Below are 72,089 nucleotides of genomic sequence, written 5' to 3'. Positions count from 1 at the left end.
GCCCTATATATGTGCACCATGAGCTGAGACCAAACTCTAAGGAAAGTACTTAAAGAGCATATGACAAGGGTAACGTCTAGATATATAGCACCTTTTGAATTTCAATATTCTGGCTGTCAGTGAACAAAACCACCTGGCCTAGATATGTCAGTGAACAAAAACAATTGGCTCAGATATGTGATGTCATCTTTGATGTCATCAATGACATGTGTGATGTCATCTTTGATGTCCTGGCTGTTAGTCTTAGCAGTGAACAGTGGTGGCGCGAGTTATGATTGCTTACCTTACCATAACTGGTGAATATATGGGGTTTTTCGGTTTTACTTGTAGCCATAATATCCCTTTAAGAAAGTTTTTCACTGAATTTCATAGGTTTTTATCAGTACTACTTAACTGTAACGTCCCTTTAAGAATGTTCACTGAATTTCATAGGTTTTTATTAGTGCAACCTAACCATAACGTCCCTTTAACCCTTTAACAAAGATTTTTCTGTAACATATATATTTATATATATATATATATATATATATATATATATATATATTTTATATTCAATGAAAAAACTTTGTTAAAGGGACGTTATGGTAAAGTTGCGCTACTAAAAACCTATGAAATTCAGTGAAAGTAAAACCGAAAAACCCTTGAAATTCGCCAGTTATGGTAAGCTAAGCAACCATAACTCGCGCCACCACCGTGCACTGCTAAGACTAACACCCAGGACATCAAAGATGACATCACAAATGTCATTGATGACATCACTGATGACATCACATGTCTGGCTCACTCTTTATTCTTTTGCTGACATATCTAGGCCACATGGTTTTCTTCAGTAACAGTCAGAAACTAAACATTTTACATTTAACGTTTCTTTGACAAAGTTTTTTACTGAATTTCATAGGTTTTTAGTAGCGCAACTTTACCATAACGTCCCTTTAACAAAGTTTTTTCACTGAATTTCATAGGTTTTTAGTAGCGCAACTTAACCATAACGTCCCTTTAACAAAGTTTTTTCATTGAATTTCATAGGTTTTTATTAGTGCAACTTAACCATAACGTCCCTGTAACATTTTTTTTACTACATTTTAAAGGTTTTTATTAGTACAACGTGACCATAACATCCTTTTCACTAGATGAAGACCACTAACATCTTATGTCCTCAAAGTGGGAATGCCGGGTGGTAAAAAAAACAAAAAGATTTTCCTTCTTACGTCGGGACGCCTGCGGCGTCTCGGTGTAGGAAGGAAAATCTTTTACCAAGATGGCCTCCATGGGAAGGGAAGGCGGGGTGTATAAAGAACACAACGGCGCATGAGGGGGGTTGGGGGGGCACAGGGGAGACACATGGGCATGAGCAGGGGGTGAGAGGGAACAGGGTACAAACGGGGCATGAGCAGGGGGTGGGGGGAAAAGGAAGGAAGCACAGGGCATGAGCGGTGGTGGGGGGAACACGAGAGAGGCACGGGGCATGAGCAGCGGGTGGGGAGGAACACGAGGGAGACACAGGGCATGAGCGGGGGGGTACAGGGCACATACGGGACATGAGCGGGGGTGGGGAGGAAAGGAGAGAGACAAGGGGCATGAGCGGGGGGTGGGGGGAACATGAGGGAGACACGGAGCATGAGCGGGGTGCGGGGGTAACACAAGGGAAACACGGGGCATGAGCGGGGGTGGGGGGAACACGAGGGAGACACGGGGCATGAGCGGAGGGTGGGGGGCAACAGGAGACAGACACGGGGCATGAGCAGGGGGTGGGGTCAACAGGAGAAAGACACGGGGCATGGGCGGGGGATAGGGAGAACAGGAGACAGACACGGGCATGAGCGGGGGGGTGGGGAGAACAGGAGACAGACACGGGGCATGAGCGGGGGATGGGGGGAACAGGAGACAGATACGGGGCATGAGCGGGGGTGGGGAGAACAGGAGACAGACACGGGGAATGAGCGGGGGTGGGGGGCAACAGGAGACAGACACGGGGCATAAGCGGGGACCTGGGGGGCAACAGGAGAGAGACACGGGGCATGAGCGTGGAGTGGGGGAATGCAGGAGACAGACACAGGGCATGGGTGGGGGCAACAGGAGGCAGACACGGGGCATGAGCGGGGGGTGGGGGGAACAGGAGACAGACACTGGGCATGAGTGGGGGGTGGGGGGAACAGGAGACAGACACGGGGCATGAGCGGGGGGTGGGGGGAACAGAAGACAGACAGGGGGCATGAGCGGGGGGTGGGGGGAACAGAAGACAGACACGGGGCATGAGCGGGGGAGTTGGGGGCAACAGGAAAGAGACACGGGCCATGAGCGTGGGGTGGGGGGGTACAGGAGACAGACACGGGGCATGAGCGGGGGGTGGGGGGCAACAGGAGAGAGACACGGGACATGAGTGGGTGGGGGGAACAGGAGACAGACACGGGGCATGAGTGGGGGGGCAACAGGAGACAGACACGGGGCATGAGCGGGGGGTGGAGGGGTACAGGAGACAGACACGGGGCATGAGCGGGGGTGGGGGGTACAGGAGACAGACACGGGGCATGAGCGGGGGGTGAGGGGCAACAAGAGACAGACACGGGGCATGAGCGGGGGGTGGGGGGAACAGGAGACAGACACGGAGCATGAGCAGGGGGTGGGGTGAACAGGAGACAGACACGGGGCATGAGCGGGGGGCAACAGGAGACAGACACAGGGCATGAGCGGGGGTGGGAGGAACAGGAGACAGACACGGGGCATGAGCGGGGGGTGGGGAGAACAGGAGACAGACACGGGGCATAAGCGAGGGGGTGGGGGGCAACAGGAGACAGACACGGGGCATGAGCGGGGGTGTGGGGGGCAACAGGAGAGAGACACGGGCATAAGCACGGAGTGGGGGGTACAGGAGACAGACACAGGGCATGGGTGGGAGCAAGAGGAGACAGACATGGGGCATGAGCGGGGGGTGGGGGGAACAGGAGACAGACACTGGGCATGAGCGGGGGGTGGGGGGTAAAGAAGACAGACACGGGGCATGAGCGGGGTAGTGGGGGGCAACAGGAGAGAGACATGGGGCATGAGTGGGGGATGGGGGTACAGGAGACAGACACGGGGCATGAGCAGGGGGTGGGGGGCAACAGGAGAGAGACACAGGGCATGAGCGAGGGGGTGGGGGGCAACAGGAGAGAGACACGGGACATGAGTGGGTGGGGGGAACAGGAGACAGACACGGGGCATGAGCAGGGGGGCAACAGGAGAAAGACATGGGGCATGAGCGGGGGAGTGGAGGGGTACAGGAGACAGACACGAGCATGAGCGGGGGGTGGGGGGGTACAGGAGACAGACACGGGGCATGAGCAGGGGGTGGGGGGCAACAGGAGAGAGACATGGGGCATGAGCAGGGGGTGGGGGGAACAGGAGACAGACACAGGGCATGAGCGGGGGGTGGGGGGAACAAAAGAGACAGACACGGGGCATGAGCGGGGGTGGGGGGCAACAGGAGACAGACACGGGGCATAAGCGGGGACCTGGGGGGCAACAGGAGAGAGACACGGGGCATGAGCGTGGAGTGGGGGAATGCAGGAGACAGACACGGGGCATGGGTGGGGGCAACAGGAGACAGACACGGGGCATGAGCGGGGGGTGGGGGGAACAGGAGACAGACACTGGGCATGAGTGGGGGGTGGGGGGAACAGGAGACAGACACGGGGCATGAGCGGGGGGTGGGGGGAACAGAAGACAGACAGGGGGCATGAGCGGGGGGTGGGGGGAACAGAAGACAGACACGGGGCATGAGCGGGGGAGTTGGGGGCAACAGGAAAGAGACACGGGCCATGAGCGTGGGGTGGGGGGGTACAGGAGACAGACACGGGGCATGAGCGGGGGGTGGGGGGCAACAGGAGAGAGACACGGGACATGAGTGGGTGGGGGGAACAGGAGACAGACACGGGGCATGAGTGGGGGGGCAACAGGAGACAGACACGGGGCATGAGCGGGGGGTGGAGGGGTACAGGAGACAGACACGGGGCATGAGCGGGGGTGGGGGGTACAGGAGACAGACACGGGGCATGAGCGGGGGGTGAGGGGCAACAAGAGACAGACACGGGGCATGAGCGGGGGGTGGGGGGAACAGGAGACAGACACGGAGCATGAGCAGGGGGTGGGGTGAACAGGAGACAGACACGGGGCATGAGCGGGGGGCAACAGGAGACAGACACAGGGCATGAGCGGGGGTGGGAGGAACAGGAGACAGACACGGGGCATGAGCGGGGGGTGGGGAGAACAGGAGACAGACACGGGGCATAAGCGAGGGGGTGGGGGGCAACAGGAGACAGACACGGGGCATGAGCGGGGGTGTGGGGGGCAACAGGAGAGAGACACGGGCATAAGCACGGAGTGGGGGGTACAGGAGACAGACACAGGGCATGGGTGGGAGCAAGAGGAGACAGACATGGGGCATGAGCGGGGGGTGGGGGGAACAGGAGACAGACACTGGGCATGAGCGGGGGGTGGGGGGTACAGAAGACAGACACGGGGCATGAGCGGGGTAGTGGGGGGCAACAGGAGAGAGACATGGGGCATGAGTGGGGGATGGGGGGGTACAGGAGACAGACACGGGGCATGAGCAGGGGGTGGGGGGCAACAGGAGAGAGACACAGGGCATGAGCGGGGGGGTGGGGGGCAACAGGAGAGAGACACGGGACATGAGTGGGTGGGGGGAACAGGAGACAGACACGGGGCATGAGCAGGGGGGCAACAGGAGAAAGACATGGGGCATGAGCGGGGGAGTGGAGGGGTACAGGAGACAGACACGAGCATGAGCGGGGGGTGGGGGGGTACAGGAGACAGACACAGGGCATGAGCGGGGGGTGGGGGGAACAAAAGAGACAGACACGGGGCATGAGCGGGGGGTGGGGGGCAACAGGAGAGAGACAATGAGCAGGGGGTGGGGGGGAACAGGAGACAGACACGGAGCATGAGCGGGGGGTGGGGAGAACAGGAGACAGACACGGGGCATGAGAGGGGGGGTGGGGAACCGGAGACAGACACGGGCATGAGCGGGGGGGGGCAACAGGAGACAGACACGGGGCATGAGCGGGCGGTGGGGGGTACAGGAGACAGACATGGTGCATGAGCGGGGGGTGGGGGGCAACAGGAGAGAGACACGGGACATGAGCGGGTGGGGGGAACCGGAGACAGACACGGGGCATGAGAGGGGGGTGGGGAACCGGAGACAGACACGGGGCATGAGCGGGGGGGGCAACAGGAGCCAGACACGGGGCATGAGCGGGCGGTGGGGGGAACAGGAGACAGACACGGGGCATGAGCGGGGGGTGGGGGACCAACATAGACAGACACAGGGCATGAGTGGGGGGTGGGGGGTACAGGAGACAGACATGGTGCATGAGCGGGGGGTGGGGGGCAACAGGAGAGAGACACGGGACATGAGCGGGGGGGGCAACAGGAGAGAGACACGGGACATGAGCGGGTGGGGGGAACCGGAGACAGACATGGGGCATGAGCGGGGGGGGCAACAGGAGACAGACACGGGGCATGAGCGGGCGGTGGGGGGAACAGGAGACAGACACGGGGCATGAGCGGGGGGTGGGGGACCAACATAGACAGACACAGGGCATGAGTGGGGGGTGGAGGGCAACAGGAGACAGACATGGTGCATGAGCGGGGGGTGGGGGGCAACAGGAGAGAGACACGGGGCATGAGCAGGGGGTGGGGGGAACAGGAGACAGACACGGGGCATGAGCGGGGGGTGGGGGACCAACATAGACAGACACAGGGCATGAGTGGGGGGTGGAGGGCAACAGGAGACAGACACGGGGCATGAGCGGGGGGTGGGGGGTACAGGAGACAGACATGGGGCATGAGCGGGGGGTGGGGGGCAACAGGAGAGAGACACGGGGCATGAGCAGGGGGTGGGGTGAACAGGAGACAGACACGGGGCATGAGCGGGGGGTGGGGGGAACAACAGAGACAGACACGGGGCATGAGCGGGGGGTGGAGGGCAACAGGAGACAGACACGGGGCATGAGCGGGGGGTGGGGGGCAACAGGAGACAGACACGAGGCATGATCCGGGGGTGAGGGGCAACAGGAGACAGACACGGGGCATGAGCAGGGGGTGGGGGGCAACAGGAGACAGACACGGGGCATGAGCGGGGGGTGGGGGGCAACAGGAGAGACACGGGGCATGAGCGGGGGTGGGGGGCAACAGGAGAGACACGGGACATGAGCGGGGGTGGGGGGAACAGGAGACAGACACGGGGCATGAGCGAGGGGTGGGGGGAACAGGAGACAGACACGGGGCATGAGCGGGGGGTGGGGGGAACAACAGACACGGGCATGAAGGGGGGGTTGGGGAGAACAGACACGGGGCATGAGCGGGGCGGTGGGGGGCAACAGGAGACAGACACGGGGCATGAGCGGGGGGTGGGAGGAACAGGAAAAAGACACGGGGCATGAGCAGGGGGTGGGGAGAACAGGAGACAAACACGGGGCATGAGCGGGGGCGTGGGGGTCAACAAGAGAGAGACACGGGGCATGAGCGTTTGGGGGGAACAGGAGACAGACACGGGGCATGAGCGGGTGGGGGGAACAGGAGACAGACACGGGGCATGAGCGGGAGGGGTGGGGGGCAACAGGAGATAGACACGGGGCATGAGCGGGGGGTGGGGGAACAGGACACAGACATGGGGCATGAGCGGGGTGTGGAGAGAACAGGAGACAGACACGGGGCATGAGCGGGGGGAACAGAAGACAGACATGGGGCATGAGCGGGGGGTGGGGGGAGGGAGAGAGATACACGGGGCATGAGCGGGGGGTGGGTGGGAGGGAGAGAGACGCACGCGGCATGAGTGGGGGGTGGGGGGAGGGAGAAAGACACGGGGCAAGAGTGGGGGTGGGTGGGAGGGAGAAAGACACGGGGCAAGAGCGGGGGTGGGCGGAAGGGAGAAAGACACGGGGCAAGAGCGAGGGTGGGCGGGAGGGAGAAAGACACGGGGCAAGAGCGGGGGTGGGCGGCAGGGAGAAAGACACAGGGCAAGAGCGTGGGTGGGCGGGAGGGGGAAAGACACAGGGCAAGAGCAGGGGTGGGAGGGAGGGGGAAAGACACAGGGCAAGAGCGGGGGTGGGAGGTAGGGGGAAAGACACGGGGCAAGAGCGGGGGTGGGCAGGAGGGGGAAAGAGACACGGGGCAAGAGCGGGGGTGGGCGGGAGGGGGAAAGAGACACGGGGCAAGAGCGGGGGTGGGCGGGAGGGGGAAAGAGACACGGGGCAAGAGCGGGGGTGGGCGGGAGGGGGAAAGAGACACGGGGCAAGAGCGGGGGTGGGCGGGAGGGGGAAAGAGACACGGGGCATGAGCGGGGGGTGGGGGGAACAGGAGACAGACACGGGGCATGAGCGGGCGGTGAGGGCAACAGGATACAGACACGGGGCATGAGCAGGGGGTGGGGGGGAACAGGAGACAGACATGGAGCATGAGCGGGGGGTGGGGGGGAACAGGAGACAGACATGGAGCATGAGCGGGTGGGGGGAACCAGAGACAGACACGGGGCATGAGCGGGGGGGCAACAGGAGACAGACACGGGGCATGAGCGGGGGGTGGGGGGAACAACAGAGACAGACACGGGGCATGAGCCGGGGGTGGAGGGCAACAGGAGACAGACACGGGGCATGAGCGGGGGGTGGGGGGTACAGGAGACAGACATGGGGCATGAGCGGGGGGTGGGGGGCAACAGGAGAGAGACACGGGGCATGAGCAGGGGGTGGGGGGAACAGGAGACAGACACGGGGCATGAGCGGGGGGTGGGGGGAACAACAGAGACAGACACGGGGCATGAGCGGGGGGTGGAGGGCAACAGGAGACAGACACGGGGCATGAGCGGGGGGTGGGGGGCAACAGGAGACAGACACAGGGCATGATCGGGGGTGAGGGGCAACAGGAGACAGACACGGGGCATGAGCGGGGGGTGGGGGGCAACAGGAGACAGACACGGGGCATGAGCGGGGGGTGGGGGGCAACAGGAGAGACACGGGGCATGAGCGGGGGTGGGGGGCAACAGGAGAGACACAGGACATGAGCGGGGGTGAGGGGAACAGGAGACAGACACAGGGCATGAGCGAGGGGTGGGGGAACAGGAGACAGACACGGGGCATGAGCGGGGGGTGGGGGGAACAACAGACACGGGCATGAAGGGGGGGTTGGGGAGAACAGACATGGGGCATGAGCGGGGCGGTGGGGGGCAACAGGAGACAGACACGGGGCATGAGCGGGGGGTGGGAGGAACAGGAAAAAGACACGGGGCATGAGCAGGGGGTGGGGAGAACAGGAGACAAACACGGGGCATGAGCGGGGGGTGAGGGGCAACAAGAGAGAGACACGGGGCATGAGCGTGTGGGGGGAACAGGAGACAAACACGGGGCATGAGCGGGTGGGGGAACAGGAGACAGACACGGGGCATGAGCGGGTGGGGGAACAGGAGACAGACACGGGGCATGAGCGGGGGTGGGTGGGAGGGTGAGAGACACACGGGGCATGAGCGGGGGGTGGGCGGGAGGGAGAGAGACACATGGGGCATGTGCGGGGGGTGGGCGGGAGGGAGAGAGACACACGGGGCATGAGCTGGGGTGGGGGGAGGTCGAGAGACACACGGGGCATGAGCGGGGGTGGCGGGGAGGGAGAGAGACACACGGGACATGAGTGGGGGGTGGGCAGCGGGTGGGGAGAGACACACGGACATGAGCGGGGGTGGGCGGGAGGGGGAGAGACACACGGGGCATGAGCGGGGGGTGGGCGGCGGGTGGGGAGAGACACACAGACATGAGCGGGGTGGGGAGAGACACACGGACATGAGTGGGGGGTGGGCGGCAGGTGGTGAGAGACATACAGACAGAGCGGGGGGTGGGCGGCGGGTGGGGAGAGACACACGGACATGAGCGGGCGGCAGGTGGGTGGGAGAGACACACGGGGCAAGAGCGGGGGGTGGGCGGTTGGGAGAGACGAGCGGGGCACGAGCAGGGCATGAGCGGGGGGTGGGCGGGAGGGAGAAAGACACACAGACATGAGCGGGGGGTGGGCGGGAGGGAGAAAGACACACGGACATGAGCGGGGGGTGGGAGGAACAGGAGACAGACACGGGCATGAGCGGGGGTGGGGGACTTACTGTGCAGGCGGGATACAAAGCCTCTCATGCGAGGAACAAAGATGGCGGGCGTCTCTGAAGTCAGACGCACTGCACGCTTTCAATGAGAGAGCACGTCAGATGTCCGCGGACATCACGCAAGCTGCTTGCCCAATCACCGTCCTGTCCGCGGAGCGAACAGGGAAGTGTGTCAGCGAAGCGAACACAGATATCACTAATTTTTTTCACTTACATTTTTGTAATTTTTCTAAAAACTACTGGACGGATTTTCACCAAATAAAGCAAAGCACGCTTTCGGGACCAAGCCGCCGCTCCTGCCGCTAATTTGGTATAAATTCGTCCAACGGTTTGGGCTGTAGGCGTGAGCAAAGTTTTTTCCCATTATGTCTATGGGAAAAAAAAAAGTTTTGGGACCCCCCCTATAACTTTGCCCCCCCTGGACGAATCCTCACCAAACTTTGCAAAAAAATTCAGAGTGAGCCAAATATTTTTTTTGCAAGTTTGGTCCAGGGAGAGCGAAGTTATAAGCCACCCAAAAAGTGCTCTTCCTATGGAAACAGCAACTTAACCATAACTACATGGCCACTACTGTGGCCATGTAATACATATATATGTGTGTATATATATATATATATATATATGTATATATTTTATAAAAAATAATTAAAAAAATAAAAAATAATATATATATATATATTTTTTTTTTTTAAATTTATTCAAGGAAAAACTTTAGGCACACTGATCATGGCTGAAGTTCATGATTAATGCCAATTACTGTTTGTAATTAGTAATGTAAATAGTGATGTCATCAGTGATGTGATCTATGATGTTATCATTGTGGTCATAGGCTGCGCACCAGGGGTGCAAAGCTAAGGTGGCTTAAGCTGAATTTCAGGGGTTTTGTTGCGTTCAGTTCTCACATTAACGTCTCTGCAACTAAAGTTTTCATCCTTGAATTTCAATGGTGTTTTTACAATGTATTGCTCACCTTAACCCATATTCCCCCAAAAACCCTATTCTTAAAAAAAAAAATTCCATATTATTTTAACTTTTTAAAGTGTTTGCAATTATATGTACTATTACAGATCTTTGTTAGCTGTGCGCAAAGACCATCCAATCGCACACCCAGATTCATTGACGCGGATATGCCCATTCTGTATCATGACATCCATGCGTACAATACCATCCAATCAGCAGGGGACGTGGCAGTCTGTAGCTGCAAATTATCACCACACCCATTAAAACAGTTTACATTTATCATTGCTTTCTGTACTTGCTAGTGAAAGGGTTTCTGAGTAACTGCAAGCACTTTTGGCACACTACCTCTTACATTCTTCATCCTTTCTATCCAGTTATTCTCTGATCCTATTTTCCTTTGTCTTGTAATTTGTTCAGTTTGTCTATTTTTAGTTTTACTTTTTTTTTTACTTTTCCCTTTTTAGAGGCTGTGTATTATTTGTGTTGTAATTTTTATTATTTTACATATTTCTCCCGGTCCAACCACGAGAGGAGCAGCAGTGATGGTGACGTTATCATGTGGTATGCAAATCCATTGCCACTGAGAAAGAAGAAACTGGAATGAAAACTGTGTAGAAGGATTTCTGAACTTTGACCTGGAGGGGCAGAGGTTCAGAAGGCCAACCTAGTTTCTTGGAACAGGGTAAACTCTGTACAAGCCAGACCATTCGGGGTAGCTATGGCAGGCGGTCAAGACTAAATCTCAGGAGGGGTGAGAGTGACTGCAAGACCTCAATGAGCACACAAAGCAAGGACACTTACAAATTACTCCAGACAGGTGTTATATTAAAAATATAGACACATTTATTACAAGGCCTTTGTAACATAGACCATAGCAAAGAATCACAGGAACACTAACCTAAACCAATACATCATTATCAACACAATATATATACAAGACCAATGGGGTCTAAGGGGTTAAAAGCACGAAATATGTAGACCAGCTAGATGGGGAGGAAAAAAGACAGTGCAAGTAATCTTTAGACCCAGTTCCACATCAAGAATACACCTAACTAGGAGGCAGTCCAATCCCTACGAAGAGAGGAGCCTTATGCTCAATAGTACCTGCACGCGCTTGTGCCAATGGACAAAATAGGGTCTCTTCAAGGGTCGCTACCAGCTCAGGAAGGTGGATAAAGTGATGAAGAACAAGTTCCCACTATTCAAGCAGGACCTCCACTTGAGGGCAGAGCCAGTTTGAGAGTGCGGGATGGAGTCGCTATTTTGCAATAGCTGTGGAAAGGAAAGGGACCCTCAGGGGCCACTTTGTGCGTAAAAATGGGCTCCTGCGCTAGGGGCCACCGTTTGGGGTAAGGACTACTCACCGATCCCCGATGCAGGCAGACCCAAACTTCGCCAGTACAGTCCACTTCGCGGGCAGGTTCGAATGCGACAATCAGGACGTCTCGACACTGTGTAATTCCCGAGATACAGCGAGGATTCCCAAACGGGACAGTGGCGATTTCTCCGTCCGGGTGGAGGAATCAGCCCAATTCCACTGCAGCAGGTTTCCGGGGCAAGGGGGTCACAAATGCAGTGAACTTGCACAGGTCGTTGCCACAGCAGGGCAAAACGGTAACCGCGTTTACTCCGGTCCGGGCGCACTCATCTCACTTCAGACCCATGGGAACGTCAAGTGTACGAAATTCGGTGTGAGGGTGCCGTGGACACAGAGCTAGCAGTATACTAAGTTTCGAGGGCCACCTCGAAACAGCAGCGGTAACAGAGCAAACATCCCTTGTAAGCTGGTCAGCCCACTGCTTGGCCCAGGGACACTTCCGAAGAGGCTTACTTGCAGGGTTTGATGAAGGTGCTGAGAATAGTTTATCCCACTATTCCAATGGGTCGAAGCCTCTTCGCAGACCTTCTAGGCCGATCAGATGCAGAGGGGTCCCACGGGACGACGGCAGGCTTAGGATGCCAAACCTTCCAGCGGATCACCAGCGGTTCCTTGACTCGGCTTCTTGTTGCAGGATACTTGGCTCCTTACCCCTTGTTCGGTGTAAACTCAGGAGATCGAAATGGTAGTGGTGTTTTCAGCCTCCTCTTATCCAAAGTTCCCTTTGTGCTGAAACAGAGAGGACCCAATGGGAGATCTGCTCACAAACACTCACTCCATACTTGGGCCAATCATGGACCACGGGGGTCCCAGGCATTCAGGACACTCCAGACTCTCTGGCACCCAGGATGTTTATTGGGAACAGACATCCCAGCCCACATTCTGGAGGCACACACAAGGCATGCAGAAGCCCGAAAAAGCATTGGGTTTTGCGGGAAAGTGCATGACCAAATAAGGACTGATCTGGGTCAGCTCGACCTGGGGAATGTGACTGGGCAAGATGGGCAAAGGACAGGACAAAGAACCTTGTGGCATGGCCATTTTGGAGCCAGGCCACCTATTTGTGCCAAACGCGGTAAACGCGGTCAACCTCGCAAGAAAGGGTTAAAAATATATGAAAACGATAGCTGCCACCAGTCCTGTCCCTGACACATTTGCACAGTTCATAAAAAGTCCAGTGAGAGGTTCTAGGGCCTTTGGAAATGACTAGACACCCAAGTGTGTTGTAAGTTAAGTTACATTGCACACTTCACCCATCCCCATCACCTGCGGTGTCCCACAAGGATCCTGTGTCTCACCTACCCTTTACAATATTTTCACCAAGCCCTTATTCGACAAGCTGGACAATCTGGGTGTCACCTATACTAACTACGCAGATGACACCCAGATACTCCTCACCTTATCAGGCAACTACAACAAGGACGCCAAATGGATCAATGAAGTCTTTTCCATCATTCAGGCATGGATGGCCACACATGGCCTATGCCTGAATGATGACAAGACTGAATTGCTTCTTGTCGGCTCACCGAACACTATTAGTAAACTCTGTCCCGGCTACACTAGCTTCACTATTGACGGTAACACCATACCCATCGCCAAGAGCGTAAAAACCCTCGGTTTCTACCTAGACACGAACATCAACCTAGCTAAACAAATCAATATGACCGCCTCAGCCACTGCCTACACTGGTAAACTAATCAGGGCCTGCAGACCATTGATCTCCCCTAGCAACTGTCTCATCCTAGCCAGAGCACTCATTCAATCTAAACTGGATTACTGTAATAGCCTCTATGTAGGTGCCAACAAAACAGTAATCAATAAATTGCAAGTTTTACAAAATAACGCACTCCGTGCCGCCCTCAATATTCCCAGAAGGGAACACATCTCCGCCACCAGAACTGCCTGCAAATGGTTGTCCATCCAACAGAAAATTGACTTGAAAACCATATGCCTCACTTACAAAGCCCTCAATCATCTTGCCCCACCCTACCTCTCGAACAAATTTACACTAAGACAGAACACTAGAACCACCAGATCGTCCAACTCTTTACAACTAACAGTTCCCAAATACTCCCTCAAAAGAGCTGGAGGATCCAGCTTCCCAACTTTGGCATCACAACTCTGGAATTCCATCCCACTGGATATTAAATCTACACCTACTTTCCAACCCTTCAGAACCAAGGTCATTTCCTGGTTAACCAACAAATAACTGTCCTACCACATATGTATGCACTCCGAATGTCCAATTTTATGTATATTGTTTGAATACTATTATCTATACCCTATCAATACTGTACTATTGTCTTTTACCTGTAACCTGATGTTCAAAGCGCATATATACCCGCGGGTCAAGAGCGCTATATAAATAAATAAGCAAACAATAAACAAACAAACTTGTTACATGTTGCACAAAAGCTGCAACATGAGGAAAGGACTAAGGGAAACAAAGTCTCCCAGTACTGACTGTTTTAAGGGCATGTCAGTTTCCCCATAAGAAGTGAGCGAAAGCCCAGAGGAGTGCAGCTGAGGGCTGTGCTTCTCTGGCAAAGTCAGTCAGTGGTGTTAAACAGCAGCAAAACGTTTGGGGGTTGACACATGGAGGGAAAATTACATACATTTATGCAATCTTTCCTAACACTCGCCCTCCCCAGGCTAAGGACAGGGGGAACTAATCCACCCCTGGATGAGTTTCTTGTTCAGGTTGGTTAAACATTCTGGACAACCCATCAGCATTGCTATGTTGGACACCTGGCCTATGCTCAATAGTGAAGTCAAAGCCTTGCAGACTTATGGACCACCTAAGCAACTTTGGATTCTCTCCCTTCATGTTCATTAGCCACTTTAAGGGCTTATGGTCAGTTTGCACAGTGAAGTGGGTCCCATAGAGGTAGGGCCTCAGCTTCCTGAGGGCCCACACGACAGAGAAACATTATTTCTCTACTGTGGACCATCTGAGCTCTCTGTCCTTAAACTGGCAACTAATGAAGCCAATAGGATGATCCTTACCCTTCTCATCTACTTGTGACAGTACAGCTCCTATCCCAGTGTCAGATGCATCTGTCTGCACAATAAAAGGTATTTGGTAATCAGGGGCCCTGAGAACAGGGGCCTGGCACAAGGAGAGAACAGGGGCCTGGCACAAGGAGACTTTTAAGCCAGGGAAGGCCTTCTCAAACTCTTCAGTCCAAGTTACCTTCTTGGGTTTCTTTGGAGTAGTGAGAGCAGTCAGAGGGGCAGCTATGGTATCATAGTCTGCCATGCAATTTCTGTAGTACCCAGTGAGTCCTAAGAAGACTCTCACTTGGGTCTGGGTAGTGTGGGTAGGCCAGTCTTGTACTGCTTGTACTTTACTTGGTAGAGGCTGTATCCTCCCTCCACCTACTTCATGTCCAAGGTAGACCACTGATTCTTGTCCAATCTGGCACTTACTGGCCTTTATGGTCAAGTGGACCTTCTGAAGGCCTGTAACACAATCCCTAGGTGTTTCACATGGTCTTCCTAGGGGGCACTGAAAACTGCTTTATCATCCAGATATGCAAGACAGAATTCATCCAACCCATTCAACATATGATTCACAAGCCTCTGGAAAGTGGCAGGGGCATTCTTCAACCCAAAAGGCATTACCCTGAACTGGTAAAGGCCCTCTGGAGTTGAGAAAGCTGTCTTCGCCTTGGCATGTTCTGCAAGGGCTATTTGCCAATAGCCTGCAGTGAGGTCAAACGTGCTGAGGTACTTGGAGGCACCCAAGATATCCACCAGCTCATCTGTTCTAGGCATGGGGTGTGCATCTGTGCTGGTGACAGCATTCAGAGCCCTGTAATCCACACAGAACCTAAATTCAGAAGTACCTGCTTTTGGAACCAAAACCACAGGGCTGGACCAAATACTACTGGAGGGTGCAATCACCCCAAGATCCAATATTTTGTTGACCTCTTTCTTAATGTAAGACCGTACTTTGTCTGACATTTGGTATCTCCTACCTTTGGTAGGTACACTGTCTCCTGTGTCTATGTTATGTTTGCACCAAGGTGTCAAACCAGGGTACTGTGAAAACAGGGGGGGAAATTGCCTAAGCAAACCTTTCACCTCAGCCTGCTGATCAGAAATCAGGTGAGGGGCCTCTCGGAAACCCTCAATGGAGCTATCTGAAGGACTGCTTTGGAATAGGTCAGGAAGAGGTTCAGACTCCTCTTCCTCAACATCTGAAGCCAATAGTAGTGCAGTGATTTCAACTCTTGTGATGAAATCCTTCAGCCTATTTACATGGAACACTTTTGGAGCCTGTCCAGGCATTCCAAGGTCCACTAAATAGTTGACCTCACCCTGTGACTCCACCACTGTGTAAGGGCCTAACCATTTATCCTGTAAAGCTCTAGGCCTTATGGGATTCATGATCAGGACCTTCTGACCAGGTGTGAAGTTGATGAGTGAAGCTTTCTGGTCATACCAATGTTTCACCAGGGCTTGTCCTGCCTTCAACTTGTCACTAGCCAGACCCATCAGGAGTACCATCCTTTTTCAGAGCCCTAGCACATAGTCTACTACATTGGTATTAATGGGGGGAGTGGGCATCTCCCATCCCTCCTTGACTATGGCTAAGGTTCCCCTTACAGGGTGACCAAACAGAAGTTCAAAGGGGCTGAAGCCAACACCTTCTTGTGGTACCTCTCTGTAGGCAAAAGTAAGCATGGTAATAGAAGATCCCATTTTCTTCTTTGAGGTTCTTCCAGAGCCCCAATTATACTTTTCAAGGTCCTGTTAAACCTTTCTACTAGACCATTGGTCTGGGGATGGTATGCAGAAGAAAACTTATAGGTGACCCCACATTCCTTCCACATAGCCTGCATATACTTTGACATAAAGTTGCTGCCTCTGTCAGACATAACTTCTTTAGGGAAGCCAACCCTAGTAAAGATGCCAAGTAAAGCTTTTGCAACTGACTTGGCAGATACAGTTTTCAATGGGATGGCCTCAGGATACCTGGTGGCATGGTCGACCAGGAACCAGGATAAAACTATTGCCTGAGGATGTTTGGGGGTCAAGGGGACCAACAATGTCGATCCCTACCCTCTCAAATGGTACCCCCACAACTGGGAGTGGTACCAATAGTGCTTGGATTGTTGAGCCACTCTTACCAGATAACTGGCAGGAGGAAAACCTCCTGCAGTGACTTTCTACTTGCACCCCCATCTTGGGCCAGTAGAAGTGCATGGATAACCTTTGCTTGGTCCTCTTAATTCCAAGGTGACCAGCAAGGGGCACGTCATGCGCCAGCTGCAGGCGGAAGGGTCTTACAGCAAGGGGAACCACCAACCTCCTATGGTCTCCTTCTGTAGACTCTGTAGGCTCACTATACAGGAGACCACCTTCCCAGTAAATCGAATGCTTCCCAGGAGGTTCACCCTCAAGCTGGGAGCAGGCCAGTCTCCTTAGGTCTTCCAGAGATGGGAACTCATGTTGACCTTTACTGAATTCTTCCCTGTCAGGACCACCTTCTACTAACAAATCTTTTAGTTAAGGGTGGTCATTGGGGTCAAATACTTCAGGCATCACCACCTCCTTGTCAGGTCCGGGTGATTGACCAACTATCTCCACCTCAGTGGTAGGTGAGTTAGGGGGAATATTTTCTTTCCCTGTTTTTGATTTTCTGACTCCTTTAGCCTTGAGTTTCCCCTTTGGCTTGGGCAGGGCATTGGTCTTGACCAGTGCTGCCCGTGTTTGAAACCGTGTGCAGGGTCTGTTAGCAGTGTCTCCCACAAACCCTAAAGCTCTGATATCATTGCCCAACAAGACCTTTCCTGGGACACTCTTCTGTATGCTCACTGGAATCCTGACTGCTGTACCATTTAAAGTAAGATTTACAGGTATTACTGGGAACCTGAGAGGTGGGCCATCAGCCAACTTAGTAGGCATCAGAGTTACTCTGGCAACTTCCTCTGGGTCGATCAAGGTAGAATCCACTACAGTTCGACTGCACCCACTATCCCTAAGAGCTGGAGTATCTACTCCATTGATCAGCACACTGTCTTTAAAGTAGTGCTTGGTGTTATCTGGAATCCTAGCATAAGTCTCTGAGACTTGTCATGATCTCTGCTTCCAAAAGGTCAGGGTTTTCCCAACTCCCTTGGAAGCAGATTCATAACCCAGTCTCTGAGTGCCAACCAGTCCCAATTGGGACCTTTTGGACCCAGTCCTGGCGCCAGTGGCACCAGGCTCATAAATATGCCCAGTCCCAGCGCTGGAAGCGCCGGGCTCATAATGCTTGGGTGGACTTACCTGCAGCAGACCATGCTGCTTACTTGCCTGCCAGTTGAGCCTCTGATCCTCTTCTGTTTGGAACTACTTTTCCTGTTGGGTGGGGCAGGAGCCACTCCCTAGGTTCAGAACACTGGAACTCTTCTGGAAAGCAGGAACTCTTTTCTTACCTAGGCGTGGCTGTGGAAGGAGACACCTAATCACTACAGGAGGCTATTTAAACCACACCCGATGGATGAATCTTGCTTTGCATTATTCTGCATCCTCTGCAGCAGAACGCTCATCGTGTCTTCTGCATCAGATCCTGGGCCTAAGGAAAAAGGCTTACCATCCTGAATCCAGTCTTCAGCAACACCTATAAAGACAAGAAAGAACAGGTTAGCATTACGGTCTTCAGTGACAGCTCTTCACTTACCAGGGCCATCGGCTGTCACCAACGCCTCGCGCTGCATTCTGAAAGACAAAGGCTTACCTACTCTTCGTGCGCTCCGGAGGTCTTCACACTGCATTCCGGCATCTGAAAGACAAAAGCTTACCAACTCTTCGCACGCTCCGGAGGCCTTCGGCGCTGCATCCCGCATCTGAAAGACAAAACAAGGTGCGTTTAAAGACATTGGGGAACTTTAATACTCACGTGCCATTACTCCTTTCCACATCTAACCCAGTGGGTATTCCGGCACCCTGCAGCCGCTCCGAACTTGTACCTGCAAAATAAAAAGACAGTTAGAGCGCATCGTGAAGCAGGCAACAAGCGCTTACTTACGTGCTTCCAGGCGCTTCTATTCATCACACGGGCTCCATCTTCAACTCAGTTCAGCCCGTCATCCACCATCGCCGGAACCCTGCAAAACAAGAGACATCATTGCTAAAGACTTTAAAGACATTAGAATTACTCGAAACTTACCGTTCGTGCAGTAAACGACGGACAGCAGTCCTCTGAAGTCAAGAGGCCTGCTCCCCTTATCCAGTGAAGAAACTGGTTACAGCACCCTGCCCCGAGGCAGATGGAGAGCACGGCGTTCACTTACCTAAGGTGAGAGCGTTAACCTTCGGGGTTCTACAGGAGAAGAGAAAGGGAAGAAGAGAGAGACATTCAATAACCCAGTTCATTAATCCCATATTTTCTATCTGCAGACATCTTACCCTTCGAGTCAAACATACAGTGCACAGAGGTCCAGCCCAAAGAGCCAGCCGTGTGTTACACGTCACCTTTGAAGATACGGTATACGCCCAGTCAAGACCGGCGCCTCTACGGGAATCAGGTGAGCGTTACAGAACGCAAAGCCTACCACAAAACTCCCGTCCAGGCGCTATGGAAACCTCGGAAACCGACCAACTAGCCCAGTTACTTGGGGAACTAAGGGCAGAAGTGCATGCAGCCCGTCAGGAAACGAACGCTCTAAGAAGGGAACTGATTATTTCCAAGGAGCGAACAGATGATCTCGCTAGACAATTGCTACAGTCACAAGCCGGACATACCCCGTTACCCGCATCTGGGGGAAATCTTCCTTCTACATCCTCTATGAATCCAGTGCAGATCAACCTACCTGGGAATGTACCTCTGGCTCCGCCCGAACGATTTTCTGGTGACCCAAAGAGGTTTGCAGTATTTATCAATCAGTGCCGGTTGCATTTCTTAGGCCGGCCAGCAGCCTTTCCAACTGATCAAGCTAAAGTAGCTTTCGTGCTTTCGTACCTCAGTGGCAATGCGGCAGACTGGTCGATCCCTCTAGTAAATCAAGATGATCCGGTCCTCCATGATTTTCAAGCTTTTCAGCTCAGTATGGAAAAACTGTTCGCAAGACATTCACAGGGGCAGGCCTTGGACAATGAGCTTCTTTCATTGCGACAAGGTAATCAAGACCTTTTGGTTTATATTGCGTCTTTCAACAGACTGATAGTGGAAACTCAATGGCCTGAGGACAAAAGGATTACGCTGTTTTATAGAGGTCTACGTGGAGAGCTCAAAGATGTGTTAGCCCAAGTAGTGAATCCCCCACAAGATTGTTCGGACTATATAGACTTAGTCGTTCAAATAGATCACAGACTGCAGAACAGGAAGGCCGATCGTTCCAAGTTTGATGCTCGAGTATTTTCCAAACCGCCAACTCCTTCCAAAGGAGTAGACTCCGGGGAAGCCATGCAAATAGGGGGTCTGAAAGGTCCTCTAACACAAAAGGAGCGGGAAAGGAGAAAACAGTTGCAATTATGCCTCTATTGCGGAAACTCAGGGCACTTTCTTCGAGACTGTCCGGTGAAACCTGCTAAGAAGGCAGTAGGAGCTGCAGTTACCAAAGTTACAAACTCTGAGCAGGGAAACGACCTCGCCCGACAAGAATAGAGGTCCTCTTGCCGAGCGTGAAAACCAGTTCCGTGACCTCGCATTTCGTGATACCTATGGTCCTCATTAGCCCTGATAATCCGGATCGATTACATGCAATTGAAGCTTACGTCGACAGCGGTGCCATCGGCAATTATGTCGATCATGAAATGGTTTTGAGGATGAATCTAACTCTTTGTCCCAAGGCTGTAAAGGACGTCATTACTACGGTGGATGGTACGGAGATAGCCTCCGGGCCAGTAACGCATACCACTCAAGAAGTGACGCTAATAAGTCAAGATGGACACCATGAGAAGATCGTGTTCGATGTGATCAAGGCCCCTCAGTTTCAGATTATTCTAGGAATACCTTGGTTAGAGAAACACAATCCTCTGATCGATTGGCGAGCAGGAACGGTCCAGTTTCCAGAATGTGTCTCTACTTGTCACCCTCCACCTGGTGTTGCACTGGCAGCAATTTCTTCAGAGACTCCCCAGTTACCTCCCGAATACCTAGAATACCAAGATGTTTTCCGGAAGGATCAGGCTAACTCTCTACCTCCTCATAGGTCTTATGACTGCCAGATAGACCTGATACCTGGATCTACTCCTCCTTGTAGTAGAATTTATGCCCTCACCGAGCCTGAGAACCTTCACCTTCGACAATACCTGGATCAATACCTGGCAAATGGGTTTATTCGTCCTTCCAAGTCCCCTGCTTCTTCAGCTTTGTTCTTCGTTCCAAAAAAGGAAGGAGACCTTTGAACTTGTATAGATTATCGCTCCCTGAACCAGATCACTGTTAAGAATAGATATCCGTTACCTTTGATCCCTGAACTCCTGGACCAAGTCAGAAAAGCATGCATATATACAAAGCTGGATCTTAGAGGAGCTTACCACTTGGTACGAGTAAAAGAGGGCGATGAATGGAAGACGGCCTTCCGCACCAAGTATGGGCTATTTGAATATCAGGTCATGCCCTTCGGACTTTGCAATGCCCCGGCCGCCTTTCAATATTTTATGAACGATGTCCTCAGAGAGCTCATAGATGTGTGTGTTGTTGTTTACATTGACGACATCCTCGTTTATTCTTCATCGGAATCTGAACATCGGAAACACGTGAAAATGGTCCTCGAAAGATTGCGTCAACACAAACATTTCGCTAAGTTGGAAAAATGTGTTTTCAACGTGACTGAAGTTGAATTCTTGGGATTCATATTATCACCTGGCGGAGTGCGTATGGATTCAAAGAAGGTCGATGCAGTTCTCAAATGGCCATCACCATCCTCCGTAAAAGGTGTGCAGAGCATGTTAGGCTTCGTTAACTTTTACCGCAGGTTTATCCCCGAATTCTCTCGAATAGTCCAGCCCATCACTGCCTTGTTAAAGAAAAACAAACGTTTTGAATGGTCTACCGAGGCGGAACAAGCTTTCCAGGATTTGAAGACTAAATTTATCTCTGCACCAATCTTAAAACTCCCTCGCCCCGAACTCCCCTACATCGTGGAAACTGATGCTTCAAGCCTTGCCATGGGGCAGTTCTATCACAAAAGGACCCGGTAACCAATCAGTTGCATCCCGTGGCATTTTGGTCCCGCAAATTCTCGCCTCCTGAAATCAATTACACGATTACTGACAAGGAACTTCTGGCTATCAAGTCTGCCTTTAAGGCTTGGCTGCATTATCTGCTGGGGGCCCGACACACCGTTACTGTGATTACGGATCACCGAAACCTGCAATATTTGAAAACCGCAAAAGCCCAATCCTCTAGACAACTCCGTTGGGCATTATTCTTTGCCGAGTTTGACTTCATAATTACCTATCGACCTGGTACAAAAAACGGTAAAGCTGATGCCCTTTCTCGGATGGGAGTGGAAGAACACTTGATCAACCCTAAACCTATACCAATCATTCCCGAACAAAGAATTCTGGGTGTAATCGCCACACAATCCATAGAGGAAGTTAAGGATAAAGCCAGGCAACTTGTAACTCCAGCAGACATACAGAATTGGCATCTGCAAGGAAAGGACTTTGCAGTAAAGGACAACTTATTGTATTTCCAAGAACGATTATACCTACCCAGCACAGATTTACAGAAAGAAGTAATCTCTTGTTATCACGATTCTCTAATGGAAGGACATCCCGGTATAGCCAAGACCTCAGAAAAGATCAAGCGCTACTTCTGGTGGCCGTCTTGGAAAAAAGATATCAGAGACTTTATAATGTCCTGTGGAGTATGCGCCCAAAACAAGAGTCAAAAGGAAAGACCAGCAGGCCTCTTACGCCCTATTGACATCCCACCTCGCCCTTGGCATACGCTTTCTATGGACTTCATCACCGATCTACCTCCATGCTCCGGATACAATACGATTCTAGTAATCGTGGACTTATTCTCCAAGATGGCGCATTTCATTCCGCTCAAAGGCTTGCCAACAGCAGCAACTCTGGCCTGAGAATTTCTCGAAAACATCGTCCGACTGCACGGTTTTCCTTCGGTTCTAATTTCGGATCGAGGTAGTCAATTTATTTCTCATTTTTGGCGAAGTTGCTGTCGGTCGGCTCAAATTGATGTGAGACTATCGACCAGTCACCACCCTCAGACCGACGGACAAACCGAGAGGACCAATCAAACTCTGGAACAGTATTTACGCTGCATGCTGCAACAAACTGAAAAAACTTGGAAAGACATCCTTTGGATAGCCGAATATGCCTACAATAACTCTGTCCATTCGGGAACTGGGAAAACCCCGTTTTTTCTTTTGTACGGCAGTCACCCTCGAACCTTGGAGTTGGATCCCCTCCAAGATCTTGAAACACCAGCAGTAGACTACCTGCATTCTACAATCACCCAAGCCTTTAAGGAAGCTGTTTCTCACCTTCAAAGGGCTAAAGAACAATACAAGAAAGGAGCAGATCAACATCGGAAGGAAGCCCCTCAATATCGAGTAGGGGATCAAGTCTGGTTATCCACCAAATATCTACCTCTAAAAGGGCCATGCACATTCAACCCAAGATACCTTGGTCCCTATTCCATCACTACCATAGTAAACCCAGTAGCGGTCAAGTTGGACTTGCCCCCGCACATGAAGATACATCCGGTCTTCCACGTCTCTCTATTAAAACCTGTGCAACCTCAAACCCGACTAACTAAATCTCCAAAACCTATTCTAGTTGATGGGGAACTCGAGTTTGAAGTCAAAAGCATTCTGGACTCCAAGATCGCCAAATCTAAACTATTTTACCTAATTGACTGGAAAGGCTACGGCCCCCAAGAGAGATCCTGGGAACCTGCTGAATATGTCCACGCTCCTCGCCTAATCAAAAGATTTCACCGAACATTTCCTGACAAGCCAAAACCCCCGGAGAAGCCCGGTTTGGGAGGGGCCTTGAGGGGGGGTACTGTCATGATCTCTGCTTCCAAAAGGTTGGGTTTTCCCAACTCCCTTGGAAGCAGATTCATAACCCAGGTTCCGAGTGCCAACCAGTCCCAATTGGGACCTTTTGGACCCTGTCCTGGCGCCAGTGGCACCAGGCTCATAAATATGCCCAGTCCCAGCGCTGGAAGCGCCGGGCTCATAATGCTTGGGTGGACTTACCTGCAGCAGACCATGCTGCTTACTTGCCTGCCAGTTGAGCCTCTGATCCTCTTCTGTTTGGAACTACTTTTCCTGTTGGGTGGGGCAGGAGCCACTCCCTAGGTTCAGAACACTGGAACTCTTCTGGAAAGCAGGAACTCTTTTCTTACCTAGGCGTGGCTGTGGAAGGAGACACCTAATCACTACAGGAGGCTATTTAAACCACACCCGATGGATGAATCTTGCTTTGCATTATTCTGCATCCTCTGCAGCAGAACGCTCATCGTGTCTTCTGCATCAGATCCTGGGCCTAAGGAAAAAGGCTTACCATCCTGAATCCAGTCTTCAGCAACACCTATAAAGACAAGAAAGAACAGGTTAGCATTACGGTCTTCAGTGACAGCTCTTCACTTACCAGGGCCATCGGCTGTCACCAACGCCTCGCGCTGCATTCTGAAAGACAAAGGCTTACCTACTCTTCGTGCGCTCCGGAGGTCTTCACACTGCATTCCGGCATCTGAAAGACAAAAGCTTACCAACTCTTCGCACGCTCCGGAGGCCTTCGGCGCTGCATCCCGCATCTGAAAGACAAAACAAGGTGCGTTTAAAGACATTGGGGAACTTTAATACTCACGTGCCATTACTCCTTTCCACATCTAACCCAGTGGGTATTCCGGCACCCTGCAGCCGCTCCGAACTTGTACCTGCAAAATAAAAAGACAGTTAGAGCGCATCGTGAAGCAGGCAACAAGCGCTTACTTACGTGCTTCCAGGCGCTTCTATTCATCACACGGGCTCCATCTTCAACTCACTTCAGCCCGTCATCCACCATCGCCGGAACCCTGCAAAACAAGAGACATCATTACTAAAGACTTTAAAGACATTAGAATTACTCGAAACTTACCGTTCGTGCAGTAAACGACGGACAGCAGTCCTCTGAAGTCAAGAGGCCTGCTCCCCTTATCCAGTGAAGAAACTGGTTACAGCACCCTGCCCCGAGGCAGATGGAGAGCACGGCGTTCACTTACCTAAGGTGAGAGCGTTAACCTTCGGGGTTCTACAGGAGAAGAGAAAGGGAAGAAGAGAGAGACATTCAATAACCCAGTTCATTAATCCCATATTTTCTATCTGCAGACATCTTACCCTTCGAGTCAAACATACAGTGCACAGAGGTCCAGCCCAAAGAGCCAGCCGTGTGTTACACGTCACCTTTGAAGATACGGTATACGCCGAGTCAAGACCGGCGCCTCTACGGGAATCAGGTGAGCGTTACAGACTTTAGGCTTCCAGGAACCCAGGGAAACTAAAACTACCTCAGCTTCTATCGCACTGGGGAAGGAGTCTGAGGCGAAGGATGCTCCTGTAATCTCTTCTTCCTCATAGGAGGAGAAGGCCAGATTAGCAGAGTGGACCCCCAAGGTTTTGACCTTACATCTGGGATCCCCCTTCACGTGGTCAGTTGCTCCACAAGCAAAACAAGATCCACTGGGTCTATTTACATAGGGAGGCTTACTATAACCAGAGTTCTGTTTTGGAGGCTGACCTCCACTACCCTGTGAGTTCTCTTGTGTCTTACCCTTATTTTTCTTTTTGTGGCCCTTATGGGAAGAAGATTTATCATTTCCCCACCCTCCTTATCTTTGGACTTTTTCCCTTCCTCCTGCTTACCAGGATGAGTTTTGTCCTTATGGGACACTCTATGTGACACCCACAAATCTGCTGCAATGGCTAGCTTCTTAGGATCTATCTCCTTTGAATCTGCCAAATGTTGCTTAAGCTCAGGGGAATAAGAAGCAAACATATGTTCCAGCATGACAAGACGTATCATACCTTCAAAGGTAGAGACTTTATAGACTTCAACCCAGCCAGTCAAGTTTTCTAAGGATTCAGTTACATAAGATACCCAAGTACCACCTTCTCTCTTCTTATACTCTCTGAATCTTTTTTAGTATTGGGCAGGAGTCTTTCCAAACTTTAAGATGAGAGTTTGCTTTAACATTGCAAAATCTGCTCTCTCAGCTTTTGACATTTCCATAATGGCACTGCAGCCAGAATGTGGCAGTCTGCTAAGTAACCAGGCAATTTTGTCTGCATTGTCAACTTTTTGAACTTCACATGCATACTCAAATGTATTCAGCCAGTCGATAATGTCCTTCTTTTCCTCATACACATTGAGCCGATCTTTTGGAAACCTTGGATGAGAGTAGGCCCCAGACACATGTCCGGGACCCTTGGATCCATTGGTAACCTGAAGCTTGACCAGTTCCAACTGTTGATCACTGTCTTTTTGTTTCTCTGCCTGCTCTATCTTTAGTTTGGCCATATTGAACTCAAGCTCCTTCTGCCTAAACACCAGTTCCTGTTTCTTGAATTCAAGTATGGCCTCCTCATCAGCACTGGCAGAGGAAACATTAGACATTACATCCTCCATGTCCTCATTGTTGCTGTGGATCAGTGCAGTAGCAGAACCATCAGTTCTACCAGTGAGAGCAGCCCCACCTCCTTCTGCACTGTCCTCAGAAGCTATAGCTCTAAGCTGAGCTTCTTGCCAGTCCATGATTCTTTGGATCATTTCTACTTTCGTGCCTTGGGAGGGGACACCTCTCTCGGCTCACATCTTTCTCAATGTTTCGGACCTAGAAGCATTAAAAGTTAACAAGGTACTTGTTTCCATACTGTTAGATAGGACTGTGGCCTTTAAAAAGTTATACTACAACAATTCACTATGTGTCCTGGTAGAAATAACTTGAAATGCCTTCCCTAGTGTGCAACACTGGATACCTTCAGTCCTATTCCACTGCTGTGCACCAATTTGTTAAGAAGGATGTCTGAACTCTGACCTGGAGGGGCAGAGGTTCAGAAATCAACCTAGTTTCTTGGAACAGGTAACCTCTGGACAAGCCAGACCAATAAGGGTAGCTATGGCAGGCGGTCAAGACTAAGTCTCAGGAGGGGTGAGGGTGACAGCAAGACCTCAATGAGCACACAAAGCAAGGACACTTACAAATCACTCCAGACAGGTGTTATAATAAAAATATAGACACATTTATTACAAGGCCTTTGTAACATAGACCATAGCAAAGAATCACAGTAACACTAACCTAAACCAATACATCATTATCAACACAATATATATATACAAGACCAATGGGGTCTAAGGGGTTAAAAGCATGAAATATGCAGACCACCTAGATGGGGAGGAAAACAGGCAGTGCAAGTACTCTTTAGACCCAGTTCCACATCAAGAATACACCTAACTAGGAGGCAGTCCAATCCCTACGAAGAGAGGAGCCTTATGCTCAATAGTACCTGCACGCGCTGGTGCCAATGGACAAAATAGGGTCTCTTCAAGGGTCTCTAGCAGCTCAGGAAGGTGGATAAGGCGATGAAGAACAAGTTCCCAATATTCAAGCAGGACCTCCACTTGGGGCCGGAGGCAGTTTGAGAGTGCGGAATGGAGTCGCTATTTTGCAATAGCTGTGGAAAGGAAAGGGGCTCTCAGGGGCCACTTTGTGCGTAAAAATGGGCTCCTGCGCTAGAGGCCACCAGTTGGGGTAAGGACTACTCACCGGTCCCGGCGCAGGCAGACCCAAGCTTCGCCAGTACAGTCCACTTCGCTGGCAGGTTCGAATGCGACAATCAGGACGTCTCAACACCGTGTAGTTCCTGAGATACAGCGAGTATTCCCAAATGGGACAGTGGCAATTTCTCTGCTCCGGGTGGAGGAATAAGCCCAATCCCACTGCAGCAGGCTTCAAGGGCAAGGGGGTCACAAATGCAGCGAACTTGCACAGGTCTTTGCCACAGCAGGGCAACACGGTAACCGCATTTACTCCGGTCCGGGCTCACTCGTCTCACTTCAGACCTGGGAATGCCAAGTGTACGGAATTCGGTGTGAGGGTGCCGTGGACACAGAGCTAGCAGTATACCAAGTGTTGAGGGCCTCCTCGAAACAGCGGCGGTAACAGAGCAAATGTCCCGTGTAACTGGTCAGCCCATTGCTTGGCCCAGGGACACTTCCGAAGAGGCTTACTTGCAGGGTTTGATGAAGGTGCCGAGAATAGTTAATCCCAATATTCCAATCAGTCGAAGCATCTTCGCAGACCTTCTAGGCCGATCAAATGCAGAGGGGTCCCACGGGACGACAACGGGCTTAGGGTGCCAAAGCTTCCAGCGGGTCACCAGTGGTTCCTTGACTCGGCTTCTTGTTGCAGGATACTTGGCTCCTTATCCCTTCAGTGTGAACTCAGGAGATCGACATGGTAGTGGTGTTTTCAGCCTCCTCTTATCCAAAGTTCCCTTCGCGCCAAAACAGAGAGGACCCAATAGGAGATCTGCTCACAGACACTCACTCCATACGTGGACCAATCATGGACCACGATGGTCCCAGGCATTCAGGACACTCCAGACTCTCTGGCACCCAGGATGTGTATTGGGAACAGACATCCCAGTCCACATCCTGGAGGCACACACACACAAGGCATGCAGAAGCCTGCAAAAGCATTGGGTTTCACGGGAAAGTGCATGACCAAATAAGGACTGTCCCGGGTCGGCTCGACCTGGGGAAGGTGAAGGGGCAAGATGGCCAAAGGACAGGCCAAAGAACCTCGTGGCATGGCCTTTTTGGAGACAGGCCACCTGTTTGTGCCAAATGCGGTAAACGCGGTTAACCTGGCAAGAAAGGGTTAAAAATATATGAAAACAATAGCTTTCCAGATACCAGTCCTGTCCCTGACACATCTGCACAGTTCATAAAAAGTCCAGCAAGAGTTTCTTGGGCCTTTGGAAATGACTAGAGACCCAAGTGTGCTGTGAGGTAAGTTACATTGCACACTTGTTACGTGTTCCACAAAAGCTGCAACATGAGGAAAGGACTAAGGGAAACAAATTCTCCCAGTACTGACTGTCTTAAGGGCATGTCATTTTCCCCATAAGAAGTTAGCGAAAGCCCAGAGGAGTGCAGCTGAGGGCTGTGCTTCTCTGGCAAAGTCAGTCAGTGGTGTTAAACAGCAGCAAAATGTTTGGCGGTTGACACATGGAGGGAAAATTACATACATTTATGCAATCTTTCCTAACACTCGCCCTCCCCAGACTAAGGACAGGGGGAACTAATCCACCCCTGGATGAGTTTCTTGTTCAGGTCTGTTAAACATTCTGGACAACCCATCAGCATTGCTATGTTGGACACCTGGCCTATGCTCAATAGTGAAGTCAAAGCCTTGCAGACTTATGGACCACCTAAGCAACTTTGGATTCTCTCCCTTCATGTTCATTAGCCACTTTAAGGGCTTAAGGTCAGTTTGCACAGTGAAGTGGGTCCCATAGAGGTAGGGCCTCAGCTTCCTGAGGGCCCACACGACAGAGAAACATTCTTTCTCTACTGTGGACCATCTGAGCTCTCTGTCCTTAAGCTGGCGACTAATGAAGCCAATAGGGTGTTCCTTACCCTTCTCATCTACTTGTGACAGTACAGCTCCTATCCCAGTGTCAGATGCATCTGTCTGCACAATAAAAGGTATTTGGTAATCAGGGGCCCTGAGAACAGGGGCCTGGCACAAGGAGACTTTTAAGTCATGGAAGACCTTCTCAAACTCTTCAGTCCAAGTTACCTTCTTGGGTTTCTTTGGAGTAGTGAGAGCAGTCAGAGGGGCAGCTATGGTACCATAGTATGCCATGCAATTTCTGTAGTACCCAGGGAGTCCTAAGAAGACTCTCACTTGGGTCTGTGTAGTGCGGTTAGGCCAGTCTTGTACTGCTTATACTTTACTGGGTAGAGGCTGTATCCTCCCTCTGCCTACTTCATGTTCAAGGTAGACCACTGATCCTTGTCCAATCTGCCACTTACTAGCCTTTATGGTCAAGTGGACCTTCTGAAGGGCCTGTAACACAATCCCTAGGTGTTTCACATGGTCTTCCTAGGTGGCACTGAAAACTGCTATATCATCCAGATATGCAAGACAGAATTCAACCAACCCATTCAACATATGATTCACAAGCCTCTGGAAAATGGCTGGGGCATTCTTCAACCCAAAAGGCATTACCCTGAACTGGTAAAGGCCCTCTGGAGTTGTGAAAGCTGTCTTCTCCTTGGCATGTTCTGCAAGGGCTATTTGCCAATAGCCTGCAGTGAGGTTAAACGTGCTGAGGTACTTGGAGGCACCGAAGGTATCCACCAGCTCATCTGTTCTAGGCAAGGGGTGTGCATCTGTCCTGGTGACAGCATTCAGAGCCATGTAATCCACACAGAACCTCAATTCAGAAGTACCTGCTTTTGGAACCAAACCCACAGGGCTGGACCAAATACTACTGGAGGGTTCAATCACCCCAAGATCCAATATTTTTGTTGACCTCTGTTTTAATGTAAGACCTTACTTTGTCTGGGGGTTGACACATGGAGGGAAATTTACATACATGTATGCAATCTTTCTTAACAAAAACCACTGCAGACAGTGGCGCTTGTTTCAAGTCAACACTGTTCCTGAAAAGAGGCAAAGGAGGTACTTTGCACAATCTGCAACAAAACTCTACACTGTGGGCCTTCCAATGTTCCTTCTGAAAGCATGGGAACATCTATTATGATAAATCATCTAGTGCGAGTCCGAATGAGATGCCACAATAGAGCAATGGCAGAAGAAAATCCTGAACATCTGACTACCTGTAATGCTTAGTTGTTAGTTGTCAACTTCTCCCCCTTTTTTATAAACATTATTTTTTTTAAATGCAGAAAAAGTTTTAATTCCCTGTGTTTTATGTTTCATCCTTATGTGTTTTCCTACCCTATTCCACCCCCCTTTTTCCATCCCACAAAAAGCCCCTTTTAAGGGCCATCTTTAAAGTAATAAATATAGATAGAATTGAACACAAACTGCAAAAATATATCACAATATCTATTGTCGTTTATTTTATGAAGTTGCAGTAATCACAATCCTCCAATTGTTTGTTTGTAGCCGTGGTTACACTGCTAAAAGGTGAAGCAGCTTAGCTGAGAATTAAAGCACCCCAGTTGTTGCATGCTTTAGCCGCATAAGCAAAATCCTGCAATTCATTGGCTGATGCTGTAGGTGCAGCTAAAAAAAATAACAAAAAAATATACAACTCTCTGCCTATACATTACTGCATTATAGATGTTTATATCGTATTGATCAATAAACTTACCAAGTACCTTTATTCATGTTCTCTTCTTTCTTCTATATTAGTAACTCTGAAACAAAATAAAATGTAGTTTATAACAAAATATAAACAATATAATTTATGTTTTTTTTCCATAATGTTACCAAGTGAATACTGATTGTATTCCCAGTACACAACCATTACAAAGTTGTACTCATTAATCATACTTTACAGGAAAAAGAAACCTCTTGTTGGAGAGAAAAAAACCTCTCTTCAGTTATTTTACCTATTTAACAATGAATATATACACAAAGTATATACTATCTCACTTTCTACAAGTATATGTATATAATAACATGTAAAATAAAAATGTAAATCATTTTATAAAATGAACATTGTAATAAAAAACACCCTTCAGAAAATAACACATTGCAGCATAGGAGAAACATGCACTTTCAACTATACTAACCATTTAGCTAATTACGAACTGGGCTTTGCATCAGAAACTTCTAAAAAGAGTTGCCCACAACATCAACAGTTTGTACATTAATAGAGCCATTTCACTACAATGAAGATATATTAAAATACTGTAGAAACATTATTTAATATTAAATGATGACAAATTCACAGATTAATTTATGCAACTTTAACCAGGAAACCAAGACATACAACCCAACAATATCTTCAGTTTTATGAATAAATAAAAGATGACATGCCAACAGTGTAACATTATTTCGGGTATTCATCTTTTAAAGTATAGTCAAACCTATATTTCACATAATAGCTATACAATAAAAACATTTGTGTGTAAACATATTAACACTTAGCAAAAGCTACACTAATACCCTAACAAATGTCATGTCCATACTTCTTATAAAATCTGAGTGCGTCCATTGTTTGGCCAACCACACAAGAGAAGTAGATAATGACATTTTATAATGCACATATCATATTCAAATTTCTTAAAAACTAAGACTTCTTATTTCAACTTCTATTGGCACTGATATTTGTATGCAGAGTGCAATACATTTTGTTTGCTATATACATATGCATTCTAAATTATAAAAATGATATCTACATTGTGTGAGAAACCAGAAGGTGTCTCACCCGTGGATCTCTCTCTCAGGTGGCCAGGGCACGGCCATCGCCTTTGGATCCAGACCCTGGTGATGGACCAGTGTGGGAGGATCACCTGGGTGAGGGGTCTTCTGGGACTGGGAGTGGGACACCAGATGGTGAGAAGCAGTATCCCTCTCTTTCTTGTAACTCCTTTACACCATCCTTCCCAATCAGATATTTAGAAACTTGGGCCCCTCGACCCCCATTTTCCTGCACAAACACTTTTACACAAACGGCCCACTCTGGGAGAAAACAGACTCACAACCAAGCCGTGGACCTGACATGTCCAAATACTATCGTCAGGCAATTATCGACAATCACTCACACCTGACTTCCATTACACTTCCCCACATGGATAAAAGGCAGAGCACGAGAGCACACTCTGAGCCAGGCAAAACACACAAAGGTACAGCAGTTTCGAGTCTGCAGTTGAATGAAGGGAGAAAACGGCCAGACACAAGAGGTTCATGAGAGGGGCAACACCCTTGACCTTTTTGGCAGGAAGCCATTATTTTCAAGAACCCTTCAAGGCAGAAAACCTAAGACCAGGAAACCAAGCTGAAGAGGCCTGCATTGTGAGTCAGAGATATCGAGTTTCCTCACGCATAACTGACCAAGGCGGGATGGAGCAACAGACGCTGTGGTATTGTCCTTGGCTCCAAGAACAAAGAAGCGACAGAGAACATCACAGCCGGAGAGTTGGGGAGACTAATACCAGACCGGTCTGTGTTGAAGTCAAGTTTGCAAGTGGCAACATTGTAAAACGAGCACTGGAACAAACATTGTTAAACCTGTGTGATGAAAGACGCAAGTGAAGCTAAATTGCTTGTGAATATTTGAACAATAAAAGAAAAAATACAATACCGTTGAAAGAGTGGGCCAGCACATTGAATGTGCTCAGTCGAAGGTCTCTGTACGCTATCCTGACAAGAGAAACAAAAGTAGAAGAGATTGATGTGAAGTGTAAATTGTGTGAAGTGAATCAAAGTGGTCCAGCGACGGTTTAAGCAAAACAAAAGAGCCAGTAAATCGGTACACTGGTCCCTTAATGAAGCGAATGACTCTCCAGCACAGACGTTTGCTTAACCCCTGGTTTGCGCTGAAATCGCACAACGGAACTTCGAAGGTAAAAGACTTGCCTGTTGTTTTGTTGGTGCCTGTGGACAATTGTAACAAGAGTCGGGTTACCGCAAACAAAAATGAATCTGGAGACACCCATATGTTGGAGGAGCAAGTGTGTGCTTTAAGCTCCTCCCAATCGCTCACACTAGGCGATACGAACAGCCAATCTCCTGAAATCGAAATAAATCAGCTGCTAACTCTTGAAGGATGGCTGTAGCACCTGTTTCAGCCACTGACGCCAACCAAACTCTGATAACCAGTGGCAATGAAGGGTTGCCTGTAATATTTCTCACTCCATTGGACATAATTGACAGTGAACTGATGAAATGGTCAACCCCGTAAAAGTAGCATAAGTAAACAATAGCACCATCTGTAATCAACTTGAGGATGCTGTGCAATCCAGCCTTGGGACCAGTGAGAAATCAGTACCCAGCCCACTAAAAAACAAAGGCTTCGAGCCAACCCCAGAAATCACTGAAATTAATGGAAACATCCTGCAGTGTCAATCCTTCCTTGACACAATCAATGGGAAATCAGCATGCAGTATGCCCCAAAATGCCGAAATATATATCACTTGTCCCTTAAAGGAGATGATTTTGGGGCAAACCCCTGATGTCTGCAGGATCCCAGCATCACCTGCTATAACATCATGTTCAGGACGAAATGCGAAAGGTGGCCCCGCAGAAAACATCTCAAATTTGTCTATGCTTGACAAACACGAGAATCATAATGGGGCTGCTAAAAAGAATCAGGCAGCCAGAGAAGCGAGATTGACTGAGAGACTAAAAGGGGACTATTTGATGGTAAAAGAAAAACTAAGTGCAAGTTTTTTGAACTCTCGAAAACACATTGATATTGGAGTAAAAATCCCTACAGAGCGGAAAGCTTCAGACAACTTCTCTGCTGATAACTTAATGCCTCAAACACTGACAAGACCAACTGAGAGCCGGTGTTCCACACCAGTTATTTCCTCCCTAGGAGAAGTTAAAACACCCTACCAATCTGCACGAAATTCACAAAAGACTAAAAATGATCTTCCTACCTTGCAGAAAAGCATAATTGAAGAAATTACGCAACCAAACACTCATGAGCAAACAATTGATCCAGGAACCAAGTCAAACATATCCACCGATGCGTCTATACAAATTCACAACAATGTATTGGCAGCCACCTCCCTTGCATTAATGCCCTTTGTAAAGCTGTATGAGTCCCTGAGTGACTTTATAAAAGACCAAGCAACCATGCTACAAAACATGACAAACAAATTACAGCAAATAGAATCTTTTAATGGATTACTACAATCTAAATTGGAATGGGAGGCTGAGTTAACTACACACTGGCAATATCGCTTAAGAGATCTTGCAGCAAAAGAACAATCTACCAAAGATCAATTAACCGAAGGACTACTAGAGGTTCTCAAATGGCTAAGACACTACAACCACAGAAAACACGCTCATTCCCCAAGGATTGATCACAAAATGACAAGGTCCTCTCATACTGAAAAAACCACAACTCATGTGTCTACTTCTAAAGACACAGATGTAACTCACGTTTCCAAACACCAAATTCCATCTGGGCAAGATCTCATGGCAAATGAGATGCCGGAAGAGCTTCCTCAAACTTTGGCTGAGGATGATCCATTGAAGGTGGCTAATAAGAACGAGATAGCATTGTGCAAAGCACAGGCTCTAACGGCACAGAAGTCAAACAAACAAGTAACCATGACGAGTCCCTGAAAAATAGAAAAGAAAATACAATTAAATGTTCTGACTCCATCTGTGGGAAAGATACCATTCACCTTTGGTATTTTCTCCAGCAAAAAAGTCAAGTCAATAGAACTAAAGGAGAAGACTGACGAAGTAGGAGCTGCTCAAAAGAACGTCAGTGTTATAAAAAAATGACAGAAGAACCCAGTATGTTCAAACTCCAGAAAATTCATAACCAACCTTACAACTCCTACAGAGCCTGGACTATTTACTCGGCCTGTAGAGAAAAAAACAGTAAATCCAGTAAACGACAAACAAACTGACCCCAAGGAAGACCAACAAACGATTAAAACACCCACAGTTTGAAAACAACAGCACTTTGTGTCAGTCGACGAAGAAACCGACTCAGCCTCAATTGATTTATTTGATCTTTCTATTTATTCGATTGAGGGAAGTGAATCAAGTGAGAAAGTTGCAAATGATTTAGTTAATCAACCTGAGGAAATATGTAACACACAAGACAATTCTAAAGAAAAAAGTCATGTGGTAACATATAAGCAAGTGAAGCCTGGACAAAATAGCACTAGAGATACAAAAGAATTGATCAAGGAGTCTCCTCATTTAATGAGACCTTAACTAAACCCAAAACAAACTCTGAGTCAGAAAAACAAATTATTGAACGTCAAAAATAAACAACAAGTGAAGGCAAAGGAAGGCAGCAGAGAAAACAATTGGAAACTGCGTTTGCAGAACATCCACTTCGATGAGACTGAAGTAAGTTTAAATCGCAGTAACATTCTGAAATTACTCAAATGCATTCCAGCATTACAGACTATAGAATCTGACGATATACAAATTGTGGAATACGCAACTGAGAGACGAACTGACCAAGTGCTACTGCACATAAAAGCTTCATCAGTAAGGAAAACGTTACTGGAGGCAAAGGATGAACTACTTTTTTATGGATTTGAGCTAAAACTCCAAACAACAAAAAATATCTTAATAGTTCTGATTCAAGAGAAGACTTCACATTGAACGAACAAAAACGAGAAGATCTAAGGAAGATAATGTACTGCCGGTCCTCAGACTTGAGTAGGAAAAGGCTTAGAACTGACAGAGGAACCATGATCGACAATCGAGCAACCCAATTTAAAGACTAGCAATGAAGAGACGACCATGAAAACCCATGTGGACTAATCCCTTGGAACACAAGAGGTTTCCAACACCTATTTAACGATTGATCAGAAAGTCTGGAAAATAACTTCGCCATTTGCCTACAAGAAACCTGGTTGAGGGAGGCTTCCAATAGAGACAGATATGCAATGTGCTGGAACGCGGCAGGTAAAAATGATTTGGGCCGTCCATTCTCTTGATTATTGACTATGATAAAGCTAAATAATTGGTGGACGGTCCTAAAGTCATTTAACCCAAATTTGTTCATCCAAGGATTAATCCTAGAGTCCAGAGAAGATGAACAAGAAAATCGTTCACACTTATTGTTAATAAATTGTTACTGGAACCCAGCAATGATTGGAGCAAAAAAATGCATAGATTCAGTGACCAAGATGATAGACGATTGCCTAGTCTCCTACATCGATCTACAGATAATTGTCTGTGGAGACTAAAATTGTACTTGGTTCTCGGAAGATTTCAACACTCACATAAACATACCCCTGGCTTGGGAGAAGCTAACATGGCGAGGACAACGTTGGAACGCAGGTTTGCACAGTCGTGACTGTACAATGCTCAATGGCAATTTTAGAAATTGATTGCCCCACCCCCCAGTTTACATGGCACCACGGAAACAGTCACAAAATATTGGATTATATCTGGGTGTCTAACAACTTAAATCACAAAACAGTCGACTTTGTCGTTATACCAAAGAAAGATAGCAATCACAATGTATTATAATTCTCGTGGATGATGAAAAAATGTGTCAGTACCAGGACCTATGCAACAACTTTAGAGGGAAACCCTGCAGGAAACAGATTAAGAATTGGCAACAAACAAATCCACGAGCTAAGATCAAAGTTGATCTCGAATGGACAAAACTCAGAGGTTGACTATGGACCCTTGTTGACGCAAATTGCGACACACATTTCAAATTCAAAAGTAGTTGGTCACACACACAAACATCCCTTTAGCCAAGCAACCCAATCTGCAAAGCATATTCTTCTAAAAGATCTGCGTGAAGAAAAAAACAAATATCCAGTGAGGATGTTATAAAAGCACTAAAGAAGCATCGGCAACAATTTTGAAATTGGCAAAAATCGAATGATATAATTTGTGACCAAGAAAGGGGAGAACTCATTTTGAACTTAATAATGAAACAGGACTCAAAACAGATATGGGCGATCTTGAACAAAGGGAATACAAAATGTGAGCCAACTATTGCAAACCAGATCTCAGCGGCGGACTGGGAAAAGCATTTCACCAAAGTCTATGAGACACCGAAAATTGTACACCAACAGTGCACGTTCGTTTGTGCTGAACCATGGAATGTCCAAGAGTCCGCTCTTGATATATGCGCAAAGATAAAACATCTACAAAATTCACGAGCCCCAGGACCTGATGGTGTAACCAACTTGATGTTAAAAAAGAATAAGGAAAGTTGGACGCTGTTCATAGAGGCCCTATTCAAAATAATTGGCTCACAAAAGACTAACCCTGAATCATGGTGCAAAGCAGTGGTTGTTCCCATATTTAAAAAGGGAAATCGGGCTGATCCTTCAAACGATCGCCCGATTGCACTTTTAGATACAATGGGGAAGATATTTTCATCGTTCTTGCAGCAAAAACTTTCACAGTGGGCAGATAACATAGGAAAGATGACAGTCGTCAAACAGGATTCACCAAAGGAGTGGGGACAGAAGTCAACCTTGCCATTCTAAACTGCTCAAACTAGAGGAGATCAAAAGAAAAACAAAACTCTATCTAGCTTTTGTCGACATGAGACAAGCTTTTGATAGCATCAACCGCAAACTGTTGTGGACAAAGCTTGCAAGACGGAAGTGCCCCCAAGAACTCCTGGTGCTGGTGCAAGCCTTACATACTGATACATCAATTCAAACCTGCATAGACAAAAATGGCATATTATCTCATGAGATAAAAATATCAAAAGGAGTAAAGCAGGGTTTCCCATTGGTCGCTTTATTGTTCAAGTTGTTCATATCCGATATCCCCGCAGCCCTGAGTGAGGTGAGATGTTTCCGTCCAAAAATAAATAACCAACCAATACATAAGTTAAATAAATATCTGGTCAAAAATGATCTTGAAATGAACCCTGCTAAAACCCAAATAACGAACTTAGGTCAACAGAATAGACGAAAAAACAACTCCTTCAAATGGTATGTTGTGGGAAAACAGATAAGTGTGACTACATTGATAAGATACCTGGGGCTGGTATTCAATTCATCAATATGCGAAAAACCCTGGCAACAAAATCTTTGTGACAGAATGGCCACCTTCACAGTTCAAGGAGCAAAACTGCACAATGAATATGGTAAATTCTCAATGCATCCCATTTTGACCTTCTACCAACAAAAGGTCCTTCCTGCTATAACCTATGGTGCAGAGGCGGGATGGAAGCTTGACACAAGAATCTGGCCCGTATTGGAAGGAAACTTGTGGCAAAAAGTGCTAAAACTACCACGACATACATCTATGATAGCGCTACGTTACGAACTTGCTCTGAACTCTATGTATTGCTGGGTTACGTGGAAGGCCTTGGCGACAATGAGGAAAATGCTCTTGACCAGTCCAGCTCCTCCATATAGAGTGTTTTCTAGTAATGAGGAGGCCACTCAGCCAAGTTTACTAAAAGGCTGGAAATCAAAACTGGACATGGTGTTAGAAGCAACAGATATAAATAAAGAGATGCTGATCATGAGACCACAAACAGCCAGCTAAGAAAAAGCTGGAAATGTCGTGCTGGATCATCAATCTAGCAGAAGGAAATAGCTTAAATCTTCACTAAACCGTGTTTTTGGAGAAAACAGTTTGAACATTCACCGCAAATATATGCAGTAGTTGTTTATATGGACAAAATTCTAGAAAGTCCAGTCCAACTAGACTAAGAGAAGGAAGACATTGTCAAGACAGTGCTTAACGTGCATGAAACATAAATCTGATTTCCTGTTCATTTCTTTTTCTTTTGACCCGTAAGGGATTCCAGCCGCTGTTTACATCACTCTTGGAAATGTAACAAAAGTTTGTAAAAACGAAAGGTTGCAATAAAATAAATAAATAAATAAAAATATGACTAATTGGCCATCCCCTGTCATCCCTGATGCTCTACAACGCTTTGTTGCTATGCCCTCCTTCAGTTCCATCCTACCCCGTCCCTCCACTTCCCTCCCCAATGGTATACCTGTGCAAACGCTGTGACATCCTTAAGTTTGGGCATTACACAATTGTAATAAATACAAATGAAATAAATACAAATACATTTGCACACTGCTATGGTGGGGTGTGTGCAAGAAAATTGCTCTGTCTTGCTGCACGTATACACCCCCAAATTAAGCGGACAAAGGATCTCTGACCGATGGGATAGGGGTCCTTCATAATTTAAGGATTGCCATGGAATAAGAAGCAGGAGTAAATGTTGATGACTGGTTCGATACAATGTTCTCATGGGCCCAGTCGTGGTTAAAAATAGCATAAAGATGCTGTTTTCCATCATGGTTTTTCTGCTTTGGCTTATTTTGTTTATATCAGATGATCCTGAGGTTTAGTACGAAGACCTTGCAGAAAGGCGCAATGATGATGGTGTTAATAACAGTGGGTAGAGCGCCTCCTCTCACAAAACACAAGTACACCCAGACTGATAGATCGAACAGGGTTGTAAAAACAACGATGGTGAAAATAGAGCAGGAGGTTGGACCCCCTGGTACCTTGATCACACCCCATCAGACACAGACAATGTAGTAGATCACTGGGTTGATTTAGCAGGAGATGGAAGGTGTTGTTTTATGACATGTGCCCTGCAAGAATATGCCTGAGGAGGCGGGGGTTACATCATGAATGTAGGGTGTGGGTACCAAAAGATGATGATTATAAAAGAAAAGAGGCAGCAGAGTTAGTTGATGGAGTCTTAACTAAAGGGAGTGGGGGGGGGGCGGTTTGGATGCACATACAGCATCCCAGCCAGGTAAAAACATTATGGTTGAGAAACACCTATTAGAATGTACCACTGTTTGAGCAGGACAAGTTTCTTGTGGCAGAAAGCACATGCATTGTTTTTAGTTAGGTTTGACACATATTACATACTCACATATAGCATGTAGCTGGGGGGGGTCATATTGGACCCTCATGACCCACACAAGACTCTTGACATGAAGGCAGGGAAATGACAGATGTGCTGAACTCTTAGGCCCATCATCTCAATCATCGATGTATCACATGTTTGAGAATCGTTGTTCTCTCAGACAGCCATTCAGACCATCCCCAATTGATGATTTGGACAACATGAAAATGATATTGATTGAGCAGATCGACTGGCCTAAACCAAAAATCAATGACGTCATCACCTACATCATAACATAGCCATACCTATACATGATGTACATATTCATGCATCCATAAAGTTACACAAACCTGCACTAGTTTATTGCATATAGGCACGAAACAAATGTGTATGACCCACGTAGGTAGAGGACAGATACACATACATATCTCTTTATATTCATATCTTTCGCCAAAGCTGAAACCGTGAGATCCAAAATATCCATATATTTAACTTGCACATGCTTGGCTGCCTCTAACATGGAGAAGCCGTAAAGGACAATATGGAACCTATAGGCCTATGAAGTGAACAAGGAAGGATAAACAGGCTCTGGGTACACGGACAAGCTGACATGTTTGCCACAGATCGAGGCAAGCAGAAACAAGACACCCAGCGAAGGACAAGTGGAGGCAGGAAAATTCCAGTTACCAGGATAGAAAACCAGGCTAAAATATGCATAATTACAACCAGGACAGCTTCATTTTGTGGTCTCAACACATGTGGCGCAGCAGAGCAGGACAATGACCATTCTGCCAAAGCAGACGGAGACGGCAGTTTCCATCGAACCAGAGGAGAAGGGTGCAAGTGTTGCCTGCCAACTGCCAACTGAATGCACTCTCCCAGGATTTGGTGATCAGAGATGGCAACACTAGAGAGCACGTTGCACCTCTGTGTTCATTCCCAATGCCTTAGGTAAGTATGCTTAGTCTGGTAACTGTCCAGGGTCCCAGGGATGGGAGGACACATTCTGCCCAATCCAGAGTCACCTTTCATGAGGGGATATCATTGGTTGCAAGGGCCAATGGTCTCTCTGTGACCTGCATCATTGTAGATTGGCACTAGTGGGGGTGGTCCCACAGGGAGCCACCAAATACGGCCACCCAAGAGAAGAACTAACCCTTATAGTTCCCATATGTAGCCTTCCCAAACTGACAAATGTGACAGGATTTGTGACATCACATCGGGATAAAACCGGCTGACACATGCTTAGAAGCTGAGAGCTCTGGAGGAGATGATCCCTGTCATTTTAGTTTTTGCTAATAAAAGACAGCAGCTTTGCCCCATCGCTGAGTCTGAGTCTTCCATTCTTGTGGCGGGGAGTCTTTGAGGGGCCCAAGTGTACTCTGCTGATAATTGGGGGACTTCTAGAGAACCCCAGCCATGCCTATACAAGCAACACAGAAAGAACCATAAACATGTTATTGTTGCGGCTGCAGAGGTTATAGATAGTAAAGTATTATAGGCCCTGTGTTTAGTTGTTGTATCCAAAAATTATGTTGTTAGTGGGGTGTGCGGAAAAGAGCTGAAACAGGTGGAAGATGGAGACAGAAAGGTACTGTGATAAAAGCGGGGTCAGTGAATGAACACGGCAGAAGTGTCGGTTTATTTTGAATGTTAAGGCCAAGTACGTGAAGAACAGAAGAGAACGTAGACTCTGATGTGGATGTGTGGCTCCATTTAGTTTGGTCCCAAAAACAACCCCCTTTTCTGTTCCTCAGGAGAAAAGTTGAGATCAGTGGCACCCGTGGTGCACAGATAACCGCTAAGTGTATCCAACCACAAGACCCAATCATGGTGGTAACGGAACGTTAGTTGTAGGGAGGGCAGGTAGGGATGCGCCCTTCAAACGACAAATTCATGAGAACACGTCATGAGGTCTTGTGATGTGAATAGGCCTGGTAAAGATGTAGAACACTAGTGCTCTTACCCAGGGGCAGTCATTCCATATGAATTTGAAGTAAACATACAACCTAAGCAAATAAATCCCTGATATCCAGACAAGCGAGTGGTGCCCTGGTCACATTATTACTCAGCACCTGGGATTTGAAGCAGATAATGGGGAGCTGGTCTGGAACGTTCTGTGATTTGGGATAAGAGAAGCAGAGGTGATGCCAAACAACTCAGTAGAAGGTTGCTGCAGGTGCAACTAGTGTGCACTGCTGCATCTGGTATAATGAGAAGGCCTATTGTCTTATCAAAGCATTGTCAGTTTACTCTGATTGTGTCTGGCTAAGAGGGGTGCACATCACGTGACGGTCACAATGTTTCAGTGTGTCAATACTTTAGTAATCAATTCTGTACCTGGATTCTATAGTGACAATTTAGTTAGGGGAGTGGGTTTAGGTAAGGTGTGGCCAATTGGTGCAGGGACTATCGGCAGTATCAGCATGTTATATAGGTGGTAGCCAATGAGTGGTTGGATAACATTGCAACCTTTGTATTCAGATTTTCCAGTTTTCCACTTTATAACCTGTAACTGCTTCGGAAGTGACACGTTCTGTGTCAGTTCAGTTCAATTGGACCGTCTGAGGACTTTTGGATTATTTTTACTGTTTAGTTTTGGATTTCTATTTCTCTTTACAAGAGTCTAAGGATAGTGGGCACACTCACCCGCTTGATCTTTATGCTGGTCTAAGCATCAGCACGTTCGTGGTGGTAAAGTATGTTCTATTTGATCAGCCAAATGCAGAATATTGGTGCTATAATTATATAATTTGCTATAACTGGTTTTTTATAACGTGCCTAACACCCAGAGTTCTCGGGGGGGCGTGGCTTGCACGCATGCCGTAAGGACAAGCTCCCGTGGAGCTCCGTCCGAGATCCTGCCAAAAAGAACTAATAATGCTTGATTAGCTCTGCAATATACGATTTGCCTGCATAATCCTGCAGGGGAACTAATCCCCATCACTCGACCCGACTCCTGAGCCGAATCGGAAAGGAGAAGACAGAAAACGCGGAGTCCAAAGTCGAGCCCCTGGGGCCCGCAAGATGGCGCCGCCCGCTGCGAGCTGTGACTGACGCAGCAGCCGACTCGAGACCCCGTGGAGCCCACAGCAGAGGACGCGCTCGAGCGCAGCGACCGACTGATCGGACCATCTGATCCCCGGCCCCACCTGGGCTCCGGCTGCTGAGTGAGCGGAACACCGTGAACGCCGGCGAACCCTGCGCAACGGACGTGGGAGAAGCCGCAGCTCCTGAAAGGCGGGAGCGGACACAGACCACTCGAGCCCTGCGGCGCGGAGAGGCCCGCAGCCCCGCGAACGTACTCTTGTGCACCGGCGGGGGAGCCGGGCCACGCAATCCCCGGCTTCGCCCAGGCTCCAAATCCAGGGATAAGCAGCGGAGGTTGAGAGTGAATCCCCCGTGGCTACAGAGCGGGGTGCTGGCACGCAGCCCCCCGGACGCGCCCCAGCACAGCGGCGGAGAGTCGGCCCTTTTGACTCCGGCCTCCATCAGGACACCGGTCGCTGCGGGGTCGGAGGCTGGCCCCCCCCCGCGACTACAGCGAGAGCTAGCGTATAGCACCTGTGCTGCGAGGCACGAACGGAAACAGAGCCCGAATGACGAAGCGGAGGAGGAGGCAGCGGAGGGCTTGAGGGAGGCAAACGGACACACACACTACCAGATGAGGAGGCAGATATAAGAGCGACCCCCCCGGTGCATGTTAGCCGACATCGCCCGGCCCGAGGGCGCAAAGAATAATCGACCCTGTGATCCTGCACAGTCTCCTGCACGGGGGGGCAGCCCGGATCTGTGTGGCCCCTGTCGCCCTTGGACCGAGAAGGGAGAGTAGAAACTGCCCCCCCCAAAAAAAAAAGCACAAAAAAGCCCACGCGAGGAAGATTCCTGGAGTGGCGGGGGAGCTCTGGGAACCAGCCCACAACGCATCCCGTGAGGACAGGCTTCCATAGAGCCCCGTCTGTGATCAGGAGTAACAGCGCAGGGGAACCGACTGCCGACACTCGACAGCGACCTTGGGCTGAATCGGAGACCAGAAGCCTGAAAACGGGAAGCCAGAAGCCGAGCCCCTCCGATTCGCAAGATGGCGGCGCCCGCCACGAAGCAGAACTGAAACGGCCTCGACACCGGGCCACTCCGCAGACCGCAGCAGCTGAAGATGCTGCTACTGACGAGCCTGCCGACTGCTCTGTCGACCGCATCCTGGCCCACGCGAGAAGAAGACCGAGAGAGGAGAACCGGGGCTGAGGACTGCTGCGGCCACGGCGCATCGAGGAAGAACCGGTGAGCGGGCGCGGCCTGACGAAGACTCGCCCGGCGGGACGGTGAAGCAGGGGACACGGAGCCGTGCCTGCGACGCTGACCCGCTCGAGCGCAGGTGAGGCCGGGCAGGACCACAACTGAGGGGAGCCACAGGGCACGCAGCGGGAGGTGACGGGCCCCAGCACGACGCAGCGCTTGGGGCGAAGACCCCTCAAAGACACCCCTTGCGGGGGCACCCGACCTCGCACTGCATGACCTCCCAACACCCGGGAGCGAGAGGAAGGCCAACCTAATCTGGGCCCCTGGATGGCTGGATAACGCAGGGGGCCGACATCAATAACTACAGCCCGTCAGGCAGCACGGCAGCCGCATCAACCAGGCCGCTGGGGGGCACAAGAGCGATCAACGTACCCCCAGGGAGATTGCACTGAAAGCGGCTGAGCTCCGCCAACTATCGGAAGCCAGGGGCACCCTCAACCACACACTGGGCCCAACTGGCAGGTTAATACCCCCCCGGGACGCAGGCAGCAGCAAGACTGATACGGGGCAATCACCACTGCCTGACGAAACTGCCACAGGGATACTCCCCACCGGAACAAGCCCCAACGAAGCCAGCACCAGGCCAAAGCAAGCAGGAGGACCAGCCTGAGCCACAAATCGACAAGCAGGACAGTGAGGCGAGAAGGCCCACATAACTATTGGGGCTGCTAGACACTGGCTGGACACGGAGCCCCGCCCAAGGGTCCCATCAAGTAGCACCGGAACCACAGCACCACCTGAAGGCAGTAAGCCAGGACCACACAACCTGCGGGTCAAGATCTGGAACAGGACATAGGAGGGACCCTGGGAGGGAGATGTCACCCCCCAAGAGTAAACTGAAACTGGTCACAATGGACTCATTCACGACGGCCAAACCCCAGAGACAACCACAACAGGACCAGGAAACCTCGGGGGAACCCTCCCAGAAGGAAGAAGAACTCAAACATGCGCAGGTCCTACAGGCAATATCTGCCCTCCGCACATCGGTGGAGGGGAAGATAGAGGAGGTGAAATCGGACATACAGCTCATGCGTCAGGATGCCCGTAACCTCACTGAGAGGGTCACGGCGGCGGAAAATACATTACAAGACACTGTGGAGGACACCCAATAATTGAAAACGAAAGTCCAGGAACTTGAGCAGAAGGTGGCAAGGCTGGAGGCGCGCTCCGAAGATGCCGAGGGCCGAGCCCGCCGAAATAATATTCGCATACTAGGGGTTCCCGAGGACATGGAGGGCCCAGACCCGACCGACTTCGTCGAGACGCTGCTGCTGCAGGAGATAGGCCCAGGGAAGCTCTCCCAGGGGTTCTCAGTGGAAAGAGCCCACAGATCCCTTCAAAAACGCCCACCGCCAGGCTCACATCCACGACCAATTATAGCTAAAATTCTGAATTTCCGCGACCGTGAAACCATATTACGATATTCAAGAGAAGGAGGAGAAATCAACCGGAAAGACTCAACGATAGTCATATATCCGGACTACACACCCACTGTGCAATGAGCAAGGAACTCCTTCATCCCAATAAAAGCGCAATTACGGAAGCACAACCTAAAGTATATGTTGTTCTACCCGTCACGCCTCAAGGTCCTCTACAAAGGAAGAGAGACATTCCTAGAGACTCCAGCTGCAGCAAATCTATGGCTGGAACATAACAACCTGGCCGACGGCAAAGAAGATCTACCAAAATCGGATATGGGATGACAACCCACCCACCGTTATAATAAGAAAGGCGAGGCCCCCCCATGCAAGGCCACCAAAGCAGACAATGAGATCCCAGCGGAACACTACTAAGTTGATTGCCGAATCGGACGGGAACTCGAAGGACTACACGAGCACGGAAAAATGACCCACCCCCACGGAAACTGTGTAGGCAATCTACCTACACGCATCCTGATCCGGAAGGCCGGGAGTGGCCTGGAAGGCTCGGGACCCCCCGAGCGTTGCAAGTTGGAAGCAACTGCTGGGGGCAGTTCAAAGTTACACGGTTTGCTGTTCCCATTCAAAAGAATGGAAGTTACTACTGTTGGTAAGTCTCCAAGAATGAAAAGAAGGGGGAGAGGGGCTGAACTGAGGGAGGAGGAAACTTGCATCTTGTCCCACACAGGGAAGGGGCTACTAACGCTAGTACCATGCACACAGACACCAAAAAGAGAGGAGCAGAACGGACACTATGCCCACTTTGAACCACCATGACCACAACAGCAATTAAAATATTGACATGGAATGTGCGAGGTTTGGGGACATACATTCGCAGAAACAGAATTAAGACCTACCTGAATAGAAAAGGGGTGATGATAGCGTTACTACAGGAGACCCACTGCACGACTGACTCACTGGCCAAACTCCAAACACACTGGGGGGGCAGGGTTTTGGCACTGCATACTCCAAATATGCCAGGGGAGTGTACACCTGGATACCCACAGCTCCCTTTCCGCCTGAGAAAATCAGAGGTTGATCCGGAGGGTAGATTCGTGATACTATGGGGGCACATAGAGCAGACAGAAATATGCATAATGAACTCCTATTTTCCCAACAGCAATATACCGGCCCACCTGGACTCACTATACCCCAAAATCGTGCAATACAGAGATAGTCTGCTCCTCTGGGGGGGTGACCTCAACTGTGTATGCGATCTGGCAATAGACAGATCCATCCCCCATCCGAAGGGTCGATCAGCAGCGACAATGGCCCTGACTGCAATGATAGATAGGCTGGACCTGGCAGATGTGTGGCGTGAAACACACCCAACACAGAGAGGATACTCATACTACTCATCCCCGCACAAATTATACACGAGATTGGACCACATCCTCATAGGCAGAGAACACCTACCCCAGGTGGAAGGAGCGCAGTATTTAGGAAGAACCATATCTGACCACTCCCCACTCTTGGTGACATGGAACCACAATGACCCCAGACCCCCGATCCCCATGTGGAAAATGCCAGCGGAAGCACTCAAAGACCCAGACTTTAGGGAGGAGCTACAAGACTCCATAGATAGCTACATAGAAAACAATGCGGGAAGTGTGGAACACAGCAGCACGGTATGGGACGCCCTGAAAACGGTGATGAGGGGGGAAATCATTGCAAAGGCCGGGGGAATCAGGAGACAGCTCAGGAAAGAATTAGACCAGCTGGAAAAGAAGATAGAAAGGTTAGAGGCAGCCCCCATAGGTGACCAGAACAGGGAAACTGAACTTCGGAAACTCAGGGGAGAAAATGATTCAGCGTGGAATAGGCTGGAAAAGCTAGACCATGCGGCCAAAACGAACAGGGCACACACAGAGGCGGACAGACCGGGCAGGCTGTTGGCCTGGCTATGCAGAAGGGAACACCCTAGACACCCCACCACCACGCTGCGAGATGAGGAAGGGAACACACATCACACGCAGCAGAACATAAACGACACCTTTAAACGTTTCTACACACAACTCTACTCACATGAGGAACAGGCTCCTCCTGAACAGATTACAGACACCCTTGATGAGATAGGACTCCATAAGATACCACCCGAACAAGCTCTGATATTAGATGCTGAAATCACGGTTGACGATATAACAGAAGCTATCCGGTCCCTGGCAACGTGCAAGGCGCCTGGCACTGACGGCCTGCCCTCGGAGTTCTACAAAGCATATGAACCTTCCCTCACACCTCTGTTACATGAGGTGTACCAAGAGGCATATGAGAGGGGAGTGCTGCCCGAAAGCATGAGGGAAACACTGGTGGTCCCGGTCCTTAAACCAGGCAAACCGGCAGATCTGTGCGATTCCTACCGCCCGCTAGCAATGCTAAATTATGATGCGAAAATCTTAACAACAATACTAGCCAAGCCACTGTCCAGAATAATAGGGGACATAATACACAGCGACCAGTGCGGCTTTATACCGGGCCGAAACACATCAATAAACCTGCGCAGACTACAACACATCATGGCCCAAACTAATGAAGACAGGAACTTATATGCACTAATGTCCCTAGATGCCATAAAGGCGTTCAACTCCATCTATTGGGAGTGGCTGGTGGCAGTACTTAGAGAGTTTGGCTTCAGACCCGGGTTCATTAGATGGGTTCAGATATTGTACACCGGACCAAGAGCTAGAGTGAAGTCCGGGAAACACATATCAGAAGCCTGGGACATACAAAGAGGGACCAGGCAGGGCTGTCCGCTATCCCCAATGCTGTACATATTGGGGCTGGAACCCATAGCGATCTATTTTAGGAAGCAGTTTTTTGACGCTGGCATAAGACTAGGAGGGGTAGACCACATCATTTCGCTTTACGCGGATGATGTCCTTATATATGTTAGAGACCCACACCTCAACGTACCCGTCATGCTGGAAGTCCTGGACAACTACTCCAGAGTATCTGGGATCCAATTCAATAAGTCGAAGTCCTGCATGTTCCCCCTGGCGGCCCTAAAACACGTTGAGATGGAGGCACTTCCGAAGGTAGGGATAAAATGGCAAACCACCAAATTCAGATACCTAGGAATCCAGATAATGCACACCCCCACACTGATGCATGAACACAACACAAAGGCAGCACTTCCGACCCTACGCAGGTCCATGAACTTCTGGTCGCGACTTCCCCTGTCAATGATGGGAAGGGCCTCCATAGTTAAGATGATTGTTTTACCGCGATTCCTGTATGGGTTCCAAAATGTACACTATTATATCAAAAAACCCTTCTTCCGACTACTGGAGTCGCTGATAAAGGAGTTCATATGGGGAGAAAATAGGCACAAAATAGCACTGTCGACACTAACCCTGCCATACGCCAGGGGCGGCATTCAGCTCCCTAACTTAGAAAAATATTACCTAGCAGCCCAACTCAGCTTTATAACTAAATGGCTCTCAGACGAACCTACCGATGAAATCCCCCTACTACAGACTATGAGCCTCCCTCACCACCTGAAAGAACTGGTCTGGGCACCATCGAAGTTGCTGGGAGAAACACCTCACATAGTCACCCTGGGGAGGGACGCCTGGCGCAGAGCGAGGACACTCGCCCATGTGCAGGGGGCCTACTCACCAGAGATCCCACTGATTGCAGACCTATACACAGCGGCCACAGACCTGAAACAAATCAGATCGTGGGAAAGGGAAAGGGTCTACACTTGGGGAGATTTATACGAGGAAGGTACCTTCAAGGAATTTGTCACGCTGCGGGACAGAGAGGGCATACACCCGGGACAGTTCCTCTGGTACCAGAAGATCCGCGCCATGGCACGAAGCAAATGGGAAACATGGCCTGAAGAACCGGACACTGACCCACTATTAACGCTGCTATACAACATGGGGGAGGGCTGCAGACCAATATCCCAAATATATAGGCAACTGAGCGATACACCTAACCCCCGAAGCATGGACATGAAAAGGAAATGGGAAATAGATATAGGCAGGGAAATGACAGAGGGGGAGTGTAACAGGGCGCTTACATTCCCCAAGGAGGTGTCGAGAAAACACCGGTTCAGGCAAATACAGATGAATGTGCTGCACCGAACCTACCTAACTCCGAAACGGATAGCCAAATTTAGCAAGCAAATGCAGTCAAACTGCACCTGGTGCAATAAGGAGGAAGCAGACCTAATCCACATGATGTGGGAATGCCCCAAAACGAAGACACTTTGGGAAAAGGTGAAACAGACATGTGAGAAAGCAGGTATGACCAAATACAAATGGACACCGGAGGAGTGCTTGCTAGGAACCTACCCCAGATTAGCCAAGATAAAGCACATAGTCAGACTTATGGACATAACGTGCATATTAACCAAACGAACCATAGCCATGTCCTGGAAAAAAACAGCCGGACCACAATATAAAGCATGGCATGGAGAAATGGAACGATGGCTCCGGGCTGAGACCAGGGCCTGGGAAGAAAGCGTGGCCAGATCAACCGATGAGTCCAGCAGAGCCTTGGAAGCATGGAAAGAACTCACTAGACATATGTTTCTCCCCTCCGACGACAAGCCCCCCTGAGCCAACGGCTTGGAACGAACATACCTACAAGACATACAGGGAGACCCGATGAGAGCCAATGAGAGACGCTACGGGCCTCTGGGAAGCATCCCCCCACACCCTGCAAACAACCTGAAAGCCCCCTCCCGAACACCCCTACCCCCAGGGACGAGATAAGCTGAATCACGTGAACACTGTAAGGAGACAGTTGTTACTGTTTGTTAAAGTTAAAATTAAAATGTATTTTACTTGTACAAGAATAAGGCACAACATGGAAATATGTAACCGATGTTATTGAAAATGCCAATAAACAAATTTTAAAATAAACACCCAGAGTTCTCTAAGCGCAGACGCAGGGTTCGAACCTATGTTGCTCTCTTACTTCCTTTAAAAGACAGAAGAGTGTGGGACGAATCTGTGATGGATAGAAAATGCCATTGTAATGCAGGAGTGGTTGAGAACTGTAGTCACTTTTTATTGTATTGTACATGTTATTCTGATTTACGTAGGGAATTTTTCAATCCTTTTTTTGGAAGTAAAATATTGATCGTGATGCACTCCTTTTAATAATGAATTGTGGAGGACTTGGCCTGCCGAGGACGTTAACGGATGCCTCCTCGGTAAGCTCTGAGGTCTCTTGCCACCTCGAGGCGCAAATCCCCCTTCATAAGCTCCTAAAGACCTAGGAAAACAACCCATGTATGCATGAGTGCATAGAGCATAGATGGGGAAAAGATGAGATGGTAAGGTGCAATTCTGGGGAAGTTTGAGACGGTTTTGTGGCGCGGGAACCTCCCGCCAAGATGGCGGCCACGATCCAACGAATGGCGGAAGATTTCAGAGACGTGTGCCTGAGTTGTGGTGGAGAGACCTGCATCCCAGATGACATCTCTGGACAAAACTGAGGAGTTGGTGCAAATAAGTTAAATCGCATGAGCGAGCCGTGCGCTGGTATCCTAGACTGAAAGAAATCTGGTGGCGGTCTGTGGCTCCTCCTCCCCTTACCTTCACAGTATCGGAGTAAGCAACTGGAGGAGCCCGGGAGCAAATGGTGGAGGCCAGGTGTGGCTTGCGAGGGCCGCCAGAAGAACAGGGGTGAGGCGGAGGCGGACGCCGTCAACGCGAAACATACTCGCGAAACAAGGCAGAGGGCGGCGCCTACGGGGAGAGAGGGCTGCGGTCCGCTCATCCAGCAGAAGTAAGAAGACCTGGGGGGGGAGCGCAATGCATGCAGACACAGGAGAGAGAGGGACTCAGTGAACTCAGTAGAATCTGGGGTGGCACACAGAGCAGCAGACACCCGTGGAGGGAGAAAGGCTAAGGGCAGACTGATAACTTGTAATTTAATGCAGCGAATGCCTGGGGTTGAGGGCCCTGTAAACGCAGTACCAACAAAAGCACTGAGCAGACAGCACCCTATCAGCGCAGTACCAACATAATTGATGAATGTGCGCCGGAGGCAGCTGGACTCACTACCACCAAGCAATAAGAGATACTGAGACCTATGAAGTGCATCCCAGGACTCAGCCACAGCACTGGTGTCTCGAGGAGGGACTGAACTGGATGAGAGCATGCCCTGAGTGGAATGCTTCACAAATCTTTGGATTCTAAAGCCACAAATCTACAAAGTACTAAGCAAGGAGGAGACACCCCCCTCATCCAATAGCCAAGGTGGACCCTTAGAATCCTTAAAGGAACAGCAAGCCCGAGAGGATTCAATTAGCTAGAGCTGGCTAGAAGAGCTCAAGAGCTGGAACAGCAGATGCAAAAAAGTCCAAAGCAAACAGGAAAATGCTGTAAATAGGTTGAGACGTAATAATATATGGATCCGAGGCATCCCTAAATCGGTTCCAGACTCCGAACTTCAGCAAACAGTGACAGAGCTATTCCTACAGATTCTGGGCCCAGAAGAAAGAAAAAGGGAAATTGTCCTAGATGGAACGCATAGGGTCTACTCTACCTACCAAATCAACATAAATCTGATCCCAGATGTTCTAACTAGGGTACACCTGTACCAACTAAAAGAAGATATCATGCGGGCTGCCCGCGGGACAGAACCTATATGTTTCCAAACGGCACCTATCCAACTTTATCAAGATCTGGCACATGCCACCTTACAGAAGAGGAAGCATTTGAGAGTGACAACAGACTGGGTGAGAAACAAGAAAATCTGATACCGATGGATCTTCCCAAATGAACTTTAGGTTTGAGTGGAAAGGACAACGGTACACAGTCACAAAGGAAGAAGACATGGACAAGCTCATGAGAGAAGAGGGCGGAAGTGAGCACAATGCCACGGATGAGAATCCTTCAGATCACCCTAGAGAAAGTAGTGCCAGGTAGGACGATTGCTGGAGGCCAGGGCGGCCTCGTCCGAGGGGGCCACAATAGAGAGACTAAGGGCCTCATTACACGGAAGGCGGTGAGCCATGGCGCAATTAGCGCCATGGCTCATGCCGGTAAAATACCGGCACCGCCTTGGCAGAAAGGGGATTTACCGCCCCATTCCAAGGTTGGAGGGGCGGTAAATCCCCCTTCCGCCATTGCCCTTCCCCATTCCCATTTCTGCCCCATAGGGCTCTATGGGAATGGGGAAGGCGCTAATTACGGCACCGCAATTTTGCAGTGCCGTAATTAGCTCCGAGGTCCCTTAGCGGGTTGGTTTTTAACGCCTGCAAAAAGGGACCTCGTAGTAAGGCGGTAATGGTTAACGGTCACCGTTACCATTAACGGTGGCCGTTAATCATTACCGCCTTCCGTGTAATGAGGCCCTAAGATTAAGGACCCGACATGAAGAGCCTATATGAGTGGGTAAAGTGATGTCTACAGTTTGGGTTGTTAACAATATTCATACATAGGGGTGGCTGCATGATGGACCTATATTTGCAGAGGTCCAGGAGGTAATTAGATTAGAACTCGTCAAGAAACACACCACTAGGGGTGAAAGAGAGAGAGATAAAAGATATGTTTGGGGCAGGGGGGAATAGGGAGGAGATGGAGGAGGGGGGACGTGGATCCCCATATTCCTGGGAGAGTTTAATATCCGGTGAACTACTATGATAAATCATGGTAGATGTTATTGTTAAAAGTTACAGGGGAGTTAGGAGTTGGGGGGCGGGAGAGGATCCAAATGGAATACAGTTTGTGGTTGAGAACAGGAACAAGAACAGTTTAGGTGCAGTATTTAAGGGCCTATGTGAAAATGGGGATTGGCTAGATGGTATGCAATACAACTCTGAGTATGGCTGATTTAGCATTTGTTACGCTAAACGCTAAACAAGCTTCAGTGGTGTGGGTGCAGGAAAACCATCTGCTCCTGGAAGATGAACAAAGATTAAAACACAGATCCTTCCCAACACAATTCTTGGCCTCAAACGGGACGAAAAAGAGAGGGGGTCCGCTTTGAAAAGCAGTTTGTTAAAAAAGATCTGGAGGGGAGATACCTGATCTTGGGGGGGAATTCTGATGAGCCAGCAGGTTACTATGGTAGCGAGCTATGCTCCCAACGATAAGCAAGACCGGTTTCTACTTGAGCTATTGCCAAAAATTGCAGAATGAGTAAGGGGGCATATCCTAATAGGGGGGATTTTAATTGCGTAATGGACGCCCCAATGGATAATACCCTTCCAGCGTCCCCCAGTGACAGAGCAAATAGACGAGCCCTAGCCCAATTCCTTAGAGACCTACAGTTAATAGAAACCTGGTGGTTTTTTCGCCATCAAGAAAAAGGCTATACCTTCTACTCAGCTGTACATAAAGGTTTCTCCCGGTTTGATATGATCCTAGTCTCTGACACAGCTATTCCACAAAATATGGGGGTGGGAATAGGGATACGATGTATATCGGACCATGCGCCGGTCTCTATGGTTATGGAGATGCCAAGCCTGCGGCCGCAGATCCGTAAACCATGGCGCTTAAACGAACTACTTCTAAAAGATCTGGCACTCAGAACGAACATAGAACAGGTACTTAGGAATTACTTCAAAGAAAATACTACACCAGTGATTAATTGGGGAACAATATGGGATGCCAGTAAAGCAGTAGTCTGGGGCGAATTCATTACACACACTGCAAACTTCCTGCAGAGAAAGGAAAGGGAGAGACAAGATCTAGAAACTAAAGTAAGAATAGTTGAAGCCCAATACAAAGATAAAAGATCTCAGAAGGCTTGGCAGGAACTAAAACAAGCCAAAGCCGTATTGGAGGACTACTATGCGGACGAATCCGCACAACTTCTCCTCCGAACGAAACAGATGTATTACATAAAGGGGGACAAGGCCAACCGGCTATTAGTGGCCAAATTGAAAAAACAAAAAGACTGCATTCGTATCAATCAAATAAAACACCCGGGGGAAGAACGCAAAAGGGGGAAAAAGGGATAGCAGAAGTCATGCACTCGTTCTACTCCAATGACTTATCAGGGGATAATCTGCAAAGAGAGGCGCAAACAGATTTTCTGGCACAAATAGATCCGCCGCAAATCACAGAAAGGCAGAAAGGGATAGGCAAGAACTAGAAGCCCCTATATCGGAAGAAGAGATAAGGGGGGTTATTAATACTGATAGTAAGAGTCCCCAGGGAATGAGACCAAGACCAAGTGCGGGTGAGACATAAAAGGCTTTATCTAAATCAATATAGGGCATGCAAAGGACTCTGCAAACTCCGAGAGTGCTCTGTCCGACAATAGCAAAGACAGTCAAATTTATTACAAAAATACGTTATGAGTTAGTTAAGCTATAGGGGGCACATAATCGTGGGGATTGGGTGATGAAGACTAGCTGCTATGTACAATGTAGGTGCAGCGGTCCATGATTGGTGGAGATCCACGTGGTGGAATCGCTGGGGGCTTGGGTCAGCTTGGCTCATCGGGGTGGAGTATCAGGTCACGAGCTGTCCATGTGGATACATTGCTGCTGCACTAACATTTTGCCCTTGCGGCCACGCATACACATTCATCACACATTTCTATGTCAATTTAACCTATAAATCCTACAACTCATTAATCTAATACCATGAAAGAGACGGAGAGAAACAGTATATGACTCTGGGCATTCTTAATACATCATCTTAAAATCGTTGGTACAAAGGACCCAGTGTCATGAGTCCAGGTGTCTTATCAGGGGGCACGGGTTAGGGTACCTTTATCATTCTACCTTATTAGATGTAGTAAGAGACAGCTTTACGACATGTTAGTTCAAAAGGTGAATAACTGCCTCCATGGTCTGGCGAGGGTGGGGTGTATTGGGTACCATTGGGTCAGAGGAGCACAAAGCTGGCACCTTAACACGTGGCGGGCTGTGGAGCCATACTACTCATAATTCTTTGTGACCGGGGCATGGCGTTACATGGTGATTTTATGGTAGCATCAGGTGTCAGGAGGCATGGGGAGGAGGTAAATACTTGATACGCACTCAGCAGGAATGCGGGGAGATGTAGCTGTATTTGTCAGTAAACCAGGGACCTTCAAGCCTCAGCCGGGCCTTGGAGGGAGGAGAGTGGGAGTTGAACACGTGGCTTGCTAGGAGGAGGGGGGATGGCCTTGTAGTTTCTCATGGGTCTACATTTATCAAGTAGCATGCACCTCATAATAGAGACGGAAAACTGAGGTATGTCAGTACACTTACATGTTTTACGTATATACATTCATCTATGGATATATCGTACGAGCTTATGCACACTATTTAGTTTACACTTCTTCGTGGTTTATGAATACTGTATTTACAGAATCAAATAAAAAAGCTTTTGTTAACATCACATCATTCACAGTTCTTCATGTTGCGGTGTGGACACATGGGGAAAGCTAGCATAAAACGTGAGGTAGAACGAGTTTGGTGTATCCGTACAATTTACAATGTTACACTTATAATTGGACTGATGTACATTCTTAAGGGTGAAAACAATTGCTTCAAATGACATCTCATGTGCCAACAGGTGGTGTGCGTTACTTTAAATGGTTGTATATGTTACAACACTTAAAATTGTATCATGCATATGAATTTTGTACATTGCCTTTTAAATATTGCGCAGTAGTGATGATCTTTGGTCGGTGACAATAGGTTTGAATTTGCTTATGTTGGACAACTTTACATGTGAATATCTGGGATGGGCAAGGGTTGTTCCATTTTAATATGGACAATCAACATTATGAGTTTTGAGACTCCTCATAAATGGCTTAACAGCATGGGTAAGACTGGGTGGCACACGGGTTCAACATTCAAGTCTTACACTTCAAATGGGGAACAGGGTAGGGGATTAGGCACAACTTATATCATGAGTGTGGAGGTATACGGGGGGGGGGTCAAGACATGTTTATAGGGACAGCTTTGTTCTTTCCCAGGCCTCAACTTAATCTCTGGTCCCCATCAGGGCAATGATGTACTGCGGAAGGTAAATGATACAGTGTTTGTTCGGTTACTTGTTCGCGTCTAGTTGCTCGTGAGAACAGGCCTTCAGTGGAGCCGCCATGGGGAGGAGGCTGGGGGAAGTGCGGGTTTGCTGTGCGCGATCAAGTGGGGGAGAGCTGTAGCTCTACAGGCTGCTTGTTCCACGGAGGCCTGAATTAGTGTACTCAAAATGGAGCCTAAGTGTATTACAAAATGGAGTTTGTATCATGCTACAAGGTAAGCCGTACAGTCTCATGCATCGGCCTGCAGCCACCCTGCATCCCGAGCCCAGGCGCATGGGTGGCTGCAGACGAGTCATAAGCCTCACTTGGAGAGGAGTGCAAGGGAGGGGGTTTTAAAGACCTTGCCTCCCATACAATACCTTGAAAGGGAACAAATCCCCGGGCCCAGAGAACCTCTTTAATGCTTATTATAAAATATTCCAAAATGTTTTGGTGAGCCTTCTGACACACTTATTTAATTATATAAGGGACACCGGGCGGGTTACGGGCGATGTGAGTCCAGCTACAACGGTGCTCCCGCTGAAACCGGATAGAGACCCGACAGACTGCGCGAGCTACCGTCCTATCTCATTGTTAAATGGAGATGCGAAGATCTATTCTACCATTGTAGCACAGAGATTGGCTAAAACTCTCCCGAAAATTAGCCACCCGAATCAGGCGGGCTTTGTGAAAGGTCATGACACGTGTGACAACATCCGAAGAGCAAACATACCATCAAATGGGCACAGAGAACAGGCCAACCCATGTCTGTATTGGCTTTGGACGCCTCCAGGGCTTTTGATAGCCTGGACTGGAGCTTCCTACAGCTGACCCTGGAGAAATTTGGTTGCAGACCAATCTTCTCCCGCATGGTACTAGCCAATTTTGTAAGTCCATCGACAAAGCTAATGATTAATGGGCAATTAACTGAAAGCATTCTGATCTGCAAGGGTACTAGACAAGGATGCCCGTTATCACCGTTAATCTTTGCTATGGCCATGGAGCCCGTGGCACAGAAGGTACGGGTGGAGCGAGGCATCTTGGGGGTGGAGGTGGGATTTCTCATTTCTCTAAAAAAAATAGAGACCTAATTCATATGTGGTGGGCTTGTCCATGGGCACAGGCATATTGGAAAGAAATCCTGAGTCACATTAAGGAAATAATGGGGGTGCAGCTCCCCATGGATCCAACAGTGATACTGCTGGGGGAGGCAGTCGAAGGCAGTTATGCAAATACCAGGAACAGGGCCATGCTCATAACCCACTTGTTGAGCTCAGCCAAAATCAACCTAGCACACATGTGGAAAAATAAGCAGAGGCCAGTTGTGGCTATGTGGAGGGTTAATCTATGGGATGTCATGGTTATGGCGTAGGCGACAGCACTGGCATATGGTTCATATCCCAAATATTTGAATACGTGGATGCCTCTTCATGAGTTCACTAAAAACTGAGAACAAATGTATTTTAAACCTAGACTCTTGCGTAAAGTCTCCATCCTATGACCGAGAGAGCCAGACATGGACAGCCCTAAATTGTACTGCACCGAATTACATGTGAACATTTTTCTGGTGTTATCTCAACCGAACATTATTGTGAATACTGAAACTGGGAGGAATAAATACATTGTTTAACTGTTATACTCAAGAACCAACTGAAGAAGATATCAATAAATGCATTACAATTGTTTTCTTATGCATGTATGTAACCAGTGCTCTTGAGATGAAAACACCCATTTGTGTATTTGTATGAAGGTGTGCCGCTGCTCTGCACAGTGTGTCATTTGCTTCAGGAATTGGTGTGGTTTTTATTGATGTTCTGTGTATTGTTTTGTGGTTTAAAATGTTAATGGAGAAATCCCAATTCAATAAAGATTATTATTATCCACAGGAAAAGGAAACCACTTGGAGTCAGAGGATGTGCCAGATGAGTGGTAACCAGGGAACATCACTGTTACACTGCAATTAGTAAGTACCATAGAACCCCCCCAACACCAATACACAATCACTGAGGAAAATCACATATAGCAGGGAAAAACCATCCGTGTCATCCTGCCCCACACACAACAGTGTGCAGTATCTGTGAAACAGCAGCCTCACCCTGCACCTAAGGGAGTACACAGGCACATGTAGGTGCTGCTCGAATATAAACCTGACGACTGTCGCAGCTGTGTGGCACCAGCAAACCTCAGCTTAATGCCTCTCATGAGTGAGCCATAGACCTGTCCCTTCCACACACATACAATGACACACCCCTCGCTTAAACATGCTTCTGTACAGTGTTAGCTGGACACACTGATAAGTGCCCTTGCTATGATAGATGGAAAAAAGGAAAGCTTAAAGAAAGAAAGCTGACTTCACAAAGCCCTAATAGCACAGGGAAAAGACATCTGGAATAGGTGCAGGGTGCCCTAAAAATAGAAAAGCTTAGATAACCTCTACTGGGGCTCATGGATTCCTTCCATCCAACAGATATAGGCCCTCATTACGACCCTGGCGGAGATCGCGGTGCAAAATGCACCATGGAGCACGGCGGAAAGCTGCCGATACCGCCATGGGGGTTGGCGGATTTACCGCCCCATTCCGACCTTGGCGGGGCGGTAAATCCCCATTCCCCATTTTACCCTTCCCCATTCCCATTTTTGCCCCATAGGGTATAATGGGAGTGGGGAAGGCGTTAATTACGCCACCGTAAAATACGGTGGCGTAATTAACAACAAGGTCCCGTAGCGCCATGGATTTCTCCGCCCGGAAAAACCAGGCGGAAAACGGCTCCATGGCGCTACGGGAACTCGTAGTAGGGCGGACGGGTCCGCCGCGAATACCGCTGGCGTAAACCCACTCCGCCAGGGTCGTAATGAGGCCCATAGACTAATAATCTGCATGTACCATGGCTTGTAATCCTTGCAACAAAGTAACCCAAAAGTAATGTTATCTGCCTCTAGAGGCCCTCTGCTTTTGAAATCCGTGTAGCAATGTAACCCAAGTGAAATGTAAGTTATGTATTGTGAAAATAATGTACATGTTAAGTGCCCAGAAGCGAATTAGTGTGCGTGTTGGCACTCATAAATGGTCCTTACCAATTCTAAATAGCCATGTCTTGCTAACTGGGCACACAATAGTCTTTCCTGACTGCCATCCCTGGGGATAATAGAATCCATTTCCCTGCGATAAGTGGCAATAATGGAATGTGATACTTCTGTTCTGACTGGACATAATGGAATCTGGTACTGCTGTGTAAAGTGGGCATGTACCAGACAATGGGGTGAGTACCTGGTCATTGAATCTCAAAGGTGTGATTGCCATGATGTCGGATGGCAATCCCTGTGAGCTGAGCACCAGCACATAGGATGCCAATTACAGGCAATGGAGGTACTGAATACTGTGGGCATTTGATGACGCTCCCTAACAAATGCCTATGCACAGAATATGCATCAGCCAAAACTATTGGCTTTATCACTGCCTGTTTCTTTAAAAACGTGACTGCAAAGCCTTATATCTGCAAAGAAAAGTCTTTTCAGAGAATGGTTTGACTGAGGGAACCTGTAGTGGTTACTTGAGGTCATTGGCAGTGAGACTAAGTATGTTTTAACAGTTAAACTGTAGAACTAGTACAACCTTTGATTGCAATCTAATTCAAAAGGATTTACTTTGTGAGCTGTGCACTCTGTTGTCATGACAAGGAATTGTGCTATTAGATATTTTATGTGCCTTTTAGAATGTTTGGGCATGGCTTCTGGAGAGGTTGGTTTATCTGTATTCACTCATGGGGTTAACTACTGCATGCACTCTTTGCACGGTTTAACCTCAAGCCACCCACTAACATAAACCTTAGGGCCCAAATCACTGGACTGGATTGAAACCTCACAGGTGATATGAGTCAGTGGGGCCACATCCAATCAGACTCTACTGTTTAATGTTTCTGCCACATTTATAGAAAGATAACAAGCTTGTGCGACCATTGCAAAAAAGGTGAAATCATGATTCGCGTGGGTGTGTTTTTTCCAGATGAATTCTGGGAAATATGATGCTTGCAACATATCTCTCCCAACCATTGCATCAATGGGACTGGCAACACTAAGGGTAACCTCGTTTGTGCCTTTACTTTCAGCATTGATAGCAAGACTTGGCTCCTAAACTGCACAAAATGGAAGGAGAAAATCAGAGTTCAGCGGAAGGCTTCCTGATTGTGGGCTTTTCCGATCTTCCACAGCTCCAAGTTCCACTTTTTGCTGCATTGTTACTGGTTTACTTGATGACATTGGCAGGAAACCTTCTTATTATGGTAACTATTTACTGCAATTCACATCTGTACACACCCATGTATTTCTTCCTCTCAAATGTGTCCTTCATCGACATCTGTCACACCTCAAACATTTTCCCTCAGATGCTGGCCCACTTCTTCCAGGAGGGGACACACATGACTGAGTGCCTGCTTCAGGTGTATTTCTTCATAGGTATCTTATGTACAGAAATCCTTGTACTCACAGTCATGGCCTATGATCGATATGTGGCCATCTGCAACCCCTTGCGATACATGAACATCATGAATAAGGAGGTGTGCGTTCAGCTCGCGGTCGGGAGCTGGACTGTTGCTCTCATGATACCAGTACCATACGTTATACTATTATCTAGGTTCAAATTCTGCGGATCCCGCACCATCAACCACATCTTCTGTGATTTTGCAGCCTTGATGGAGATTTCCTGCAGCAACACTCATCCAATGGAAGTGCTTACTTTTGTTTTGAGTTCTTTGATAACAGTGATGTCATTTATTTTAATCATCACTTCGTACATCAGAATTGCCTCCTGCATTTTGAAAATCAAATCTAGTCGAGGGAGGCAGAAGGCCTTCTGGACGTGTGCCTCGCATCTCACAATGGTATTTCTATTCTTTGGAACTATGTGTTCTACGTACATTCGACCAACCGCAGCATATTCAATGCAGGAGAATAAGATAATGTCCTTTACATACATCGCTGTCACTCCAATGTGTAACCCCATTATTTACAGTCTAAAGAATGAAGAAGTTAAAAAAGGCCTCAAAAAGTTTCTGTTGTTTTAACTGGGGCCGAATGAGCCTTTCTTTCCAAAAGAAAAGCATTTTGCAAACAGCTACTGATATTTATTGCCATGTAAATCTTTTTTGGGTTCATATGTGGAGGCATGAAGGCAAAACGTCTGTAAATGTTTGATTTCATGGCATGTATAAGAAATCAATGTTAGGTCTAAATAATGTATTAATAGAGTTTTTCAGCTCTTTGCTCCTCTCCCAGTGAGATTTGTGTTGCTTCTCAGGATTCTGCAATGTTCTCCTATGGCCTGAATCTGCCCATCTGCTTTTAGAGCAATTCATTAATAAAAGGTGATCTTTGGTAGGTTTGGTCTGGTTTGGGTTTATTCATATCAATACGAAACCGTGGAAAGAATTACTTCAATGGGAGGAAAGGCTGCAGGAAAGGAGACAAGAGGTGGGGGATCGGGTGGAGCAAGGCCGAGGATAAGGGCAGGGTAAGAAAAGGAAGTTATGAGCATCTGTGAATGACATCAAGATGATAATCAGCACATTGAGCCCTGTATGAAGATATTCTAGGAAATGAATGCACCAGCAGCACAGAAATAACCGCAGGTTTGAATCTGGGTGGCTCAACATTTCATCTGTCAGAGGTTTACAAAAATGTATAATTGTGAGATTTCTTGACCTAACCAGCACCAGTGCAACTCCATCAGGTAACCTGCATATCACCCTTGGGAGTGTGGGGGCAGACCAATGGGTAAGACTGTAATATCACAATATGTGAGTTCATGCAAGATATGTATCTCTGGAAGGCCACTAGGGCTGGGATGGAGTCAAGTCGCCAGTAAGGTGACCTTCATGCAGTCTCTGATCCCTCTGACTTTACTCACATGCATGTCATTGAAGTTGGTCAATTTATAACAGGAAGAGTACATGCTTGGTAACAATTCCCAAGGGTGCAATACCACATGTGTAAAGTGTCTCTGATATGAAAGCTGAATGCACTTCACAAGTTTGAACCCTTTGCTAGGGCTGACTTAATCAAGTAGGGCATGGAGCGCTATATAAAACGAGCATATCACTATTAGAAGCGTAGAAGAAAGATTCCTCTCTGCTATTTCCAATTTGCCTAATTTATACCTTTATAATTGGCCTCTGAAAGTGTCCTACGCTGACGCAAGCGATTGGCCATATCACACATGTGCCCTTTTAAGTTTATTATCGTTCTTTCACAAATCAACACTGTCTGCTGTGTTTCCCTAAATGCCAGTAGTCTTTGAATAGTTGGGAAAGTAGGAGGTTAACTGAAATCCTGACAGTGGTAAGGAGAAATTAACTGTTCCTAGGAGAGATTTAAGATAGATCACTTGTCCCCGGTGAAATTATTCTTGACTGGCGCCATGTACCATGACTGCTAGGATGTTATTGTAGTGAGATGCTAGAAATATGTTATATTTAGAGCATGAGAGAGAGTATTGAAATAATGTATAAGTGACATTAGAAACTGTGAGTGTTTGAGGTCACAAGGTAGTGAGATAATGGGAAACTACTCTTTCAGTAGGACTGGAATTCTGTACCAACATTGTCATCAGAAAGCAATCAGAACCTTATATGTTAGTTGGTATGAGATAGTTCATGGGTGTGTTTTATTCATCAAACTGATTGCATTACATGTATCAATGTGGTGGGGAAAATGATTGTTTTAGTTCTCTGTAGGTGAACATGGAAATGTTTTATTAAGCCAATAATATCTTGCAGATATGATATGATATAGCATTTATAACGCGCCTATACACAAGTGTTTCAAGGCGTGACAAGGCAAGGGAGGGGAACAGAGGGAAGACGAGATAACGATCCTTCTAGGCCAGGGGTTATTCAGATTGTGCAAGTGCATAGGAAGGGGAAATGGCAAGTCTGGGGTGTTTGGAGGGAGAGGGCAGTGCAGTAAATAGGATACATGGAATAAATAACAAGAGTAAATAAGAATAAGTAAAAGTACGGCCAGCTGGTGACAAGTGGAAGGGTAAGTGCAAACATCTGAAGTCAGGTGCTGGTAGCGGGACTGTAGGGATATAGAAAGCAGTTTCCAAGTGTGGGGGTTGCCAGGAAGGCAGTGCATGTGTGCGACTGGCAGGGGGAGGGGACCTGGGCCCGAGATCAGAGATCAGATAAATGATCAACATCCCATCTTAACCTAAAACCCACTAACCCTCTCCGCCCCCCACCTCTACTCCCTTTACGCCCTTCAAAAAGCTTGACCCTGTTATCTTCGAGATGTTCTACCTAAGCCTTCCGCCATGTTACTCCCTCCTCCCAAAAACACATTTGTATTGTTGAAAGAGTATGTTCTGTTTTTCCACCTTTCTTGGATGCCACTGGGTTGCGATGATGGAATCAGCAGTTTCTGGTACCATCCCCCTCTGGTGATGGGTGTTGGTTCTCCAAACACTTACACATGTCCACACACAGATGAGAGATCCATTGTTGATACCAGCTACAACAAGGCATAATCCACGAAATGGCGTGTCAATGGCCCACACCTGATTACTTCAGACACATCAAAAAAGGTCTTGGGGCACACATGCCCAGTCTCTCAAGCTACATTCATTCAATGCCTTCAGCAAAAAGGAACAGACTGCAGGCATTTGTAAGAGTGCTTTTGCTGAGTGCAGTTAGCTGCTGGAAGGACTCCATCTGTTGGCTGGTACATCGATGACAAATGATTGATTCATCACCTCCACTCTGCTGTGGGACCTCTGCCTCACATTTACCCTTTCTTCACCCTTTCAGCATCAACAATCAACTTTTGTGGACCTCTGTGGACCCTGTGTGGACATAATAATTGACATTAGATTCTTGCTAAACTTGGCTCTGCCCCCTACTTCTGGCCACCTACAAAAGCAGCATTTGTAAGAGTGCTTTTGCTGAATGCAGTTAGGCAGTTTGGCTGGGTGGGGCTAGTCAGTAAGAGTATATCCTTTAGAACATGTCTATATTTGATTGTCTACTTGCTGAACTTGTCCCCCTGTGATTTGTGTTCCCACGGTCTCTTACCGATATTACAGCGAGTGTTGAGAGGTAACATGAACTACACTTATACTTTAAAAACGGCCATGCCAATTACCAACTGTACTCCATCTCCTGCTAAACTATCCCCATGCAAGAACCTGAAGAACATGAAATCCGATTGTTCCAAAATGCCTGCGCTCCAATTGGTAACCCGCTCTCGCAGACATATTCCTGTACAAACTTTAGACATTTGTGATTTTTGTAAGCCCCAAGCTGTACTGGCGACGCTCATGAAGTAGTTGTTCCCAGGGACAAGACTTTGCTGAATGTTATGCTAATGCTAATTGACCTTGCAGACTCGGCTGTAGTCTGACTTGGCATCAGTCTTACCTGTGCCAAGTCTTCCTATCAGTCCAACCCATGCGTCACACTTTGCTGGCATACCGGCTGCTGATGTTATCTCTGCCTTGATTAATCCCGCGGGGGATGAGCCCTTGACTGTGCTTCACACACCAGCCTCTCCAAGCAATTCAGATTGCATTTGCAACAACTCACTCTGATCACTACTACGAACGTAGGTGCTAGTCGCTGCGCGTTGGTTCAGAACCTTAAATTGACTTTCAATGAGTGTGAATCATCCAAGTCAGCTGCGGGCGGACAACCGCTCTGAACTATGTGAGACCCACAATGACTGTGAGGTCGAGCAGATATCTTCCGGCCTGAATCACATGCTCCGGATTGGAACGCGTGTTGAAACCCAGGAGATCGATCAACAGATCCTAGACACCCCAACCCAATTGAGAAAACCATCATCTGCGTTGTCTCAATCACTGATCATGTTTTCAAATTCCTCACCAGTCTTCTCTCCTCTGTCTGTCTCCTTTGCACACCTGACACCTCGCAGAGGGTAATTTCGTAGGCAAGGATCTCCTCCATGTTTGAGGTTGCTTTGGGTGCCATGAATATGGCTCTAACTTCATTAACAAGACTCTACGAGACGTTGGATGCTAAGATGAATAAAAACACTGAATTACTCACAAATCTTACACAATGTATGGTTGATCAAAGCTGCCATTCTAAAATCTGTGGAGCTGATATTACAAAGGAAGTAACCACTACTAACCAGGCTTTACCCCCCTCCCCTGGCCCTGCCCGCACCCGTAACATCGCTCACTGCATACTTAAGATCACGACCAATCACCTCCCTAAAGTCTTCACACACCGTATTGGACATTTGCGGCTTCGTGGCTTCTCGCATGGCAGCCAAATGGCTGAGGGTCCTTCACCGCAGGAAATGGTGAGGCATGGATATTCCATTGGCGAGCGCAATTAAGACTCTAGTGAGCAAGGGGTGTTGTCTGCACTCATTCCACGTGGGAAACTAACCTGAGGAAGTTGGGAGCTGTAGGTAAGTGCACTGAACCCAGTTAGACATGAACATCAAAGAACTTCCCATTTATACAAAATTATATATTTATTTAATTTACACTAGAACTATGTTAAATACCTCATACGTTTACACTAGAACATTTCAGAATGCTTTAGAATATATTGCAAAGGACACTTTCACTTTTGTGTTTGTTCGCGATTACATTTGTTGCAACATTAGAAAGGGAAAAGACAATGCTATCCTATTATTGGTAATTACACGCACATGCGTTTCTTAGCAGATTTACGGTAAGACATTTACTCTGCAAACACATGCAAAAAGGTAACTTAAAGGAAAGCAAATGGTTAGTTAGAGTAACAGTAGTTGGGTTCAAGATTCTAGAGAGGGTTTTCTCGCACAGCAATTCTTTTAAGTCCAGAAACGCAACCCTTGCTAAAGGATGTTCGGAGCGGGCTCAAAGCTTTGACAAGCAACAAAATATGAAGAGTTCCTTTGGATTTCTTTAATTTCTTTTAGAAGCAGCAATTTAATAATTAACGATAGAGACCCTAATTAGGACTCGATGAAGGGGCACAAGCAGCGGCTTGAGCCAGAGGTAAGAGGGGGTTTCCCTAGATATCTCTAGGTGAACTCCAATGCTCTGGAGGGACTTTCTGGAATCAGGTAAGCAATACCTTTTTTTCCCCACAGTATCTTAGGTTAGAAGAAAATGTTTGTGCTGGATGCTTCACATTGTTGCAGCTCTGGACCGACCTCCAGTTTCATTGGTCTGATGACTGAAGGCAGGGCACTGGATGGGGTCTTTTAGTAGCAGTCTCGAGGGAGGACTTGGGGCACGACTTTCAACAACGTGTTGGTTCACTCTGCAGTTTTGGCATCTTCTCTGCAGCACCAACAAAGGACGTAGATCACCCGGTCAATCTTCTTTGCTTCCTGCAGTCCCACGCTCTGATGAGTGGGTCTGAGTGAATTGGATCGGATCTCTGGAGTGTCCTTGGGGGCTTAACAAAGATTTGGCCGGATTCAGCCTTTCCACGATGATGCCCTCCAAATGGGCATCAGGTCACCTGGTATTGGAGTTCTGCAACTGTGAAAAATCTGAGGACCTCGGGAGATGGCTCAATTTAAAGTTTGTCTTAAGACTGGTCATTCCTACCAGCCAAAGAGCAGTAGTTGTCCTCTTCATTGTTCCTCTGTTGCACAGAACACAGGTTCAGGACCGCAGTGGTCGCTTCACGGTGTCGCAAAGGGTATGCAGGCATCTCTGGCAGTCTTCTTCTTCGGTTACTTCAGCTTCCAGTGGCCGGCTTGCTTTTCACTCCTGAAGCCTCACTTTTATACAGTTCCAGCACACATTACTCTGCAATTCACTCAGCATTTTACAGATCAATCAGGACAGCCAGACCCCCTGTGGGAGCTGGTCCTATTCAGGCACCCTATCAGACAAAGGACCGGTGGGTGGAAAACTCCTCCCCCACTTCCTGCCTGCCCAGAGACTCTGAGCCTTGGCTGGGACACCCAAGGGTTCCCGCCAAAGGTAAAACACACACACAGGCCTTCCCCTCCCAGAATGCTAGAAGAAGGGCTGACAAAGAAAAGCCACACTAGTAATGGCAAAAAAGAAGGGCCCCAAGTTGGTTCTTGGGTGCATCTAAGTGTGCACTATGGAGGCTATGGACATAGCCTGCGGTACAAACATTAAACAATAGTTGGTAGAACATGTTCACTGCCACCAGCCATGACTAGGAGATTGTCTATGTGACTAATTAAGTCACAGGAGCAGATAAAATGGGAATACTAGGTATCCCTTTGGCACTCCACATAAGGTGGTGTGTGACAATCTCTCAGGTTAAAACGTTTAGGAAAGATACTAGGTATCTCTGTATCCTGTAGTTTACTTGAGGATAAGAAAAATAATCTCAAAGGAGGACCCTAAAGGTCCCCAGCAACACTCCCATAACGAGTTGTGTGTTGCAATAGTAAAATACAGTTGCCTTTAAGAGCAGACAGAGTCAATAGTACAGGTAACATACAAAGTTTTAGATTTCCAAAAGACAGAGCCCACAGGAATGATTGAGTGGAAAAAGGCTCCACTCATTCAGGATTTAAAGAAAATGTCCAGCAAAAAGTGCTGGTGGTCTCACTAGAATAGGGGATGCAGCAGACAAATGAGAAATCTCCTTCACATCTTGTATGCTGGCTTTGGCCAAATGGACTTGGGAAACACTAGACTGATGAATGTGGTTTTACAGATAATCCTTATTCCTCTATACTTCTCCCTCATCACAGTACTGAGCGTATGACTCCCCTGTGAATCATTGGGGATCTTCCTCACCACAGTACTGGGAAAGGGATCTTCACTTAGGTCACTCCCATTCTTCCTCATCCCAGTACCCTCTAGGGGAATGGTGGGTTGGCTTCAACCTATGAGTCTATTAACGAAGGGATTGTTTGTAGGGTTGTAGGAAGGGGCTCTAGGGTCAGGTGATTGGCGCGGATACTCTGTTATCTGGGGAGGGTTGTCCCCAATCCCATAAGGGGCTTCCGCTCCCATGTGAGCCTTCCCTGCTGCACCACCCCCAGGGGGACTATTATTCTGTGGATGCAATGCCCTGGCCCCATGGAAAACCTCTCCCAATAGAGAAAAAGGGATAATAGCCTCAGATTCGTCGCATACCAGTCCCCTTAAGACTCTGATCTCTTTGTCCTTCAAGGGTAAAATGGTCATAGAGGTTAGACTTTCCTGTTTCTTTACTCTTTTTGTACTCTTGAAGGTCAAGAGACCAGCACCTAATTTTGCCATCTTTTTCATCAAAAAAAGAAGATGGGGGTTTTCCTTCTTTTGGGTTAGATGGTTCTATCAAACGGGGAGGTCCACCCTTTTGGGCTTTTATTCTGACCCCAAAAGGGGCTTTATGGGAGACCAGCGAGTTGAAGTAAAGTACACTACTCTCTATATATACCTGGGCTGGCAGGTTGGGTATTAATGCGACTGTGACCCATAGTTGCTTTCCTAAAATGGTTACATGGACTTGTGTTCGGGGGTGTCTTTCTACAGGACCATGGATACAGTTCTCTTCCTCCCTGAGGAGAGTAGGTGTAAGTCTCACAGCTCACCCCTTACTTCCACTGTCTAGTTGGGCCGAGTTGCTTTTTCACTCTAAAATGGCAGGGACTCTGTAGGTAGTTTTATTTCCTGATTTATTGATTTTTATCTTTCTTCTTTTTCCCTTTCTTTCCCGGAGGAGAAATCATCTGTACTCTCTTGTCTTCTAGTTTTGGCTTTATCAGGGATGTCTGGGTGCATAGCATGGTAAGGTCTGTGGGAGGAAGGTTTGGAAAAGGGTCCTCATATTCTTTCTGATGATTTATTTTGAGAGGGTTCTCTATTGATTCAGAGGTTTGAGAAATCTCCCTTTGCTGGGGAGATACGGAGAAGAGATTTGGAGGATCATCAGGGTCTTTCTCTTCTTCTTGGGTAATTTCCCAGGGAAACTAGGGATACCCCAAAAAAGGGTCCTACGTTAACATGGGTGAACTGCAGGTATACCTGTTCTCAAAAGTCTCACCAAGTTCCCAGTCCATTTCTTCAATAGGTCTCTCTTGCTTACGGGGTGCGAAGGACCTGTGTTCATTAGCTTGTTGCCGTTTGGATGTTATGGGGTTATTATCGCTGTGGGAAGATACGTGAACGGAGTCCTCTACAAGGCAATACCCTGCAGGGAATCTAAAATCTTCCCACTGATGTTTCCATCTAGAGATAAGCCTGTTTAGTATTGCAATGACCTGGAGACATTTTATGTAAAGTTAACGTTGCGCTAGTTGGTAATATATACTTACACTGTGTACATTGGTAACCAGCTGCGATAACGTGCTGTTTTTACCGCACAATCAAAAATGAGTCACTCACATTTGACTGAGTTTATACCCTCTTTCTCTAGCTCAATCATCATAGGAGAATGAATTACCAAGTCAATATGGGGACGTTGCGGCAAGCTAAACACTAATACTAGTAAGTAGCGGCTTTTAAACACTATTTATGTTGTGCAACATAACTATTGTGACTTTAATTAGTGACCAATTATTATTGTGCCACTATTACAGCATCGACATTGAGTCTAATTGACTATATATGGAAGATACCTCCAACCAGGAAAAATACTAAAAGACGCCCCTTCGCAGGTTTAATAACGCTGCTGAAGATCAAAAATTGGTGGAGACTCTTGGCTTCCATTAATCCAAATCTGTTTGTTCAAAGTACTTTGATTGAAATAACGTCGTCAAAAAATAAGTCTAACTTGCTTATAATAAACAAATACTGGAATCCTGTTGTGATCTGCGCAACATCGTTTATCGACACTGTAACAAAACTAATTGATGATACTTTTCTCGATTACAACAATATATCTATTTTGATATGTGGCGATTTTAACTGTAGCTGGTTCAAATATGATTTGAATCTGAAGACAAATGTACGGCTGTTAGATAATGCAGTTTTACCAAGAGGACAAGCCTGGTCCAATGCCATTTCACGACACTGTCAGATGGTTAATGGAGATATAAAAGGCGATCAACCTTCTAGACTGACGTGGCATGGAATGCAAAGACATACCACTCTTGATTACATCTGAGCCTATGATAACCTTTTTATAAATCTGGTTTCTCTTAACGTGGTGCAGATGAATTCCAGTGATCATGACATGCCACGCCTAGTTTGGTCACAAGAAAGTTGTGACGCGCCCGAAAAATATACTCCCAATCTGGCGATAAATGCTTCAGGAAACCGGCTTTCCGCATCTAGTCCTCTAATTACAACTTTATCTCTCAGACTTTTTGAATCACAGAATGTAGAATATACACCGTTGCTGGCTGACTTCGCTTTGAAAGAGGTTAACTCCCAAACAGTAGGACAAATTCCTAAACATCTGTATTGTCAAGAACTAGCTACGGTCAAAAAGAAATTAAGACAAGACTTGCGCATGATCAAGAAACAACAGATTAATCAGCTGACAAATTTATGCGAATTAAAGAACAGCGACAGCTGTATCGAAATTGGCTGAGATCTCACCTGACCTTAATTGACCAAAAGCGTGCAGAAACCATGCTAAAACGACTAATTAGGAAAAACACGTGCGAAATCTGGGCGACTCTGAATAAAGGCAACTCAAATGCCATACATGCCATTTCAAATGAAATAGGCTGTGATACATGGTGTGACTACTTCAGAAATATTTACGAAAAGCCCAAGGTTATATCGATTCTGCCCTCAGGGCCTTTAGTCCTTGGTTGGGACATTACTCCTTCATCACACGACCTCAAATTCGCTATTGGAAAACTCAAGAATTCAAGAGCCGCCGGCCCGGACCATATTTCGAACTTAATGTTAAAAAAATACAAAGTCCATTGGGCCAAATTTATCCAAGGCTTATTTCTGAAGATCTCGACCAGCAAAGAAACACCTACCTCATGGTCTAAAGCGATTGTGGTCTCAATTTACAAGAAAGGCTATAGAGCTGATCCTGCCAACTACCGGCCTATTGCCCTTCTTGATACAATAGGAAAAATATTTGGTTCCTTTCTACGTCAAAAGCTAGTTCAGTGGACATGTAATGCTGGAAAATCAGACTGTCGACAAACTGGATTCACGCCACAAGTAGGCGTAGATATAAATCTTATTCTATTAACTATTTTGAAATTAACAGCCCTTGAATCCCAAAAAAAGTGTTTTTTGCTTTTGTTGACTTACGACAGGCATTCGACGCAATCAACCATCAAATTGTCAAATTAGGATCATGGAAATGCCCTGAACAGCTCTTGGACCCAACTATCTCCCTACATTCCAACACGACAATTCAGATAAGATTGAATTCGCAAGGTGATCTTGCCCCATCAATAAAGACATTTAAAGGGGTAAAACAGGGCTGCCCACTCGCAGCAGATCTTTTCAAATTATTCCTTGCTGATCTGCCAGATTGGTTGGATGCAGTCCACAGTTTCCCCCAAAGATAAATGGAACCAAATTGAAATGTCTGATCTATGCTGACGACGTTGTCTTAATTGACTAAACACAGATAGGGCTACAGCGTCTTATTCAGAGGCTAAACGAATAT

This window comes from Ambystoma mexicanum, chromosome 3p (genome assembly GCF_040938575.1).
Source record: "Ambystoma mexicanum isolate Mex_15411 chromosome 3p, UKY_AmexF1_1, whole genome shotgun sequence".
In the NCBI taxonomy this organism is placed as follows: domain Eukaryota; kingdom Metazoa; phylum Chordata; class Amphibia; order Caudata; family Ambystomatidae; genus Ambystoma; species Ambystoma mexicanum.
This window is presented reverse-complemented; position numbering follows the sequence as displayed.